Source organism: Mustela putorius, unplaced genomic scaffold (genome assembly GCF_011764305.1).
Source record: "Mustela putorius furo isolate JIRA1106 unplaced genomic scaffold, ASM1176430v1.1 tig00003931_pilon_pilon_pilon, whole genome shotgun sequence".
NCBI classification, from domain to species: Eukaryota; Metazoa; Chordata; class Mammalia; order Carnivora; family Mustelidae; genus Mustela; species Mustela putorius.
This window is the reverse complement of record NW_025422076.1, coordinates 361,945-426,614: the sequence shown is the minus strand read 5'-3', so window position 1 is coordinate 426,614 and position 64,670 is coordinate 361,945. Positions and strand designations below refer to the sequence as shown.

Genomic DNA, 64,670 nt, shown 5'->3' with positions numbered 1-64,670 from the left:
AATAACTCCTGATGCTCAGGATTCCTGCCTTTTCTTGCCCCAACACTGAAAGCCCCTCCTCCGTGGGCCATGGTTCCCCCTCCACACTCCTGGGCCATGTCCCACCTGTCTTCATGGCAATTCCCCTTTGTCCCTTCCTCTCGCTATCCCTGTTACCTCTGACTCTTTCTCTCCTACTTTCAGACATTGATCACCTGGTGGTGCCACACTGTCTGGGTGCCTGTCCAGAAAGTCCATTGACAGAAAAGCGTATGATGAACCTGTTGACTTAAATTAGTAAGTGTCATGGAGATCCCACACAGAGCAAGCATGAGAATCAGCTTGTCATTTTTCCATGTATGTACATAATGTAAGCTCCACACTGACACCTAGTGAGGTTACAGAGATAAGTGGCGTTTCTAGAGATGTTTTAGGTGTAATACCTTCTCTGTTAATATGGGATGATTTGAACACCATAAATCTTTCTATCCAAAGTTGAATTCCCAGGACTGAAGGAAGTCTATGTTTTTTTTTTAATTTTTTTTCATTCATTTATTTTCAGCATAGCAGTATCATTATATTTTAAGCACACCCAGTGCTCCAAGCAATCCATGCCCTCTAGAATACCCACCACCAGGTAGCTTGACCTCCCACCCCCTCGCCACTTCAAACCCCTCAGATTGTTTTTCAGAGTCCATAGTCTCTCATGATTCACCCCCCCTTCCAATTTACCCCATTTACTTCTAAATTTACTTCCAATTTACTTCTAACTCCCCATGTCCTCCATGCTTTTTATTATGCTCCACAAATAAGTGAAACCATATGATAATTGACTCTCTCTGCTTGACTTATTTCACTCAGCATAATATCTTCCAGTCCCGTCCATGTTGCTACAAAAGTTGGGTATTCATCCTTTCTGATGGAGGCATAATACTCCATAGTGTATATGGACCACATCTTCCTTATCCATTCTTCTGTTGAAGGGCATCTGGTTCTTTTTTTTTTTTTTTTTTTTTAAAGATTTTATTTATTTATTTGACAGAGAGAGATCACAAGTAGGCAGAGAGGCAGGCAGAGAGAGAGAGAGAGGAGGAAGCAGGCTCCCTGCTGAGCAGAGAGCCCGATGCGGGGCTCGATCCTAGGACCCTGAGATCATGACCTGAGCCGAAGGCAGCGGCTTAACCCACTGAGCCACCCAGGCGCCCCAGAAGGGCATCTGGTTCTTTCCACAGTTTGGCGACCGTGGCCATTGCTGCTATAAACATTGGGGTACAGATGGCCCTTCTTTTCAATATATCTGTATCTTTGGGGTAAATACCCAGGAGTGCAATGGCAGGGTCAAAGGGAAGTTGTATTTTTAGTTTCTTGAGGAATCTCCACACCGTTCTCCAAAGAGGCTGCACCAACTTGCATTCCCACCAACAGTGGAAGAGGGTTCCCCTTTCTCCACATCCTCTCCAATACATGTTGTTTCCTGTCTTGCTGATTTTGGCCATTCTAACTGGTGTAAGGTGATATCTCAATGTAATTTTAATTTGAATCTCCCTGATGGCTAGTGATGATGAACATTTTTATCATGTGTCTGATAGCCATTTGTATGTCTTTATTGGAGAAGTGTATGTCCATATCTTCTGCCCATTTTTTGATATGATTATCTGTTTTGTGTGTGTTGAGTTTGAGGAGTTCATTATAGATCCCGGATATCAACCTTTTGTCTGTACTGTCATTTGCAAATATCTTCTCCCATTCCGTGGGTTGCCTCTTTGTTTTCTTGACTGTTTCCTTTGCTGTGCAGAAGCTTTTGATTTTGCTGAATTCCCAAAAGTTTATTTTCGCTTTTGTTTCCTTTGCCTTTGGAGACATATCTTGAAAGAAGTTGCTGTGGCTTATATCGAAGAGATTACTGCCTATGTTCTCCTCTAGGATTCGGATGGATTCCTGTCTCACATTGAGGTCTTTTATCCATTTTGAGTTTATCTATGTGTACGGTGTAAGAGAATGGTCAAGTTTCATTCTTCTACTTATAGCTGTCCAGTTTTCCCAGCACCATTTATTGAAGAGACTGTCTTTTTTCCACTGTATATTTTTTCCTGTTTTGTCGAAGATTATTTGACCATAGAGTTGAGGGTCCATATCTAGGCTCTCTACTCTGTTCTACTGGTCCATGTGTCTGTTTTTATGCCAGTACCATGCTGTCTTGGTGATCACAGCTTTGTAGTAAAGATTGAAATCAGGTAATGTGATACTCCCCCATTTTATTTTTGTTTTTCAACATTTCCTTAGCGATTCGGTGTCTCTTCTGATTCCATACAAATTTTAGGATTATTTGCTCCAGCTTTTTGAAGAATACTGGTGGAATTTTTATTGGAATAGCATTAAAAGTATAGATGGCTCTAGGCAGTATAGACATTTTAACAATGTTTATTCTTCCGATCCAAGAGCATGGAATGGTCTTCCACCTTTTTGTGTCTTCTTCAATTTCTTTCTTGAGTGTTCTGTAGTCCTTGAGTACAGGTCCTTCACCTCTTTGGTTAGGCTTATTCCCAGGTATCTTATGGTTCTTGGTGTTATTGTAGATAGAATCAGTTCTCTAATTTCCCTTTCTGTATTTTCATTGTTAGTGTATAAGAAATCCACTGATTTCTGCACATTGACTTTGTATCCTGCCACATTACTGAATGGCTGTATGAGTTCTAGTAGTTTGGGGGTGGGGTCCTTTGGGTTTTCCATATAAAGAAATATGTCATCTGCAAAGAGAGTTTGACTTCTTCATTACCAATTTGGATACCTTTTATTTCCCTTTGTTGTCTGATTACTGTTGCTAGGACTTCTAATACTATGTTGAACAAGAGTGGTGAGAGTGGACATCCTTGTCGTGTTCCTGATCTCAACAGGAAGGCTGCAAGCTTTTTCCCATTGAGGATGATATTTGCTGTGGGTCTTTCATAGATAGATTTGATGAAGTTCAGGAATGTTCCCTCTATCCCTACACTTTGAAGCATTTTAATCAGGAACAGATGCTGTACTTTGTCAAATGCTTTTTCTGCATCAATTGAGAGGAGCATGTGGTTCTTCTCACTTCTCTTATTAATTTGTTCTATAACATTGATTGATTTGCGAATGTTGAACCATCCTTGTAGCCCAGGGATGAATCCCCCCTGATCATGGTGGGTAATCTTTTTTTTTTTTTTAAGATTTTATTTATTTGACAGAGAGAGATCACAAGTAGGCAGAGAGGCAGGCAGAGAGAGAGAGAGAGGAGGAAGCAGGCTCCCTGCTCAGCAGGGAACCAGATGTGGGACTCAATCCCAGGACCCTGAGATCATGACCTGAGCCGAAGGCAGCGGCTTAACCCACTGAGCCACCCAGGCGCCTCATGGGTAATCTTTTTAATGTGCTGTTTGATACTGTTTGCTAGGGTCTTGTTGAGAATCTTAGCATCCATATTAATCAGTGATATTGGTCTGAAATTCTCCTTTTTGGTAGGGTCTTTGCCTGGTTTGGAGATCAGGGTAATGCTGGCTTCATAGAAAGAGTCTGGAAGTTTTCCTTCTGCTTCAATTTTTTGAAACAGCTTCCGGAGAATAAGTGTTATTTCTTCTTTTAAAGTTTGGTAGAAGTCTCTGGGGAATCCATCAGGTCCTGGGCTCTTGTTTTTTTGCGAGGGTTTTAACCACCGCTTCAATCTCGTTACTAGATATTGGTCTATTCAGGTTGTCAATTTCTTCCTGGTTCAATTTTGCTAGTTTATAGTTTTCCAGGAATGCATCCATTTCATCTAGGTTGCTAAGTTAATTGGCTATAACTGTTGATAATAACTACTGATGATTGTTTCTACTTCTTTGGTGTTCGTTGCGATCTCTCCCTTTTCATTCATAATATTATGTATTTGAGCTTTCTCTGTTTTCTTTTGGATTAGTGTCGCCAATGGTTTATCAATCTTATTGATTCTTTCAAAAAAACAGCTTCTAGTCTTTTTTCCTCTCCGGCTGCTTGAAGCTTGGCCACCATCATGAACGACACAGTAAGTATCCGGACCAGGAAGTTCATGACCAACCGACTACTTCAGTGCAAACAAATGGTTATTGATGTCCTTCATCCTGGAAAGGCAACAGTACCTAAGACATAAATTCGGGAAAAACTAGCCACAATGTACAAGACCACACCAGATGTTATATTTGTATTTGGATTCAGAACCCATTTTGGTGGTGGCAAGACAACTGGCTTTGGCATGATTTATGATTCCTTGGATTATGCAAAGAAAAATGAACCCAAACATAGACTTGCAAGACATGGTCTGTATGAGAAGAAAAAGACCTCAAGAAAACAGTGAAAAGAACGCAAGAACAGAATGAAGAAAGTCAGGGGGACTGCAAAAGCCAATGTTGGTGCTGGCAAAAAGAAGTGAGCTGGAGATTGGACAACAGAAGGAGTAAAGATGCTGCAGTGGCTTTATCTTTGGTGATTGTGCAGATTTTTCATGAGAGGATTAATAAACTAAGAATGTTTTAAAAAATCTTCTAGTTTCATTGATATGTTCTCCTGTATCTATGGTTTCTACCTCATCGATCTCAATTCTAATCTTGATTATTTCCCTTCTTATGTGTGGAGTTGGTTTGATTTGATGTTGATTCTCCAGTTCTTTAAGGTGTAGAGAGAGCAGCTGTGTTCTGGAATTTTAAATTTTTTTGAGGGAGGCTTGGATGGCTATGTATTTCCCCCTTCGGACCGCCTTTGCTGTATCCCATAGGTTTTGGATGGAAGTGTCTTTATTGTCATTGGTTTCCATGAATTGTTTTAGTTCTTCCTTGATCTCCTGGTTGATCCAAGTATTCTTAAGCAAGGTGGTCTCTAGCTTCCAGGTTTCTGAGTTCCTTCGGAACTTTTACTTGTGATTGAGCTCCAGTTTCAAAGCATTGTGATCTGAGAATGTGCAGGGAATCATCTCAATCTTTTGGTATCGGTTGAGTCCTGATTTGTGACCCAGTATGTGGTCTATTCTTGAGAAGGTTCCGTGTGCACTTGAGAAGAATGAGTATTCTGTTGTTTTAGGGTGGAATGTTCTGTATATATCTATGAGGTCCATCTGGTCCAATGTGTCATTCAATGCTCTTGTTTCTTTATTGGTTTTCTGCTTGGATGATCTGTCTATTTCTGAGAGAGGCTTGTTAAGATCTCCAACGATTAGTGTATTCATATCAATATGACTCTTTATTCTTGATAAACAGTTTTCTTATGTAATTGGCTACTCCCATATTGGGGGCATAGATCATCCTGGTGGATAGTCCATTTCAGAATGATGTAGTGTCCTTCTGGATCTCTGACTACAGTCTTTAGTTTAAAATCCAAATTGTCTGATATGAGAATTGCTACCCCAGCCTTTTTTTGAGGCCCATTGGCACGAAAGATGCTTCTCCATCCCTTCACTTTCAGTCTGGGTGTATCTTTAGGTTCAAAATGGGTCTTTTGTAGACAACATATGGATGGGTCCTGTCGTTTTATCCAGTCTGCAACCCCGTTCCGTTTTATGGGCACATTTAGGCCATTCACATTGAGGGTGATTATTGATAGATACATTTTTATTGACATCATGCTACCTTTGAAGTCTTTCTTTCTGTAGATTGTCTCTATATTTCTGTTCAATGCGATTCTTGGGCTTTTTCCTCCTTTAAAGAAGCCCCCTAATATTTCCTGCAGTATCAGCTTGGTGGTTGCATAGTCTTTTAAGCCTTGCCGATCCTGGAAACTCTTTATCTCTCCATCCATTTTGAATGTCAGTCTTGCTGGATAAAGAATTCTTGGATGCATGTTCTTCTCATTTAGTGCCCGGAATATATCTTGCCAGCCCTTTCTGGCTTGCCAGGTCTCTGTGGACAGGTCTGACGTTATTATGATGGGCTTTCCTCTTTCTGTAAGGATCTTCTTTGTCCTAGCTGCTTTCAAGAGGTTCTGCCTACAATTATAATTCTTCATTCTTAGTTTTAGGTGTGTCGAGGACTTTGAAGAATCTCTAATCTTGGGGGGAAACCTTTCGGCCTCTAGTACATAAACGCTGGTTCCATTCATGAGATTTGGAAAATTTTCATGAAGAACTTGTTCCACTATATCTTCTAGACTTCTTTCTTTCTCCTCCCCATCAGGGATTCCAATAATTCTGACGTTGGAACGTTTCATGGCATCATTTATTTCCGTGATTCTGTTTTCATGGCTTCTAAGCTGTTTGTTCCAGGCTTCTTCCTGATCCTTTCTCTCTGTTTGTCCTCCAGATCACTAATTCTATCTTCTGTATCAGTTACTATAGCATTGAGAGAATTTAGATTAGATTGGAACTCATTGAGAGCATTGTGAAGCTCATCCCTAGTAGCTTTCAGCTCTTCCCTAATATTGAAATCATGATCTCTGGTCGTTTTCATTTCAGCCCTAATCAATTCCGTTTGTCACCCATGGCTTTCTCCAACCTAGCTATTGCTTGGATAATTGTTAGCCTGAATTCTCTTTCCGACATATTGTCTATGTTGATAGCCGTTAGCTCTGTTGCAGAAGGTTCATCCTCTGTATTTTTCTTCTGTTGGGCATTCCTGCTCCTAGTCATTTTGGTGAGAGATCGCTGAATGGGTGTTTCTGGGTGTATCGACTGTGGTGCAATCAAGGGGCACCCTGGAATGCTTCTGAGCAATCAGGGTTCCCCACCCAAATGAGAGGAAAGAAAAAAGGAAAAGAAAAAAAGAGAGGGAGAGAGATAGGAACAAAAAGTGAGATAGAAGAGAAGGTTTAGCCCAAATGGGTCCTAGGTAAGATTTATGAAGTATACAAACAGACACAGACAAACAAAAAGACTGATAAAAGTAATATGAGAAGAGAAAAAAATATTTTTCTCTTCTCATATTACTTTTATCAGTCTTTTTGTTTGTCTGTGTCTGATATATATATATATATATATATATATATATATATATATACAAATAAAGGAAGTACCTCATCAAAAAGAACCCTATATATAAGATTTATATACTATCAGGACAAACACAAAATTATAGAAACACTGGTGAAAGAAAAAGATGGAAGAGTGGTTGTAAATTCGCAGTGTGGGTGAGGAAGGTTGTTTTGATTCTTCCTGGATGTATCTTGATATCTTTGTTAAAGGACTCAACTTTCCTAAGATAAGGGGGGATTAGGAATTGGTTTGCCTATAGGTATGGCATTGATTGGGGAAAGGGGATTACCTTGAAGTTTAACTCTATATGAATATTAGAAAATAAAAATTAAAAAAAGGAATAAACTAAACTAAAATTTAAAAAAAAGAAATTAAAAAAATAGAAATGCAAAAGGAAAACACAGGTGTATGTATCAAAAAATTCAGGTTAGAAGGTTATTATGGAATTTGATGTACTGCACATCTTACTTTGACGGTAAATAGGTTAAAAATTATCTATATAATAATAAAAACTTAACTAAATAAAAAAATTAGCCAGAATAGTGGGATAGAAATAATAATAAAAATTGACCTATGAAGTAGTGGTGGTTGTTCTCTTGTTTCTTTTTTTTTTTCCCCTTTCCCGGTTGGTTTTCTGGAGGAGGGGCTTGCCTCGTGGGTTTTCAGTCCTGAAGTTCTCTCAGCTAAGTCCTCCCGCCCCCCTCAAGGGGGTGGGCTCTGAGGAAACTGTTTTTTTCAGGCTTTTGTTCTCTGGAGGTTTTTATATTTGTTCACTTTTGTTTTTCTCTCTTGCCTTGACGGCTTTTGATAGTTTTTGTAGGTTTAGAGGAAAGCAAACTGCACTCTGACCTCCCTCTCAGGGAGAAGCCTCAGTCAGGCTGCAGAGCCCATATAAATCTCCCCTTGGCCGCTGGCAGAGCAGGTTCCCAGTCGCGGTCCCCGGGGACTCAGGATTTTTTGCTTGTACCCAAAACCATGGCACTGGCCGCTGTCTGGACAGCTCCAGACTGCCAGAGAAGTTCCAAGCAGTGATCACACACTGAGATTTTCCTGCTGGCCCAGGCTGGGAGTGCCTGGTCTTTCTGATCCTAGAGCACCTGGCAGGCATCTGTGTGCACCTCTCTCAGGGGAGGGTGTGGGGCACGACTCGGACTCTGATGGCACAGCAGGGCACTTGCGTGGGGACTGCAAAAAGGCTGTGCTTCTGTTGGCTGGCAAGCCTCCCAGCACTTCATGGGTGCCAGGCGCCATGCACTCTCAGGTGCACTGGTGGTTCAGGGACCTGGGTTCTCTGCTGCACTCTCTCTGGCTCTGCGCCAGGGGTAACTGTCCTGGGTATGGGACAAGCCCAGACCCTAACAACCCCATCCCCGCAATTCCCCGCCCCCCTCACCCCCCCTTGTGATCCTTTGCTCTTTCTGAGTGCTTTCTACCAGACTCCCAAGTTAATGCTGGTCCCCAGGTGCAGGGTACTCTCGTATTGGTATATTACTTTCCAATGGGTCGCTTCTGGAGGCTCCCTCCCTCTTTTGTTTATCTTCTGATATCAGTCCGACTTTCCCACTCCGCTTTACCTGTGCACTGGCGTGTTCTGCTCCAGTAGAGATCCAGACGTGTATAATTCTTATCTCAGGCTGATTTCGTGGGTGATTGGAGATCTTTGGAAGGTAATCAGCTCACTTTAGGGAGCAGGTTGAAAGGGCGCCTCCTCCTACTTCCCCGCCATCTTGTCTCCCCCCTGGAAGTCTATGTTAATGCCACATATGCAGTATCATTTTCATTCATATCATACAGGTTATTCCTATAGGATTCCCTTTTGCAGTTTTATTCAAAAAGCTATTCAATTTCCAAATATATGGGGAAATCCTAGTTATCCTTTCTTGATTAATCCAACACATTTGCAATTATGATCAAAGAAAAACTCTTGTGGGTTTCATTCTTCTGAAATATATTGAGACTTCCTTTATTTCCAACGTATAATTATAGTTGAATTCAATTCCTTCTTTGAAATAGACTAATATCCAGGCAATCCTGGACTCCAGACTGGGGCCCATTCCCCCTTGGAGGGCCAGGATATAAGGAAAGGTAGAGCAAGACCTTCATTCATACTCACACCCCCTCCTACTAACTAGAGGGGATCAGGAGAGATGGTGGACCCAAGGATCTTCCAACACCTGAAGAGTAGGAGTCTGGAGCCAAGATGGATCTTAGGAAACCTTGGAGAGCAGAAAAGGAGGAAGGGACATGGAAAGTGGGAGCAGGGGAGGTAGGGTTGGATGAGAGTGAGTCTAGCACTGGATACAAAGATAAGGACTGGATGTGAGTTGAGGGTGAGCATATAAACATGAAGTACCCTTATGGACAAAATGGAAGTCAAAGAAGAACCTTCAAGAGATAGGATGTTTGAACTCAGTAACAGTACCACTGATAATTATACTACAATGTATGTCTCCTTCCAGCCTGAGCATTCCACTTTGTGTGACAAGTTGAATAATCTCACTATTATCTAGGTCACCCTACTGCCTTGCATGCGTGGATTTTCAGTACTCCTACCCAAGGGAAAAATGTAAGTTGGTTCTCATGACTGAGATTTGAGATCTCCCAAGAATGTGTGTGTTTTAAAAGGTAGATCCTCTCCTGGGACACAGAGGGACAACACCCACCATTGTTGGCAGCACCAGGAACTATGAGGGTTTGGGTGCCTCAGAAAGAGACTCTAAGACAAGGATGTGAGTATAAGTAGTTTCTCTGGAAGGATCTTTGGTGGGAAGAAATGATGGGAGCTAAGATGTGAAGAAGGAGGCAGCCAAAATACAGGACAGGGTGTTAGTTTAGAGGGCACTGCTTGGGCAACTCTGTCTCCATCCACTGGGAACGTTTTAAATACATGCAGAACAGCCCTGAGTCATCCCATCCAAGTGCAAAAAGACGTGCACGGGATGAGTGTTGCTCTTATGGACATTGGTTACCTGGCTCCTGAGCTCACTGCCATGGCCAAAGAAGCCAAGGAAGCCAATGGTAACCCTCGGGTAAAGAGCTGCAGGCAACTGCGGGAGGCAGCCACTGTGTGTACAAGACAGGGCTTGTCAGTGAAGACACCAGAGGGCACCAACCCTCTCCTCTCCTCCCTATCATGACCCATGGTATCTGAAATATTGAGAAATTAGTGTAGTGCTGCCCATCACACACCAAATGACTGCCAGGATGCCTTACTTTCCTGATCACTTACAGTCCCAACACTGATACGTCTTAAATAACAAGTAACTTCTGTCCCATGACTACTCCAACTCCACTCTTTCACTCCATGACTTTCAATTCAAGCAACTCTTCTTGCAAGCACTCTTCAAATCTTGCCAGGAACAAAGACATGCACCTTTAACAAGGGATGGGGGACTATCGACAGTCCTCCATGTATGTATAAATCAACCATTTATACATACATACATGCATATAAACATATACATATACATATTTTTTTGAGAACAAGAGAAAAAAGACTGAATTGGTGGGGTGGGCTAGAAGGAGATGGAGAATCTTTTTTTAAAAAGATTTTATACCTTGTGCCAAGAATAATGAACACTTTAGTCCTCTAGGAAAAAATTCTTATTCCCTGGAGTCTCAGAAGTCATAGAATCTGAGGCTTAAGAGTGCTCACTATCCTTGAAATCAGTATTAGTAAGTGCAGCTTTACAAGCTGACCAGCAATTGACAGTATATTGCAGTAGTGACAAAATAAAAAATCTAATCATGGTCCCTTCCTATAAACATTGACAATTAAGTGTGTATCTTGAAATCAACCATTTATACATACATACATGCATATACATATATACATATACATATTTTTTTGAGAACAAGAGAAAAAAGACTGAATTGGTGGGGTGGGCTAGAAGGAGATGGAGAATCTTTTTTTAAAAAGATTTTATTTATTTATTTGACAGACAAAGAGATCACAAGTAGAGAGAGAGGCAGGTAGAGAGAAGAGAGAAGCTGGCTCCCCACCAAGCAGAGAACATGATGTGGGGCTCGATCCCAGGACCCTGAGATCAAGACCTGAACTGAAGGCAGAGGATTAACCTACCGAGCCACCCAGGCACCCGAGAGGGAGAATCTAAACAGACTCCATGTTCAATGTGGAGCCTGATTTGGGATTAGTCTCATGACCCTGATATAATGACCTGAGGCAAAAATCAAGACTCTGATGCTTAACCAATTGAGCCACCAAGGTGGTCCCCCCATATCAAATCTCTTTTATCCCCTCCAGTAACCTCTAAATAGCCTTTTTTGGTATTAATCATTCTAGTATTACAACCATGATTTTTCCCTCCATGAGTAATTAGCCCCTGGAATGGCAGGCACCAACTTCATAGAACGCCATGTAAGGACACACCCATTCTAGAATAGAAAACTACATTATGATAGAATACAAAATGTTATATATGTTTTACCTTAACATAAAACATCTGTAATTGCTCTTTCTGTGATTTCTATGTTGTGTATTACTCAATTTCGGTAACATAAATGCTATTATTTAAATAAAACAACAGGGGTGCCTGGGTGGCTCAGTGGGTTAAGTCTTTGCCTTTGGCTCGGGTCATGATCTTGGGGTCCTTGGATGGAGACCTGCATCGGACTCTCTGTTCAGCGGGGACCTTCCCCCCCCCCCGCCTATCTGCCTACTTGTGATCTCTCTCTGTGTGTCTAATAAATAAATAAAATGTTTAAATAATATAAATGAATAGATAAATAAATAAATAAAACAATAGAAGAGAATAGGTGTCAATTACTAGTAAGTAACAGTAGGAATAATTATGCTACATTATGCATTAAAAATTAAAAAAGCAATGATTACTAATAAACTTTTCACTTTGTAATAGGTTTAGATTTACCAACAAAACCAAATAGAAAAGACAGGACTAAACATTTCCATACACCTAACACAGTTTGCAAACTATTTTGCTTTTTTGTAATTCTTTAATTCCAATATGGTTCACATATATTAGTTTCTGGAATACAACAGAGGGATTCAACACTTTCATGCATTCTCTAGGGCTCATCAGGACAAGCAGCTCCTTCATCCCTATCACCTACTTCACCCATGCTGGCAACCATCACTTTGTTGTTTGTCATGAAATGTCCGGATAAAAGATCTCAGACTGAGGCAGGAATCCACCAAAATCCTAGAGGAGAACACAGGCAAGCAACATCTTTGACCTCAGCCACAGTAACTCCTTCCTAGATGCACCTCCAAAGGCAAGGGAAACAAAAGTGAAAATGAACTTTTGGGATTTCATCAAGATCAAAAGCTTCTGTGCCACAAATGAAAAACGTCAACAAAACAAAGAGGCAACCCACAAAATGAGAGAACTTATTTGCAAATGACTACAAAGGGCTGATATCCAAGAACTATAAAGAACTTATCAAACTCAACACCCAAAAAACAAATAATCGAGTCAAAAAATGGGCAGAAGTTGGGACCAGACACTTCTGCAAAGAAGACATACAAATGGCTAACAGATGCATGAAAAACTGTTCATCATCATTAGCCATCAGGGAGATTCAAATCAAAACCACACAGATACCACCTTCCAGCAGGTAGAACCGCAAAAACTGACAAGGCAAGAAACTACCAGTGTTGGAGAAGTTGGGAGAAAGGAGAACCCTCTCATACTGCTGGTGGGAATGGAAGTTGGTACAGCCACTTTGGAAAACAGTGTAGAGGTTCCTCAAAAAATGAAAAATGAAGGATATGACATTTTACACCAGGGCTGAACCTGTTAAAAAAAATTACATGTGGCCAAGTGATCCATGTTGGCTGTCTCAATTGTTCTCAGGATACCTCATTTTTCTCTTCCTCCCCTTCATCCTCTTCAGCAGTAACTGGACAATCGAATATTTCATTTTATAAAGACATTCCAAGACTGGAAGGATGTAGAGTGAGTTCAATGAGTTTCAGGCTGATGGAAAAAGATGTGACAGTAACATGGAACCCCCATATCCTGGGGGACCTACAGGTTTGCAAGAGGGGTGGCCCATCACAGTATTAATCCTTCCAATACTGGGGACATTGAAGTGAGTACACATGAGCCTAAGTAATGCCTTTCTGCAGCCTGGATGGGGTGCGGGGTCTCTGCCTCAGGGATTTAGAAGGCCAACAGTTGTTCAGGGTCTTTTAGAGCTGAAGGATTAATCTGGATTGCTTGATTGACTCACTGACTTCATTTATGATAAGAAAATGTTGGTCACAGTTTCACGACATACAGAATTGAGGCAGGCAGTCAATACCTTAACATCTGCTCTCCAGGGTTATATTTTTAAAAGACTGGATGTGTAGAAAACAAATATGACTTAGGCACCAGCCAAAGGTTTTTAGCTCATGGGTTGCAGCTGCCAATACACAGGGGCCATCTCTGGCTCACTGATTTCACAGATCAGAAACAGAATCTGTCACAACGAAGATGTAATATTTCATCATGAAGGGTTTTTTTTTTTTGTTCAAAACAAAGTTCACAAATTACTCAAACTAATAATTTATTATGTTGTGCTTTGTAGCAAATGAAAAAATATTTTAAAATGAAAGAATATTTTGGGAGTGATTTAGATGTTAAGTTTTGTGCAATAAACAATTTAAATCTTAGGGGATCACAAGAAAATATTGAAAGCCCAAACTCTGGAAGGATTCTGAATTTAGAGTATTATAGATTATTACAGGGTTTATATGCCTAATCATATAGTGATAGTAAGATCTAGTCTTATATGTATAACAAAATTCAAAAATAATTTGTAATGCTACTACAACATTATATTAGACCTGAAACACTATTGAGAATATTCAAAGAAAAATGCTATCCCCTGGTTATTGACGGGAAAACAGGTAAAGCCCATCAGTGAGGAAAATCTTCAATTATAAGAGATGTCATATTAAGAATGGATAAGGGGGGCACCTGGGTGGCTCAGTTGTTAAGCATCTGCCTTTGGCTCAGGTCATGATCCCAGAGTCCTGAGATCAAGCCCCACATCAGGCTCCCTGCTCTATGGGAAGCCTGCTTCTCCCTCTCCCACTCCTTCTGCTTGTGCTTTCTCTCTGTAAAACTAATAAATAAAATTGTAAAAAAAAAAAAAAAAGAGAATGTCATAAGGGGAGCACCTGGGTGGCTCAGTGGGTTAGAGCCTCTGCCTCAGTCTCAGGTCATCATCCCAGGGGTCTGGGATCAAGCCCTGCATCGGGCTCTCTGCAGAGCAGGGAGCCTGCTTCCTCCTCTCTCTCTGCCTGTCTCTCTGCCTACTCGTGATCTCTGTCTGTCCAACTAATAAATGAAATCTTTAAAAAAATTGTCATAAGGGTGCACCTGGGTGGTTCAGGGGTTTAAGCACCTGCCTTCTGCTCTGGTCATTTCTCAAGGTCCTGGGATCTAGCCATGCAGCAGGCTCTCTGCTCAGCAGAGTCTGCTTCTCCCTCTGCCTAACCCCCTCCATACATGCTCTCTCTTTCTCTGTCTCTCAGATTAATAGATAAAATCCTAAAAACAAAGAATTGGGTCATAAAGATAGATGATACATTGGTTCATTTTCTTAGCATGGAGAAGAAATAAGGATAAGTTAATTTATGAGATCAATAAATGGTTAAAAAAAGGATACCGTCAAAAGATTGCTTATATCCATACACTGCATGTTAACTAAATAGAACTTAAATAATAATTTGAAAAGAAAAAATAATTGCCCATATCCAGACATAAGATAATGGAGCAACTGCAGCATGTTTGGAAAAGAATGGAAGACCTTTTTTCTTCCCTCACAATGATTACGTCCACTTGCACCTTGCTCAGAAAATAACCTTAATAGGGACATCATCTCCATTTAGGAGATGCAAACATGCATCTTTCATATTCCATATTTCAATATGCAAACTTTCAAAATTTCATACTTAGGATATATGATTTTTCCAAATTCAATGAACTTGGGAGATATTCTCAGGTCTTAGTCATAAACAGAAAATCTCCAATAAATACAATATAATTAGATGAAATCATACGGATGCATATAGATTACACTTCTTTTGTAATATGTCAAGGTGCATGATAGTTTTAAATGGGTGAGAAACGTTAATAGAGATGTAAACAACAAACCCTGAAGGGACACAAAGTTGCACGCTCACCAGAAGGTCTGTTTTCTTTACAAGTCACAAAGGAACCTAAAAGTACGTGTGAGGCATGGAAAACTCAGGAAGAGCTATGAATATGATATCTGAATTAGAAATAAGCAACAAAGGGAAAAAAAGTGGGAAGTGCATGAATCAGTGGAGCTAAGCATTTATTTTAATATCTTCAACAAATAGCAGCAGCTTTTTTTCAAATGCTGATTCACAAATTTTGCTTAGTACAATCTTTCGCATATTGAGAAGTGGTCTTGACACTTTGAATAGAAGAAATCTCAGTGGAATCCTGAGAAAGAGCTCTTCCTGAACTCTTTAACCAATTTAAAACTGCTGAAGATTGTTACCGGCTCATGAGAAAATTAGAAAACATGGCAAATCTCAGTTGAAAATGAAGAGGTAAGCAGGGGCACCTGGATCGATCAGGTCTTGATGTCAGGATCCTGGGATCGAGTCCCACGTTGGAGTCCCCACTCAGTGTTGAGTCACCTTCTCCCTCTGCCTCTGCCTCCCCCTCCTCACCACTGTACTTGCATAAAATCATTAAAAAAGAAAACAGAGAAAAGGAGATGAGGTAAAAGGCATGTTTTGAAGATATTATTGATGAGTTTCATTGCAATGAACACGAGAAAGGATAAATAAAACAATTCCTGTTTTCCTTGTAAATTTAACCTTAAAAAAATGAGAGGTTTATGGAATCAGGGACCTGTCAAGTTTGCACTTGTTTTCCAACTACTGTAACATTGTTGGAAAAAAATAAACACTGAAAAGTAATAAAAGCATCAGTGCAGGACAGTCTGTGCTTTTACCTGGGGTACTGGGTCTAGCAGAACTCAGAGAGCGGGATCCCAGCTCCTCCTTCTAGAAGGTCCTGAAGGTCAATGGTTCTTACATTCCTGGCCCAACCCAATGTAGCTCCAGTTTCTCTGAAGCGGAGTCACGATTTCTCCCCAGAAACAAGTCGGCATTGGTAAAAAACCAACCACAGTATTTCTGTTGCAGTGTCCCATGACCTCTCAATCCAGAGACCCCTGAGTAAAATAGGGTCTTCAAATGCCCTCAGGGACAATGAGGACCAAACCCTGGGAAGAGCCCCAATATGTCATCGCCTGTACTTTCTCACCTACCAGCATGTTCTGGGGAAGCTCCCAGAGCCCCCTACTCAGCACTCAGCCAACAAGGCAGCTTTGGTGTCACACCTCAGGAGGCAGGAAGTTACTGCAAAGGTCCCAGGGTCTCCCCAGGGCATCGGGTGAACCGGCTGGAAATACAGCTCTGGCTCTCTATCCTGGGGCAGTGAGAATGGAGCTGGATCCCATGACCTGGGAAGAAGGAGGGCTTTGCAGGATCCAGCAGCTCTGCTGCAGAAGGGATTGGGAAAAAAGGGCCTAAAAGGGGACAGAAGCATACACACCCAAATCCTCCTGCTGCTGAGGAAAGGATGGGTCTCCTGTCAGGGACCTCTGCCCTGCCCATCCCTCAACAGGGAAACTGTGGGAAGACTGTGGGGCATCATGGGTCTTACCACAAACACTGCCACCATCAGCTCCACTCAAGGCCCCCCTGTGGTTGGGGGGCAGCTGGTGAGGTGAAAACCCTGCACAAAACCTGGATTAATGCAGGTCCTCCTCACCAGGCTCTCAGAGCTTCACAAGACACTTCATTCTCTGCTCACTGTCACAGTAGACCACTGCCTGGGGACAGCCACCTGTCCTGCTGATCACTACCCCCCTAAAGAAGCAGGTGCCATGTGCTCAAGAGGATCTGTCACCAGAGTTAATACAAACACCAGCAGATCTAAATTCAAACTGGGCCCCCTCCCCAGAAAGGTTCCTGGGGTCGTCCCTTGCAGTAGAAGTACCACAAAGGGAAATCTTGGTCTATCCTCCATCCCCCCACTGCTGCCAGGGTGTTATCTGTGTCTGAAGGCTTCACCCTGTGCCCTCGAAGGAGAGGGACTGTAGGTCCCCCTGAAGGGAGATGCTGACACAGAGACAGAACCATGAACAGTTTATTGGGGAGATACCAGGAGAGACAAAGCACAGGGTACAGGATGGGCAGGGAAAGCATTCAGACCACCAGGCAGAAACTTTCATATCTTGACTAGATATAAAAACTCATTGGAGCCTGGTTGTTGGAGGTCAAGGAAGTCTTTAGATTACAAAATGAATACCCTGTAAGGCAAGAGGATTTGGGTTAGTACAATGGGATCGTATGTTTTCCTAAATGCTCTCTGCCTCCCATAATGTATCTGAGGCCTTGGATAAACACTTGGGTGTGTGGCCACATCTGTGGATCTGTATGTAATAGACAATAATTGTCTTCACATCTCACATAGAAATATCTGATTGTACCTGTTCTCTTAACTATATTTCACTTCATTGTGGCTAGGACCTGACATTTAATAGAAAAAAGGGGACTCTTTTCCTTGTCTTTGAAATGAGAATTGCCAATACCGGGGCTGAGGGATTACACTTAGTGTATTTTGTGGACTTAAATAAACATTTTTTGATGCTCATTGGCATGGAGCTATTTTCATGTAAACAGTGAGAATGGTGAATGGTCAGAGCCCAGATTCTTTGCCAATTATTATTATTTTTTTCTTTTTGAGACAGAGACAGAGAAAGCACAAACTTGTGAGTGAAGAGGGATAGGGGAGAAGGTGAGGGAGAGAGAGAATCCCAAATAGGCTCCACACTCCGCACTGAGCCCGACTTGGGGCTCAATCTCAAAAGCTCGAGATCATGACCGGAGCAGCAATCAAGATTCTGCTGCTTAACCCACTGAGTCGCCCAGGAGCCCCTGCAGGTTCTTTATGTACTTCAACTCCTATTGTTCTAGTGACCTCATAATCCAATATGTTCTCTCTATGACAGATTAAATTAAAAGCGGAGAACCTGAGAAGGCCCCACTGAGAGCTGGTATTTGGGCTGAGAAATCTGGAACACAGGCAAATCTGGAAACTGGGACTGAAGACCCAGGGAACTGCACAGCTACAGGCAGGGTCGTGACACAGATGCGGAGGCCTGGTGACAGGGCTCCAGCTAGGGCTGCTCCTGGCCAACCCTGACTCTCCCACTAACAGTCTGACTCGGGCTGAGGCCAGGGCGGCCACCCTTCACTGGTTCTCCGTCTTGTCTTCATGTTTTCTCACTGCGGGACTTAAAGTCAGCCAGACAAGAATCCCCAAAGACCAAGTTAAATTTCCCAAATCTCCACGATACTCTTTCACATGGTTCAGAATTTTCAGAAATTCAGGGAAACAATGCTCTTCACAGACTATGAGTGAATGGATTCATGGCAAAAACGACATGCTGAGACAAATAACGGCGTGATCCACACTGTGTGAGTGAACACATGCTGTAGTCGGTGTGGATGGCATGGTGTCTTCACACACACTCTCAAGCTGCTGGCCTGCCGGGAACGGCCTCACCCTCCCTGAGAGAAGCCCAGCCTCTCCCTGAGCACCTCGAGCCTTCTGGGCCTCCACAACCTCCTGTTTCTGTGTGACTCAGGGCTCCCTCCCTTCTTTCTAGATACATCTCTAGTTCTTCCCTTATACGGAACACATGGTCTATGTCCTGTCATTAGTGTGTTCCTCCCTTCTCTCAGACACACACCCTCAATTCCTCACATTAAGGCCTCATCCCTCCCAGAGCACAGAGCATCGTCTCCGTACCATATGTGTGTGACACCTGCTGTGCCCAGCGTTCGGAGAAGGGCAGCTCTCTGCCACAAGGAACCTACAACCCTCTCAGTATGACTGGAAGACAAGGTCCATCAATTCTAAATACAGAACAACCAGAAGAAAGTTACCATGTCTAGCAGCCTTCACTCTGCCATGCCACGAGGGGCCTGTGGGCAGCACCGCTGGTCCTTGTGAGGACGCTCCAGCATCTGTATCTGACCCACACCATGGAAAAGACAGAAGCTTCTCCACCTGGAAGTGACTGAGCAACATTCCAACAAACCCTCTACACCTGCCTCTGGCATCTGCCACTTGTTCTTTCATTCTCACCTCCCAGACTAGACAAGAGCGTTACCCACAAGTTTCTAAACTGCAGAGGACAAGGGCAGACCCCTACGCTAATGAACAATGAAAGGACCACAGGCCTGTGTCAGGCGGTTTATATAACTAAGGAAATGACAGCTTAAACCCTACTCGCTGCAGATGAAGTGAGAGATGTTTCATCCCTCCCAGAACAACGTATGCGGATGCTGGATGTGCACGACGGTAAGAGACAGATGTCTGCCATTGTGCAACGGAGACACTACCTTCCCAACAATGGCACCTGCCCACTGCTCAGTGTGTGCAAATAGCCAGGAACATGCACGTGTGTCCTGAAGAACTTCAGAATCATACGGGGTCCCTAGCCTGGTTTCCCCTTGAATGTCAAGTCCTGAACACAAACTCTGCCTTTGTTCCACTGACACAACCAGAAGGTGATAATCTGGAAATAGACGCCTATAAGCACTGCATGAAGACTTGCCACTTTGAACAGGAAGCGACACCACACACAGAGCCCAGGATATACCCAACACACACAGGCCAGGACACTGTGCTGCCCAGAGAGGAACAGGACTCCAGAAATGGGTACAACTGAAAACACCCCAGAATTTACTTGGTTCTTCTCTGGGACCTTCTCAGACATAGTGCTGCTATTGTCCCCTTGAGCTCCACAGGCTTCTGATTGGGACCGAAGGCCTAGAAGGGACAGAGGTGGTTTCAGACTGGCGACGACCACACAGGATTCAAGCCAACCCTCTACCCCTGCCCCAGCTTATTCCCCTCTCTCCTTCTGGAGGGTCCACTGTGTTTCTCACAGGACTCCCCTGACCCCTGTGGATGAAGGCGGGAACTGTCCATCACCCTCACAGATACAACCACTGTACCTGGGACATATGTTTCCAGAAGTAATCTATAATGCTGGACAACTGGGGTCTCCACATGTGAGACTGATGTGAAGGTTGTGCTTTGTCCAGCCCAGAGCCCAAAACATCGTGTCAATGCTTCTATGTCTGTCGTCTGTGGAATGTCACTTTTCTGCTCCTTAGTAGAAGCCTGATGCCCAGTTCTGTATGGTGAACCAGATAGTCCATGAGATGGATGTCAGACAAAGTGGAGCAATGTTACCATGTCCTCACTTGGGTGTATTGCTGCATTGCAAAGCCTTGTGGTACCACCTCTCCATCCTCTCCACTGGCAGAAGTGGTTCAACTATGAATAACCTCTATGACCCATGTCAATTCAGATCATCTCACCATGTGGTGGAGGAACAAGGTGTGGCCGAGGCCCCCATGTCCACCACTGTGGAGGTGGATGAGGAGGAGGGAAGTCTAGTACATTCCACCCCATGTGGTAGGGCATACGGAGGAGCCCTGGGCAATGAGGGAACTCTCTCACACCTCTAGCGACCTGCAGAACAGACAAGAAAATATTTTAGCAAAACAGACAAAAGTTGCAACACCAAGAAAAGAAACCAAAACAAAGAGCTCTCAGCATCTGGCTCCTCCTCCAATACCCCCTTCCAGGAGAGCTGCATCATGCTAGAAAACTTACATGCCCCTCCCAGCTGGGGCCAGTCCAATGAGGGGGGAGAGGGCAATGGCTGTTACAGGAATAGCCTGTCACCACACATCACTGCCCATGTCGGCCCACATTCTCCAGCAAGAAGTCGTGTCTTAAAGATGAAAAAGGATCATTGCAAACTAAAGCAGCACATTCCAGACACAGAGGCATCGACATCCTGGACAACACTTCCTCTATCCTCCTCAGCCACCAGAGATTTTGCTTTGGTCAAAATAGAGAGAATGTGATGAAACTGAATGCCCTTTCTCCACAAAGTTTCTGAGCCACTTGAGGGGAATCATTGGCCTGTAAGTCCCTGACTCTCCCCACGCTGCCTCGCTCCTGACAAAGGGGTCCTCTACTCTCTACAGTTTCTGTCCATGGCTACAAAGACACTTGAGGAATTAGGGCCTTGTGGTCTGACAGGGGCACTGGAAAAGTGTCTTCCGAGGGACATGATACCAAAAACCTTTATTTACACTCAGCACCTGTGCTTGTCTTTTTTTTTTTTTTTAAAGATTTTATTTATTTGACAGACAGAGATCAGAAGCAGGCAGAGAGGCAGAGAGAGAGAGAGGGGAAGGGAAGCAGGCTCTCTGCTGAGCAGAGAGTCTGATGTGGGGCTTGATCCCAGGACCTAGGATCAAGACCTGAGCCTAAGGCAGAGGCTTTAATGCACTGAGCCACAGAGGCGCCCCCTGTGTTTGTTTGAAAACATAGTCATTTGGAAATTTCAACCTACTGAGTTCCAGAGTAATTTTGTACAATGGGAAATGATGATGGGAAGGCCATAAGAGAGAATTCACAAAAGGGTATATGCTTCCCAGTGGAAAACTCCACACGTGTGATGAGAAAAGAAATCAACTCTCACAGTAACTGAGGACCCAATGACCTGCTCCTGGAAACCCAGCTGAAGGGCTGGGAGGCAGTGATCATGCACGTAATCACTGATGTCCCCCTTAAGAACATGTGACCCAGTGTGAGATTACGACAGTGCACATAAGAGCTTTGACAATTCAAAATACTTGTAGACAGGGTCTTAAGTGGGCTGGTTCTGCAAGGCACATTTTCCATCAGAAGTAAAATGGAGATGACTCGTGAAACATGCCCTGAGAACATTGCAGACTGCAAAGGAGACAGTATAAAATGCAGAGAGAGTTTTCCCCAGTTTCCGTTTGTGAGGATTACCAGACCCATCTATCCCCAGCATGAGCACACCAGTGCACCTGAATGTAACCTAAAGGGAGTCGGGCTGGCCAGAGGACTTCACTGCGGAGGGAGGGGCCCTCCTCCCCCAGTTACTTCCCCGGAGTGCACTGTGGGCAGGCAGGGGTACACATCCACACACACATCTTCCCCACCACCATGTTCCAATACTATAGCATCTGTGCCAGAACGGCTATCCGCCCCCTGTGTCTCACCTAGCACCTGGGGTGAAGAGATGCCATGGGGAAAACTACTGTCACCACATGTTAATATAGGTCTGCACACCTCGACAGAGACAAGAGTGTGACACCAAGGATAATCAACTAAGGAAAAAACTCCACTCAGGACAGGCCAGTATCTACAGCTGGGACCACACCTCCCCCATCACAGCAAACAGAGCAGCTCCTTCTATACATTGAGAACAAACACAATGAGAGGCCATGGGAAGCCAGGTGTCCATACATGGAAGTGCAGGTGCTTGTGGGTCAGCCAGAAGCCCACCAGCATCCCCCCTGACCAGCTCTGTTTCCCTCCCTGACAATGGGATCTTCTACACTCCACAAGGGCTTTCCATGGCCACAGACAGCGCTGAGGAGATAGGAGTGTCCGGAGTCCTGCAGAGGACCTGGAAGAATGCTTTCTGAGAGAAACAGGACCCCTTCGAGTGAGCGAGACCAGCTCTGTGGTTCCAAGGTGTGGCCGAGACATTCACCCCCGACATCACCCCCGACATTCGGACAGTCCTTAGCTCAGGCACAGAGCAAATGCCTAGTCCTGGGTGCTGAGAACCACTGAAGGGCCGATTCGATACCCCCAAATGGGAACCAGTGTGTCTGGAGAGCACAGGCAATGCTCTCAGGATGGTTCGGGAGAGACGCTATGAGTTGGCACAGCCATCAGACCCCATCAGAACCAGCTCATGGAAGCACAATTAAAACACGTGTGAGGTGTGGACCTTGCAGCGAGTCACTGGGATTCCCTCTGCAGGAATGCTGCTCCAGGGGGTATTTTCTATGACACACCTGGCACCTTCCAGAGTTCATCATCATCTCACCCAGGGGCCAACTGGAGGGATTGCAGCTGTCATCTTCATCCACTCAGATGGGACGCACAGGAGGTCACAGCTCACCTTCTCCACAAACACTCAAGCTGCCCAAAGCATGTGGGGTGAGTGTGATGTGGTCCTGGCTTTTCCCATTTTCCATCTGAGGACCTCTGCAGACATCCTCCCAGGTTAGTCTCCTGGCCTGAATACTAAAAATGCTCCAGCTCCCACAGGAAAGCAAATGGCAAGGAGTCAGCCGGACTACCTGACTTCACTGTGGGGTGAGATGTCACCCTCCTCAAGTTATGTACACACACACATACACGCATGTCCACACACACACACATACACACAGAGATGCATGAGGTGAGCATCCTACCATCCCGTGTCTCAAAGCATCTACATCTTTGGGAGGAAGCACAAAATTGAAGATCTCTAATGGAGCAGGCAGAGGGTCTTGAGTGAACAGCATGCACTCTGAAAGGGATGATCGCAGGACACACACCAAGGCCACAGGCTAGGACAGGGACCTGTCCACACTGCAATCCATTTCAGAAACGGACACAACTAAAAATGCCCAAGCACTTACCTTATGCATCTCTGGGTCCCTTTGAGGGCTAGTGCTGCTGTTCATCCTGGGAACCACTCTAGATGCTAGATCAGACAAAAGTCAGAGGTTTATTGTGGTTTCATGCCCTCCATGCCTTCCTCTCCCATCTTGCACTCTTTCCCACACTTTGGTCCCTTATCAGAGAGTTTCACCCATGACTCAAGTGAGTCCTTTGCAACGAGAGATACCAGTCACCTCTTGCGTGAGACACTCCAGGGCCCTGGTTCCAGTGTTTCTGTAAGTATTCCATCACGTGTAAACAGGTCAGGATACAACTGGCTATCAACACTAAAATTGGGGTGCTCAACACACATCAGAAAAGAATCACTTTATCTTCATAGATTAAACACCTAAGTGAGAATAGCCTTGCATGGGGACATCCACAAACCCTCAACATGAACAGCCCATGTTCTCTTCTCAGGCCACAGGTGGATGGTTCATTTTTCCATCCTTCAGTTGGGACCTAGAATGCGTGACTGGCCAACAAATAAACATTTCAGGAAAGAAACAGACTTTGACATTTGTATAGTCACGAACAAAGAAATCATAGACAGATTGAGCAATAAAGCTATGGCATTGCACCAATAACATGAGAGGAGTAAAATATATTTCATTGCTCAATATGGTCCTATAGATGACAAATAAAACAAAAATATAGAAACCTCCATAATGAGTGAATAAATGCCCTTTTTCACAAATAGTCTTTTTTTTTTTTTGTCAAGGTTTGACCACTGAGTCAAGGTGGGAAGGGCGCTTGTCTCGCACCTTCTCAGGCTCAGCTCTTCCGAAGGGGGTAGCAGGGTTAAGGTGTGGAGCAGTGTGAGCTCCACCTGTCACGGGGGCAAGTGTCCTGCTGCCTGGGGGCATATAAGAAAAGCACCCTCCTGTCACCCCTTCAGACAACCGGCAGGCTTGTGATTCTCTCCAGGACACACAGCAATCACCCACAGGAACAGGAAGGACACCGTGTGGTTTCACAGCAGAAAAGAGGCTGCTGCATTTCCCATAATTCTCCCTACCTTGCCACACAGGCTTCTGCAACTCAGGCCTTCCCGGCATCAGTTCCCGCCTCACGGATCCCACAGGCAGCATCTCCCTTTGCATCATGCGCAGTCTTGAACACAGAAAAAGAATGGACATCTCTAAGAATTACAACACCACGTCCTCTCCTAGGCAGTAAACAGCATAGCCCTCACCTCTCCAAACACCCGTAAAAACGCATGTCAAACTCTCACACCTGTATTTCCAGTAGGCGTTCTCCCTGCTCTGCTGCATCATCCTTGTTTCCCAATAACGAGCCTTCATCTGAGGCAGAAAAACAAACCCACCTTCAGTTGTGCCCAACTGTGCCGCAAACGAAGATGAGGAAAAGGAAAATACTTACCCAGTTAGCCAGAGCATTCCTCTCTTGAACTGTGATCTGAAAAAGCCAACACAGCAGAAACCCATGTTCAGGGCTCTAAGGGCCAGGACCATCACCTGCAGGGGGCGCCAAGGGGCCAGTGTGTTGGACACAACTGCGGTTACCTTGTGGTTGAAGGTGAGGTTAGACTCCTGCAGCTATTCCCGCATTTCTTCCACTTCTCCTCTGTGAGGGGGGACAATTGTTTTCATCAGACAAAACCCAACACTGGGTGTGATTTTCAATCATCTGCCAATGTGGCCATCCTCCTCTTATCTGTCCCCTCATACAATTGATCCTGACACAGGAAACACTTTCACCTAACTATAATTGGACTGTGGGATCAAAGCTGTTCTTACAGGCTTTCCTTCATCATTTTTCTTTGCCTGCAGGATCAATACTGACAAAACTTCCCTACCCGTTTTCATTATTTCCCTCAGTTATCACATGACAAATGTCTTTTGTCATGAAGCTCTATTCTCCTTTAACTTCTATCCTCGCTATTGTTCCCAGGTTTGCGAAGACCAGCACCATCAGATGCCACTACCGGGCTTATGGGAAAGACTCATCCTAGGACAAACTGTTTTCCTCCAAACACCACCTCAGGGACGCTGGTATGGAGCTAGTTTCCACAGTCAGGCCAACACTGGGGATCCGGATATGTTTAGTAATGTAATTGTTTTGTGCCTTATCTTTCTGTGTCAGTTAATTTGCTCTGGATACATCCTCTGAATTTTAGTGTATATTACTTAATTGAGTCCTCAAAATGTACAAAGATTAACAATCCAGAGGGAGGGAGGAGTCAAGATGGTGGAGAAATAGTAGGCTGAGATGACATCAGGTAGCAGGAGACGAGTAGATAGCTTATCAAACCATTACAAACACCTACAAATCCAACAGGAGATCGAAGAGAAAAAGAGCATCAATTTGAGAAACAGAAAATCGACTACTTTCTGAAAGGTAGGACCCACGGAGATGTGAATGCAAAGCAATGGGAAGATAGTCCCCGGGGGGAGGGTCCGGCTCCTGACAAGCAACAGAGCACAAAACCAGGACTTTTAAAAGCGATGTGCACTGAGGGATGTCACTCCAGATGCTAAACCGGGCTGAAACCCGAGCAGGGACGGTGTGGCCCCAGGTCCTGCAGTGTCACAAAAGGCCCGGGGGTGTCTGAGTGTCATAGAACACGCAGGTATTAGAGCGGGGAAGCCAGCAACAGAAAGAGAGCCAAGGAGTGACCTCTCAACTCAGCGTTACCTTGAACCGTAATCCATGGCACAGGATATGGGGAGATCCCCCCAAAAGAGCTCAGCGATCTAAGGGTTTCGGAGACTCCAGGTGGAGCTGTGTGCCAGAGACAGAGACACTTGGTCACAGCCTGGGTGAGGTCTGAGCGCCCGGAGGCCAGGGAGAGGGAAATGATGAGTGCTTTTCTCTGAGGGCACACTGAGGAGTGGGTCCCTGAGCTTTTGGCCCCTCCAGGACAGAGATTGGGAGGCCTCCACTTTCATTACTGATCTCTGGAACTCTACGGAAAGTGTTTAGGAAACAAAATCTCCTGAAAGCAACTCCAGCGGATTACTTATCCTGGCCTATGGAAAGGGTGGTGCAATTCCGCCTGGGGCAAAGAGACCTGCGAATCATTACAACAGTCCCCTCCCTGAGAAGATCAACAAGAAGTCCAGCCAAGACCAAGTTCACTTACCAAGGAGAACAGCGGAATACGAGAGGAGGCTAAAGCAAACCATAAATTCACGGCTTTCTCCTCATGATATTTTAGTCTTGCAAAGTTAATTATTTTAACTTTACTTTTTTTATCTTCAGCTAATTTTTTTAAACTTTTACCCTTTCTTCTTTTAACGTTTTTTTAACTAGTTTATCTTAACAATACTTTTCATTAAAAAAATCTTTTTCAAACCTTCATTATTATTGTCATGTTATCCTTCATTGTATCTAACTTCAGTTTCTGTATACACATAGGGTTTTTCCCTCAAAAAATTTGGGGTACAACTTCTTCTAATAATTGAAACTACACCCTAAATCTACCACCGGGCTTGTTCTACTTTCCAGCCTGAGCAATTCTTCTCCACTTTCTTTTTCTTTATTTTTCCAACCAACTTACATATCAACTCTTTCTTTAGAAATTAAAAAAATTTCTTTTCATCTTAATAGTCATATTCCGTCCTTTCATTGTGCTTACTCTTATATATGTTTTCATCCTTTAAAATTTGGGGAGGTAATTTCTTGTAAGAGACAAAAATACACCCAAAATTAAGTGAATGACCCTGTTCTAGTCACCAGCCTAATATGTATATATATTTTTCTTTTTTATATTATTTCATTATTTGTATTCTTTTTTAAATTTTTTCCCTGAACTACCTTTTTCCCCCTTTCTCTCCCACCATGATTTGGGGTCTCTTCTGATTTGGCTCAAGCACACTTTCCTGGGGTCTTTGCCACCCTTTTAGTATTTTATTTGCTCCTTCAAATATTCTTATCTGGACAAAGTGACAAGGCAGAAAAACTCACCACAATAAAAAGAACAAGAGACAGTACCGAAGGCTAGGGACCTAATCAATACGGACATTGGTAATATGTCAGATCTAGAGTTCAAAATGACGATTCTCATGGTTCTAGCCACGCTCTAAAAAGGCATGGAAGATATTAAAGAAACCCTATCTGGAGATATAAAAACCCTTTCTGGATAAATAAAAGAACCACAGTTTAACCATGTTGAAATCAAAAAAGCTATTAAAGAGGTTCAATCAAAGATGGAGGCTCTTACTGCGAGGATAAAAGAGGCAGAAGAAAGAATTAGTGATATAGAAGACCAAATAACAGAGAATAAAGAAGCTGAGCAAAAGAGAGACAAACAACTACAGGACCACTTGGGGAGAATTCCAGAGATAAGTAATACCACAAGACAAAACAACATTAGAATAACTGGGATTCCAGAAGGAGAAGAAGAGAGAGCAGAGCAGAAGGTCTATTGGAGAGAATTATTGGAGAGAATTTCCCTAATATGGCAAAGGGAGCAAGCATCAAAATCCAGGAGGTGTAGAGAACCCCCCTTGAAATCAATAAGAATAGGTCCACAACCCGTCATCTAATAGTAAAATTTACAAGTCTTAGCAACAAAGAGAAAATCCTGACAGCACCCCGGTACAAGAAGTCTGTAACATACAATGGTAAAAATACTAGATTGGCAGTAGACTTATCCAAAGAGACCTGGCAGGCCAGCAAGGACTGGCAAGATATATTCAGAGCAATAAACAAGAAAAATATGCAGGCAAGAATACTATATCCAGCTAGACTATCATTGAAAATACAAGGAGAGGTAAAAACCTTCCAGGACAAACAAAAACTGAAAGAATTTGCAAACACCAGACCAGCTCTACAAAAAATATTGAAAGTGGTCCTCTAAGCAAAGAGAGAGCCTAAAAGTTGTAGATCAGAAAGGAACAGAGACAACATACAGTAACAGTCATCTTACAGGCAATACAAGGGCACTAAATTCATATCTCTCAATAGTTCCCCTGAATGTAAGTGTGTTAATTGCCCCAATCCAAAGACACACGGTATCAGAATGGATAAAAAAACAATACCCAACCATATGCTGCCTACAAGAAACTCATTTTAGACCCTAAGACACCTCTAGATTTAAAGTGAGGGTGTGGAAAACAATTTACCATGCTAATGAAAATCAGAAGAAAGCTGGGGTGGCAATCCTTCTATCAGATCAATTAGATTTTATGCCAAAGACTATGATAAAAGAGATGAGGAAGGACACTATATCATACTCAAAGGGTCTCTCCAACAAGAAGATCTAACAATTTTAAATATCTATGCCCCTGACATGGGAGCAGGCAACTATATAAACCAATTAATAGCAAAATCAAAGAAACACATCAACAATAATACAAGAAGAGTAGGGGAATTTAACACTCTCCTCACTGAAATGGACAGATCATGCAAGCGAAAGATGAACAAGGAAATAAAGGCCTTAAATGACACACTGGACCATCACAGATGTATTCAGAACATTCCATCCCAAAGCAACAATACATATTCTTCTCTAATGCACATGGAACATTCTCCAAAATAGATCACATCCTGGGTCACAAATCAGGTCTCAACCGGTATCAAAAGATTGGGATCATCCTCTGCATATTTTCAGACGACAATGCTCTGAAGCTAGAACTCAATCACAAGAGGAAAGTTGGAAGGAACTCAAATGACAGAGAAAGGAAGCTAAAGAGCATCCTATTAAAGAATGGATGGGTCAACCAGGAAAATAAAGAAGAATTGAAAAAAAATCATGGAAACAAATGACAATGAAAACACAATGGTTCAAAATCTGTGGGACACAGCAAAAGCAGTGCTGAGAGGAAAATATATAGCGATACAAGCCTTTCTCAAGAAATAAGAAAGGTCTCAATTATACAATCTAACCCTACACCTAAAGGAGCTGGAGAAAGAACACCAAAGAAAACCTAAACTCAGCAGGAGAAGAGAAATCATAAAGAACAGAGCAGAAATCAATGAAATAGAAACAAACAGGGGCGCCTGGGTGGCTCAGTGGGTTGGGCCTCTGCCTTTGGCTCAGGTCATGATCCCAGGGTCCCGGGATCGAGCCCTGCAATGGGCTCTCTGCTCAGCAGGAAGCCTGCTTCCTCCTCCCTCTCTCTGCCTTCCTCTCTGTCTACTGCTACTTGTGATCTCTCTCTGTCAAATAAATACTTAAAATCTTTAAAAACAAACAAACAAACAAAACAATAGAACAAAACAATGAAACTAGGAGCTGGTTCTCTGAAAGAATTAATAAGATTGATAAACCCCTGGCCACACCTATCAAAGGAAAAGAAAAAGGACCCAAATTAATAAAATCACAAAGGAAAGAGGAGAGATCAAACCAACACCAAAGAAATACAAACAATTATAAGAACATATTATGAGCAACTCTTCGCCAACAAATTTGACAATCTGGAAGAAGTGGGTGCACTATTAGAGACAATATTATCTACCACAAGTGAGCCAGGAAGAAATAGAAAACTTTAACAGACCCATAACCAGTAGGAAGATTGAAATAGTCATCAAAAATACCTAAACAAATAAAAGCCCAGGGCCAGATTGCTTCCCAGGGGAATTCTATCAAACATTTAAAGAAGAATTAATTCCTATTGTCCCGAAACTGTTCCAAAAAACTGAAATGGTAGGAAAACTTCCAAACTCGTTTTATGAGGCCTGCATCACCTTGATCCCCAAACTAGACAAGAGAATTACAGATAAATATCCTTGATGAACACAGACGCAAGAATTCTCACCAAAATACTAGCCAATAGGATCCAAGAGTACATTAAAACGATTATTCTCCACCACCAAGTGGGATTTATTCCAGGGCTGCAAGATTGGTTCAACATCTGCAAATCAATTAATGTGATACAATACATTAAGAAAAGAACAAGAACCACATGATACTCTCAATAGATGCTGAAAAAGCATTTGACAAAGTACAGCATTCCTTCCTGATCAAAACACTTCAAAGTGTTGGGATAGAGGGCACATATCTCAATATTATCAAAGCCATCTATGGAAAACCCACTGCAAATATCTTTCTCAATGGAGAAAAACTGAGAGCTCTTCCGCTAAGGTCAGGAACACGGCAGGGATGTCCATTATCACCACTGCTATTCAACAGAGTACTAGAAGTCCACGCCTCAGTAATCAGACAACAAAAAGATATCAAAAACATCCAAATCAGCAAAAAAAAAAAAAAAAAGTCAAACCCTCACTCTTTGCAGATGATATGATACTATATGTGGAAACCCCAAAAGACTTCACTCCAAATCTGCTAGAACTTGTACAGGAATTCAGTAAAGTGTCAGGATATAAAACCGATGCACAGAAATCAGTTGCATTGCTTTACACAACAACAAGACAAAAGGACGAAAATTAAGGAGTCAACCCCATTTACAACTGCACCCAAAACCATAAGATACTTAGGAATGCACCTAAGCAAAGAGGCAAAGAAACTATACCCAGAAAACTCTAAAGTACTCATGAAAGAAATTGAGGAAGACACAAAGAAATGGAAAAAGGTTCCACGCACCTGGATTGGAAAAACAAATATTATGAAAATGTCTTTGCTACCTAAAGAAATTCACACATTTAATGCAATCCCTATCAAAATCCCATCCATTTTTTTTTTCAAAGAAATGGAACAAATAATCCTAAAATTTATATGTAACCAGAAAAATCCTCAAATAGCCAAAGCAATATTGACAAAGAAAGCCAAAGTTGGTGGCATCACAATTCTGGAATTCAAGCTCTGCTACAAAGCTGTCATCATCAAGACAGAATGGTACTGGCACAAAAAGAGAAACATAGATCAATGGACCAGAAGAGAGAACCCAAAAATAGACCCTCAACTCTATGGTCAACTAATCTTCAATAAAGCAGGAAAGAATGTCCAATGTCCAAATGACAGTCTCTTCAACAAATGGTGTTGGGAAAATTGGACAGCCACATGCAGAAAAATGAAACTGGACCATTTTCTTACACTACACAGGAAAATAGACTCAAAATGGACGAAGGATGTCAATGTGAGAAAGGAGTGCATTAAAATCCTTGAGAATACAGGCAACAACATCTTCGACCTCAACCACAGCAACTTCTTCCTAGAAACATCGTCAAAAGGAAGGAAATCAAAGGCAAAAACAAACTATTGGAACTTCATCAAGACCAGAAGCTTCTGCACAGCAAAGGAAACAGTTAACAAAACCAAAAAACAACTGACAGAATGGGAGGAGATATTTGCAAACGACATATCAGATAAAGGGCTAGTATCCAAAAATCTATAAAGAGCTTTGGAAACTCAACACTCAAAGAACAAATAATCCAATCAAGAAACGGCAGAGGACATGAACAGACATTTCTGCAAAGACATCCAGATGGCCAACAGACACATGAAAAATTGCTCCACATCACTCGGCATCAGGGAAATACAAATCAAAACTACAATGAGATACCACCTCACACTAGTCAGAATGGCTAAGATTAACAAGTCAGGAAATGACAGATACTGGCAAGGATGCATAGAAAAAGGAACACTCCTACACTTTTGGTGGGAATGCAAGCTGGTGCAACCACTCTGGAAAAGAGCATGGAGGTTCCTCACAAAGCTGAAAATAGAGCTACCCTATGACCCAGCAATTGCACTACTGGCTGTTTACCCTAATGATACAAACGTAGTGATCTGAAGGGCCATGTGTACCCGAATGTTTATAGCAGCAATGTCCACAGTAGCCAAACTATGGAAAGAATCTAGAGGTCCATCAAACACATGAGTGGATAAAGAAGATGTGGTATATATATACAATGGAATACTATGAAGCCATCAAAAGAAATATCTTGCCATTTGTGACGACGTGCATGGAACTAGAAAGAATTATCCTTATCGAAAGAAGTCGATCGGAGAAAGACAACTATCATATGGTCTCCCTGATATGAAGAAGTGGAGATGCAACGTGGGGGATTTTGGGGTAGGAAAAGAATAAATGAAACAAGATGTCACAAAATAAACTGAGGGATGATGGGGGGAAGGCTGTAGGGAGAGGATGGTGGGGTTATGGACACTGGGGAGGGTATGAGCTATGGTGAGTGCTGTGAAGTGTGTAAGCCTGGCGAATAATAGACCTGTACCCCTGGGGCTAAAAGTACATCATAGGTTTATAAGAAAATAAAAAATTAAAAAAAAAATTCCAAAGGGAACTTTTCAGAAGCCAATAGTATGTAGTGTCTGAACTTACCTGTACTTCTCCATTTCTTCTTCAGTTACTTTCAGATATTTGTCGGCAGCTAACAGCTCATTCTTAGTTGCATTCAATTCATAAAGTGTCTCTTCTAGCTTCCTAAGATGGGAGAGATATATACATTGTGCAGTAGCCAAGGTCCTGAATTTTTGCCATTTATTCTTCCAGCACACTTGATGGCCTATGTTGGAATGTCCCCGCTAAAAGCACAGGCTGACAACACAACAGGGAAATGAATGAAGGCCCCATTTAGGGTTGAAGAAACATCGAACTCTGGCTGCTGGCCAAGCTCCCTGTAATCGGGGCTGTCTTTTTACTTGTCTACTTTAATTCATTCACCATGTCACCAAATAATAATGCACTCTGTGCCCTCTTGGAATACGTCTTTGGTTTGAGATGGTGAAGGCTCATTTCAATTAAAAGTGAAAAGCCAAGCCTGACGAGCTACACTCATTAGGATGAATAGGGGCCCATCATTAGTCTCCGTGGGGAGCCCTGATCCTCAGACCAAGGCTGTGCCCCCACATTCAGCCCACAGGAACTCCAGAATATGGATTCACTGGTATGGAAACTCACTCCCACACACATCTCTAGGCTTTAGAAGTACAACCCCGGGCCCCTCGTAAAAGATCCTGGTGTAGGAAAAGGCCAATCTTAGTGCAGAAAATATGTCCTCAAATAATCCATGTGAACTGTCACATACTCTGGATGTTATCTCAGTGGAACAGAGTTCAGATGTAAAGCTGACAACTCCATTGACTCTACCTTTATTTAAAAAAAAGATTTTATTTATTTATTTGACAGAGAGAGATCTCAAGTATGCATAGAGGTAGGCAGAGACGCAGGGGGGAAGCAGGCTGCCCACTGAGCAGAGAGCCCAAAGCAGGGCTCCATCCCAGGACCCTGGCACCATGAACTCAGCCGAAAGCAGAGGCTCTAACCTACTGAGCCACCCAGGCGCCCCAAGTCAACCTTCTTGACTAAGACCAACTTCATGGAAGGTGAAGGCAGCAAACGGTGATGCTTAGAAAAGTTGGTCTGCTGGACTGCCCTTGACTCTTTTTTCATGGTGTTTCATTCACAAGGTTTCAAAACAGGACACTTGTCAAGAATCTCAGGCAGAAGAGACTTAGGGACAGACAAAAGCTCTAGAAAGAGAAGGACAGGAGCATCTGCTTCTGGTCTCTCAACCATCCTTCAGCAAATGTCTTCTGGAGTGGCAGTCAGTGTGTGGCTCAGGGATATGGTGTTGAAGAGAGAGAGGTGGTGAGGACACTGGACCTGCCCCAAGAAGTTCCTGAAGTATGTAAATTAAAAGTAAGACTCCTTTCTTTGCCTTAATTGTGTTCTAACAGCAGACATAAAAGTAATGCAATATTATTATTATTATTATTATTATTTCAAAGATTGATTTGAGAGAAGGAAAGAGTGAGGGGAGTGGGTCTTTACCAATGAACAGAACCCAAGTGCCTGTGAGAGAGAGTGGCCCCCACCCCTGATGTGGGAAGGAATAACACAAAGCTGAGTCTCCAGGGTAGACAGGGAACAGTTTTGCTTTTCCACATGAATGAGGGACTCCAACGTCCTTATCTCCTCCTGAGAAATAAAAGGACACACTGGACAAGAGAGAAAACTTGTGAGTGAATGCACCCAATTTCTAAAGAGCACATGAAGAAACATGATAATAAGATGGAGAAGAAGGAAGCCTAAGAGAAAGCCAGCCTGGCAGTGGGAGCCAGTTTCCGGAGGACACATCAGTGAATTCTAGAACAGGTGAGTGAATACAAAGTAAATGGACAAGCAATCTTTTGGGGACAGGTTGGAATGCAAGTGAAGATCTCGACCAGCCAGCAAAGATGAGACTTAGTGAAACTGCAGGCTTTGGTTGGGATCCAAGAGACATACACATAGAAAATCGTGTGGAGGGGCACCAGTATGGCTCAGTCATTATCTGCTTAAAAGTATTTGGTACAGGTCATGATCCCAGGGTCCTGCAATAGAGCGCCACACTGGACTCCCTGTTCGGTGGGAAGCCTGCTTCTCCCTCTCACACTCCCCCTGCTTGTGTTCTCTCTCTCATGGTGTCTCTTTCTGTCAAATAGATTTAAAAAAATCTCTTAAAAAAAGAAAGAAAGAAAGAAAGAAAGAAAGAAAGAAAAGAAAAAGAAAAAAAGAAAAAAAGAAAAGAAAAGAAAAAAGAAAATCAGGTGGACAGGAAATACCCTGGCCTTCTAAGGTATTGGGCTGCAGCGAATTATCTCAGTTGTACACCAGATAAAGGGACCCAGTATTGCTGGAGCCCCAGCGCACTTTCCACAAAGAAACTTTCCCTGTACCTGCAGGAAGAGAAATCCATTTTTATCTGCACATTCTGGACCCAAGTCTCATACTGAACAAGAAATGGAACTAATGCAGGAGTGGTCAGAGCACGTGATGAGTGTTAAAATGAAAGGACAATGTAGACTGACCCAGAGGGGATCCACGTATCAAAGTGATTAATGCTGGTACCTTCCCCCTTCTTCCCCAATGAATCACACAATAACATGTGGCAAGTCATTAGAACAAAAAGGAAAATTCAGGTTACACAAATCAAGACAGGAAGGGCAGGCACAATTCTACAGAATGCATTTGGCAAAAGTACGCAAAAGATCCAATTCCAGAAGATCCAAATACTTGCCGCCACGAAAATTCATACAACAATATCTATGACAACACAGCAATAGCTTACTCTTCTGCAGTCAGTTTTCGGTTTTCAGAGAACTCCACCACCATATCCAATTTCTTCTTTAGCAGGTTCAATTCTGCTTCTTTAGCTGTTTTCTGAGAACTCAGGGCATTACACTGGTCTTCCAGGAATGTTTTCCTTTCTGTAAAGGATGAGTGTAATTTTCTATGTTTGTGCCATGACCTGACAACTTGGTTTCAATGGGGAAAGGAGAAGGGCAAGGCCGTGAAGGCAGAAAGGCATTCTCTCCCTGCCCAATGCAAACTCATTGCCACCATATGGAGATTTCATCCCCCCAAACAAGGTACCTTTCAGTTCTTGGTTTTTTGATGTCAAGGCTGTCAGCTCTTGATCCGCCAGTGCATCTTGGGCCTTTAAGACAGATTTGAGAAAAGTCATATGAGGGCACGTAACAGAACAGGATCATGGAGGGCAACAAAGAAAGTCATTGAGGCATAAATGGAATAATGGGCAAGTAAAGAAACTAGTTCATGTCAAAAAACGCACAAATGGCTTTCTTAGAGAAACTGATATAAAATAATATTCTACTATACAAATTGGGCTTGCTATCATCCTTCACTGCTCATGTATTTTGTGGGATTTTCTACGTAACTTGGAGGGCAGCGCTGAATGATGTGATGATTACCCAGCTGTGAAATAAACCATACTTCCTAGGCCTGCAAATTGCAAATCTCATTGGGGTTTTCCTAAGTGAAATCACAGCTCACGGTTCAGTAGGAGTTGCTGTTCCCAGACGCCCACGCTCTACTGCGCAAACAGCACAGGAGTACACTGCACTCAACTCACCCAATGAACCGAAAGCCTCCCAAGCCACATTATAGTACAACTAACACCTAACTTTTACCACATCCACATTCTTGATATTCTTTTCTCTCTAAGCTTGTAAGAGAGCCTGTTTACAATGAAGAGAGTCCTTCAAATTTTCATTAATCTCTTCCACCTTTTTGATGTTCTCCTTCAAGAAAACATATTGAATGAGTAACAATGATTCATTCCTTGGGGCACCTGGGTTGCACATGGGTGGCCCAGTCTGTGGAGTGTCTGACTCCTGTTTTCGTTTGCCTCAAGTCCTGATCTCAGGGTCATAGGATTGATCCCTGCATCAGGCGAAACACTCGGCACGGTGTCTGCTTGGCATTCTCTCTCTGTCTCCTTCAGAACCCCTCCCCTCACTCTTTCCTTCTCTCAAATCAATCTTTGAAATAACAATAATTTTAATAATAATAATAATATTAATATTTTATTACTTTTATTTCTGCTGTTAGAACACAATTCAGGCAAAGAAAGGAGTCTTACTTTTAATTTACGTACACCAGCAAGGGAACGCTTATATTCTCTCTTCGTTTCTGCTTGCTTCTTTGCTTCCCTGGCCTATAAAAATTATGAAAAAGAATCAGAAGTCCAAAATAGCATGTTAAAGAAACCTATATTTGTGATTCCTTTCACAAAGAAAGAGGCAGTACTCTACATTTGTGAAGCTTCTCTTACTCAAGGACCATTTCTGGGTTGCATGATATAGATCGATAGAATGAACCACCAGAGGGTAAGTAACCAATATGAAATCACAAAAAAATATTTGAAAGGACACGCATACCCTCTCCTCCCAACTCACTATGTTTTTTTCAAGATCCCTGTTTTCGTTTTTAAGGTCATTAATCTTCATCTTGATTTGGTCTAAAGTAACTGAAAGGAGAAAAAAGAATTTTAAGATAATTAGCAAAAACAGCAACATAGAATAATCCCAATATATTAGAGTACATTCTCTGACACTTGGGTGTCACTAACTTGCTAGCATTCCCATTGTGCCTGAAGGAAGCATGTTGTAGCAGCATTTGAAACCTAAGACTTTCTATATCAGTGAGATTCCTACTTAAAATGTTTTTCAAACATAGAAAAAGAAACAATCGAATGCTTTCTCATTTTTCTCCCACCTGTAAGCACCATTCTTGGAAAATTCAAACCTTGCATATGCTAATGTCATCGCCAGAGATGTGACCAAAAAATCAAGCATACTAGCAACTAACATCTCTCTCCTCCAGTGATTCAGATACAAAAGCAGGTCCCTGCAAACAACCCATACTGAGCAAAACTATACTTTGTTCCTGCTCAGTGGAACGTCCACTTCCAGGTCCTACTTGGAATTCCACACAAGGAAAGCTCAAGATGTCAGGTGAGTGACAACTCACAGTCCTTCAGAGACTTTCTGCTGCTCCCAGATCACCTTTCATGGACCCCAGGCTGGGGGCTCTGGAGGACAAGATCTCTGCTATAAACACATTTGGGTACAATCTCCAATTTGCAGAGAGTCTTTAGAGGCCCTGGATAATACACAAGCCTGAGAAGACAAGCTTTTTTCATCACAACAGGAGAATGTTACCCTCCACCCTTAAAGGAAAACAACACTCATGAGGAGACTGATGGCAGCTGCATAACACTTGTAAGGTCTAGAACACAGACTCCTCTAAGAGCCAATTAATTTTCTCATCGTGGGGCACCTGGGTGGCTCAGTTGGTTAAGGGTCTGCCTTCTGCTGGGATCAGGATCCCGGGTCCTGGGATCACATCCCACATCCAACTCTCTGCTCAGCAAGGACCTGCTTCTCCCTCTCTGTCTGCCTCCCACTCTGCCTGCTTGTACTCTCTCTCTCTCTCTATATATATATATATATATCAAGTGAATAAACAGAATCTCTTAAAGAAATAATTCTCTCATCTTGCCTCAAAGTGCAAACTTCTCTTCTCCTGACCCACTGTGAGCGCTTTCCTGCTCTGAGACCTCTCTTCTCACCAGTACCACTTCCACACTCACAACAACAAACAACGACATTCAATGATTTCCTAAGTGCCAGGTGGCCACCCAGGCCGTCAACAGCCAGCACCATGGAATCACCACAATCCATGAGCCCCACACACTATCCATTATTCCTGCTGGCACAGGCTCTATTCCATTCATTCTCCCCTGGCAGGCAAGGTCCCCTCCACTTCAGACTTAAAACCACAGTTTACTTCTCTCCTGTAACACACGCTCTGCATGGCAATATCTGCCTTCTTCTCTACGTGTAGCCGGTTTGCTAGACTCAGAGAGTTTTCTCCTCTTGACATTTCACCAAGAGCCAGCTCATGGTGAAGTACTCACTCCAGACCTCACACTGTCATCATCACTTGCCTCCTAAACATCTCTCTGCAAAATTACACCTTGTATTCTCCCTAGTCCCACGAAGAGTTCCTTCTCCTGGTCTCTTAGAGATGGCAACTCCCTCCACACTGTCACTTAGACTCCACATGGGGAAGAGAAGCATTTTCAAGACTTAAGTCAGTGAGACATCAGAAGTCACCATATTCATCCCTCATCAAATTAAACACACATCAAATACGGGTACTGAGAATTTTTGGCAAAGAAAACTGAAGCCCCAAATCTTACCTTCATATTTATGAGGCTTTATCTAAGAGAGGAAGAAACAAAGGTAAGCTGGATGACAAAACATATTATGAGTAATAATCTATAGTACAGATAGTACCACAATTATAATCCAAAGATATGACAACAATCACTTTGCTTAGCAGCATGAATTCACAGGATTAAAAAGGAAGATAAAATTAGAATTTCTGATGAAGTCATCATGGTTCACAATCAATTTATGATAAAGAGCACAAGTGTGTTTAACTTATTTTTGCCCCCAAATTCTATTCACATAGTAGTCAATGAATGTTCAACCTATTCAATGTTGACAAGGGATCATGCAGACATTGAAAATATATCCATTACTTCATTATTTCCCTAGCTTTTTTTAATGTTAGTCACCACACAGTCTGTCATTAGTTTTTTTTCTTTTTTTTAATTTATTTTTTATTTATTTTCATCCTAACAGTATTCTTTGCTTTTGAACCACACCCAGTGCTCCATGCAATCCGTGCCCTCTCTAATACCCACCACCTGGTTTCCCCAACCTCCCAACCCCAAGACTTAAAATCCCTCAGATTGTTTTTCAGAGTCCATAATCTCCCATGGTTAACCTCCCCTTTCAATTTCCCCCAACTCCCTTCTAACTCCCCATGTCCGCCATGCTCCACCAATAATTGAAACCATATGATAACTAACTCTGCTTGTTGCCTTATTTCACTCAGCATAATCTCCTCCAGTCCCATCCATGTTGGTAAAAAAGCTGGGTATTCGTCCGTTTTGATGGAGGCATAATACTCCATTAGTGTATATGGACCACATCTTCCTTATCCATTCGTCCGTGGAAGGGCATCTTGGTTCTTTCCACAGTTTGGCGACTGTGGCCATTGATGCTATAAACATTGGGGTACAGATGGCCCTTCTTATCACTACATCTGTATCTTCGGGGTAAATACCCAGTAGTGCAATGGCAGGTCATAGAGAAGCTCTATTTTTATTTTCTGAAGGAATCTCCACACTGTTCTCCAATGAGGCTGCACCAACTTGCATTCCCACCAACAGTGGAAGAGGGTTCCCCTTTCTCCACATCCCCTCCAACACATGTTGTTTCCCGTTTGGTTAATTTTGGCCATATCTCAATGTGGTTTTAATTTGAATCTCCCTGAGGGCTAGTGATGATGAACATTTTTTCATGTGTCTGATAGCCATTTGTATGACTTCATTGGAGAAGTGTATGTTCATACCTTCTGCCCATTTTTTGATATGATTATCTATTTTGTGTGTGTTGAGTTTGAGGTGTTCTTTGTAGATCCTGGATATCAACCTTTTCTCTGTACTGTCATTTGCAAATATCTTCTCCCATTCCGTGTGTTGTGTCTATCTTTTTTTTTAATATAATTTTTTATTTTTTATAAACATATATTTTTATCCCCAGGGGTACAGGTCTGTGAATCACCAGGTTTACACACTTCACAGCACTCACCAAAACACATACCCTCCCCAATGTCCATAATACCACCCCCTTCTCCCAAACCTCCTTCCCCCAACAACCCTCAGTTTGTTTTGTGAGATTAAGAGTCACTTATGGTTTGTCTCCCTCCCAATCCCATCTTCTTTCATTTATTCTTCTCGTACCCACTTAAGCCCCCATGTTGCATCACCACTTCCTCATATCAGGGAGATCATATGATAGTTGTCTTTCTCCGCTTGACTTATTTCGCTAAGCATGATACACTCTAGTTCCATCCATGTTGTCGCAAATGGCAAGATTTCATTTCTTTTGATGGCTGCATAGTATTCCATTGTGTATATATACCACATCTTCTTGATCCATTCATCTGTTGATGGACATCTAGGTTCTTTCCATAGTTTGGCTATTGTGGACATTGCTGCTATAAACATTCGGGTGCACGTGCCCCTTTGGATCACTACGTTTGTATCTTTAGGGTAAATACCCAATAGTGCAATTGCTGGGTCATAGGGCAGTTCTATTTTCAAACATTTTGAGGAACCTCCATGCTGTTTTTCCAGAGTGGCTGCACCAGCTTGCATTCCCACCAACAGTGGAGGAGGGTTCCCCTTTCTCCGCATCCTCGCCAGCATCTGTCATTTCCTGACTTGTTGATTTTAGCCATTCTGACTGGTGTGAGGTGATATCGCATTGTGGTTTTGATTTGTATTTCCCTGATGCCGAGTGATATGGAGCACTTTTTCATGTGTCTGTTGGCCATCTGGATGTCTTCTTTGCAGAAATGTCTGTTCATGTCCTCTGCCCATTTCTTGATTGGATTATTTGTTCTTTGGGTGTTGAGTTTGCTAAGTGTCTATCTTTTATTGACTGTTTCCTTTGCTGTGCAGAAGCTTTTGATTTTGCTGAGGTCCCAATAGTTTATTTTGGCTTTTGTTTCCTTTGCCTTTGGGGACATATCTTGAAAGAAGTTGCTGTGGCTGATATCGAAGAGATTACTGCCTATGTTCTCCTCTAGGATTCGGATGGATTCCTTTCTCACGTTGAGGTCATTTATCCATTTTGAGTTTATATTTGTGTATGGTATAAGAGAATGGTCGAGTTTCATTCCTCTACATATGGCTGCCCAGTTTTCCCAGCACCATTTATTGAAGAGACTGTCTTTTTTCCACTGTATATTCTTTCCTACTTTGTCAAAGATTATTTGCCCATAGAGTAGAGGGTCAATATCTGGGCTCTCTACTCTGTTCCACTGGTCTATGTGTCTGTTTGTATGCCAGTACCATGCTGTCTTGGTGATCACAGCTTTGTAGTAAAGCTTGAAATCAAGTAACGTGATGCCCCGCATTTTATTTTTGTTTTTCAACATTTCCTTAGTGATTCGGGGTCTCTTCTGATTCCATATAAATTTTTGGATTATTTGCTGCAGGTATTTGAAGAATACTGGTGAAATTTTGATTGGAATGGCATTAAATTTTGATTGGTATAGATTGCTCTAGGCAGTATAGACATTTTAGCACTGTTTATTCTTCCGATCCAAGAGCATGGAATGGTCTTCCATCTTTTTGTGTCTTCTTCAATTTCTTTCACTGGTGTTCTGAAGTTCCTCGAGTACAGATCCTTTACCTCTTTGGTTAGATTTATTCCCAGGTATTTTATGGTTCTTGGTGTTATTGTAGATAGAATCAGTTCTCTAATTTCCCTTTCTGTATTTTCATTGTTAGTGTATAAGAAATCCACTGATTTCTGTACATTGACTTTGTATCCTGCCACATTACTGAATGGCTGTATGAGTTCTAGTAGTTTGGGGGTGGAGTCTTTTGGGTTTTCCATATAAAGAATCATGACATCTGCAAAGAGAGAGAGTTTGACTTCTTCATTGCCAATTGGGATACCTTTTATTTCTCTTTGTTGTCTGATTACTGTTGCTAGGACTTCTAATACTATGTTGAACAAGTGGAGGAGAGAGTGGGCATCCTTGTCGTGTTCCTGATCTCAACGGGAAGGCTGCAAGCTTTTTCTCACTGAGGATGATATTTGCTGTGGGTCTTTTCATAGATAGATTTGATGAAGTTCAGGAATGTTCCCTCTATCCCTATACTTTGAAGCGTTTTAATGGAATGGATGCTGGATTTTGTCAAATGCTTTTTTTCTGCATTAATTGAGAGGACCATGTGGTTCTTCTCTCTTCTCATACTAATTTGTTCTATCACATTGATTGATTTGCAAATGTTGAACCATCCTTGTAGCCAAGGGATGAATCCCACCTGTTTATGGTGGATAATCTTTTTTAATGTGCTGTTGGATCCTGTTTGCTAAGATCTTTTTGGGAATCTTAGCATCCATATTCACCAGTGATATTGATCTGAAATTCTCCTTTTTGGTAGCGTCTTTGCCTGGTTTGGGAATCAGGGTAATGCTGGCTTCATAGAAAGAATCTAGAAGTTTTCCTTCTGCTTCAAATTTTGAAACAGTTTAAGGAGAATAGGTGTTATTTCTTCTTTGAAAGTTTGGTAGAATTCCCCAGGGAATCCGTCAGGACCTGGACTCTTGTTTTTGGGAGATTTTAGATCACTGCTTCAATCTCGTTACTAGACCTTGGTCTATTCTGGTTGTTGAATTCTTCCTGGTTCAATTTTGGAAGTTTATTGTTTTCCAGGAATGCATCCATTTCATCTAGGTTGCTAAGCTTATTGGCATATAAACTGTTGATAGTAACTTCTGATGATTGTTTCTACTACTTCCTTGGGTGTTCGTTGTGATCTCTCCCTTCTCATTCATAATTTTATGAATTTGGGCTTTCTCTTTTTTCTTTTGGATTAGTGTGGCCAATGGTTTATTGATCTTATAGAATCTTCCAAAAACTATTGATACGTTCTATTGTATCTCTGGTTTCTACCTCATTGATTTCAGCTCTAATCTTGATTTCCGTTCTTATGTGTGGAGTTGGTTTGATTTGTTGTTGATTCTTCAGTTCTTTAAGGTGTAGAGACAGCTGCTGTGCTCTGAATTTTTCAATTTTTTTGATGGAGACTTGGGTGGCTATGTATTTCCCCCCTTAGGACTGGCCTTTGCTGTATCCCATAGGTTTTGGACCAATGTGTCTTCATTCTCATTCGTTTCCATGAATTGTTTCAGTTCTTCTTTGATCTCCTGGTTGATCCAAGCATTCTTAAGCAAGGTGGTCTTTAGCTTCCAGGTATTTGCGTTCCTTCGGAACTTTTCCTTGTGATTGAGCTCCAGTTTCAAAGCATTGTGATCTGAGGATATGCAGGGAATCATCTCAGTCTTTTGGTATCAGTTGAGTCCTGATTTGTGACCTAGTATGTGGTTTATTATTGAGAAGGTTCCAGGTGTACTTGAGAAGAATGAGTATTCTGCTGTTTTAGGATGGAATATTCTGTATATATCTATGAGGTCCATCTGGTCCAATGTGTCATTCAATGCTCTTGTTTCTTTATTGATTTTCTGCTTGGATCATCTGTCTATTTCTGAGAGAGGCGTGTTAAGATCTCCTACTATTAATGTATTCATATCAATATGACTCTTTATCTTGATTAACAGTTTTTCTTGTGTAATTGGCTGCTCCCATATTGGGGGCATAGATATTTACAATTGTTAGATCATCTTGGTGGTTAGTCCCTTTAAGGATTATGTAGTGTCCTTATGTATCTCTGACTACAGTCTTTAGTTTAAAATCTCATTTATCTGATTTGAGGATTGCTACCCATCCTTCGTTTGAGGCCCATTGGAATGAAAGATGCTTCCCTTCACTTTCAGTCTGGGTGTATCTTTAGGTTCAAAATGGGTCTCTTGTAGACAACATATGGATGGGTCCTATCGTTTTATCTAATCTGCAACCCTTTGCCATTTTATGGGAGCATTTAGGCCATTTTTATTGAGAGTGATATTGATAAGATACATTTTTTATTGACATCGTGCAACCTTTTTAAGTCTTTCTTCCTGTAGATTGTCTCTATATTTCCCTTCAATACTATTCTTAGGATTTTTCCTCTTTTATAGAACTTCCCCGCTTAAGATTTCCTGCAGCGTTGGCTTGGTGGTTGCATAATCTTTTAAGCCTTGCCGGTATTGAAATCTCTTTATCTCTCCATCCATTTTGAATGTCAGTCTTGCTGGATAAAGTATTCTTGGCTGCATATTATTCTCATTTAGTGCCCTGAATATCTTGCCAGCCCTTTATGGCTTGCTAGGTCTCTCTGTGGACAGGTCTAATACTATTCTCATGGGCTTTACTCTGTAAGTAAGGAGCCTCTTTGTGCTAGCAGCTTTCAAAAGATTATACCTACAATTATGATTCCTCAATTTGACTATCAGGTGTCTTGATGTTTTTCTGGAATCTATAATCTTGGGTGGAGAACATTTGGCCTCTAGTACATGAATGCTGGTTCCATTCACTAGATTGGGAAATTTTCATGAAGGACTTGTTCCACTATATCTTCTAGACTTCTTTCTTTCTCTCCTCCCCTCAGGGATTCCAATAATTCTGACGTTGGAACGTTTCATGGCGTCATTTATTTCCCTGATTCTGTTTTTGTGGTTTCTAAGCTGTCTGTTCCAGGCTTCATCTTGATCTTTCTCTCTATCTGTTTGTCCTCCAGATCACTAATTCTATCTTCTGTCTCAGTTACCCTAGGTTTGAGAGAATTTAGATTAGATTGGAACTCATTGCGAGCATTGTGAACATCAGCCCTGGTAACTTTTAACTCTGCCCTAACATTGTGAACATCCTGTCTGGTCGCTTTCAGCTCGGCCCCTAATCAATTCTGTTTGGTCATTCATGGCTTTCTCTATCCTAGCTATTGCCTGGATAAATGTTAGCCTGAATTCTCTTTTCGACATATTGTCTATGTTGATAGCCCTTAGCTCTGTTGTGGAAGGTCCATCCTCTGTATTTTTCTTCTGTTGGGATTCCTCCTCCTAGTAATTTTGGTGAGAGATGACTGAACAGATGTAGCTGGATGTATCGACCGTGGTGCAGTCAGGGTGCACTCTGGAACACTTTTGAGCAATCAGGATTCCACAACCAAATGAGAGAAAAAAAGACAAGAAAAAGAAAAATGAATAAGAGATAGAGACAGGAAAGAAAGGGAAGATAAAAGAGAAGGTTCAGCCCAAATGCGCCTCAAGGTAAGATTTATGAGGTATACAATGAAAAACAGACAAACAAAAAGACTGATAAAAGTATATAACAAGAGAAAAATATGTAAATATATGCAAATACAGGAATAACCTCGTTGAAAAGAACCCCACGTGTAAGATTTATATACTATCAGGACAAACACAAAAACACAGAAACACTGGTAGAAGAAAAAGATGGGAGAGTGGTTATAAATTCTCAGTGTGGGCAAGGAAGGTTGTTTTGATCCTTGCTGGATGTAATTGATATCTTTGTTGAAGGACTCAACTTTCCTAGGATAAAGGGGGATTAAAAATTGGTTTATCTTTAGGGGTAGTATTGATTGGGGAATGGGGATTACTTTGAATTTTAACTCTATATGAATATTAGAAAATAAAAATAAAAAAGGAATAAACTAAACTAAACTAAAATTTTTAAAAATTCAAAAAATAGAAGTGCAAAAGAGAAACACAGGTATATGTATCAAAAAGTTCAGGTTGGAAGTTTATTATGGAATTCGATGTGCTGGACAGCTCTCTGTGATGGTAAATAGGTTAAACAATTATCTATATACATAAAAGGAGCCAGAATAGTGGGAGCAAATTAAAAATAAAAGTTGTCCTATGAAGTAGTGGTTGTGGTTCTCTTGTAGTCTTTTTTTTTCTTTTCTTTCCTGGTTGGTTTTCTTGGGGATGTGCCTGCCACGTTGGTTTTCAGTCAGTAATGTTCCCTGAGTTAAATCCTCCAGGCCCCCTCTAGGGGGTGGGCTCTGAGGAAACTGGTTTTTTCAGGCTTTTGTTCTCTGGAGGTTTTTATGTTTGTTCACCTTTTTTTCTCCCCTCTCGCCTTGACCTCTTTTGATGGTTTTTGTAGGTTTAGAGGAAAGTAAACTGTACCCTGACTTCCTTCTCAGAGAGAAGCCTCAGTCTGTTCTTATGTGGGTGTGGCAGAGCCCATATAAATTTCCCCTTGGTTGCTGGCATAGTAGGTTCTGAGTCGCGGTCCCTGGGGACACAGGATCTTCTGCTTGTACCCAAAAGCATAGCAGCGGTGGCTTGTCGGGGATCTCCAGACCGCCAGAGAGGTTCTAAGCAGCGATTGCACACTGAGATTTTCCCGCTGGCCCAGGGTGGAAGTGCCTAGTCTTTCTGGGTCTAAGAGCAACCGGCTTGCATGCACCTCTTTCGGGGGAGGCTGTGGGTTGTGTGCATGTCTCAGGGTCTGAGAATGGGTGCAAGTCCGAAAGCTCCAGGCTGGTCCTTCGTGTACCTCTCTCGTGGGAGAGTTGGGGCGCTCTGAAACAATGGCGGGTATTAAAGAGCGCTGGCTTGGCCTTTGTACCTCTCTCAGGGGAGGATGAGGGACACGCACATTAGAGGCTCTGTAGCAGGGCTCACACGTTCTGCCATCCTGCGTGGCTCCCATCCCCTCACAGGAGCCAGAACCCATGCAATCTCGGCTATGCTGGCAGCTCTGGGGCCAAGATCTGGTTTCTTTGTCACACTCTCTCTGTCTCAGAGGCAGGGGAGGCTGTTCTGGGACCAGGGACTTAAGCCCTGCCCAGAGCTTCCCTGATTCCCACAATTTACACCCCGTGTTCCTTTGCTCTTTTAGAGTGCTTTCAACCAGTCTCTATGGTAATGCTGGTCCCCAGACACAGGGCACCCTCGCTCCTTTCCAACTGGTCAGCTCTAGTGGCTCCCTCCCCCTTTTGTTTTATCTTGCAATATCAGTCCGCCTTTCCCACTCCACTTTACCTGCTCATTGCTGTCTTTCTGCCCCTGTAGAGACCCAGATGTGTAAAATTCTGATCTCAGGCTGATTTCATGCGTGATCAGAGTTCTTGGTAGGTAATCAGCTCACTTTAGAGTACAGGTTGAAAAAGGTGCCTCTTCCTACTTCCCCACGCCATCTTGTCCCTTCGGTCATTAGCTTTTGATGTAGTGTTCCAGGATACACTGTGTTGCGTGTAACACCCAGTGCTCCATGAAATAGGTACCCTCCTTATTACCCATCACCAGGCTCCCTCATACCCCTCTCCTCTAAAACCCTCAGTTTGCATCCCAGAGTCCATAGTCTCTCATGGTTCATCTCCCCCCTCTGACTCCCCCCCCCCCCCCCCAGATTCATTTTTCCCTTCCTTCTCCAAATATTCCCTATGCTATTCCTTATGTTCCACAAATAAGTGAAACCACAGGATAATTGACTTTCTCCACTGGACTTATTTCACTTAGTATATTTCCCTCACATTTTTGCAGCCCAGTATCTGCACTGAAGTACAGAATTTGGGACTATTTTAAAAATCCTGAAAGAAAGAAAATGGAAGGAAGGAGGAAAGAAGGAAGGCAGTGTCAAGGATATGCCACCTCTTTCCTTCTCTACAAAGCTATCTTGAAACCTTACAAAGAGTTGGCTGTTTGCTGAATTCACACACACATATGGCATATGAGGTGCTATGAAGTTTCCCAGACTGTTTAAATGCAGTGTCATCAAAAAGAAGTAAAAGCCATCGGTTGAGATAAAGAGTGGCCCATTATGAGATGAAGCATAAGCCATGACAGAAATGACAGCTGATGGTTCCAAAAAGGGGAGTGAGGCAATTCAGATTTGAGTCACCCTCATGTTATTATAGCTCAATAACATCTAGGCAAGACCTCATTTTGACACCATTAACATATTTCCTGGTTTAAAAGTTTTACAGGATGATGAGAGGCTGGGGCCAACCCCCAAATCTTGCCAAGATATTGGAATATCACTATGCTATCAATAAACCAGTCATAGTATGTTGTTGGGGAGAGTGCATCAGGGGAGGGGAATCAGAAAGCCATGGTTATTCCTTTAATTTCACATGTTGATTAGGAACCTCTGAGCTCCCGTGGCCCATGTCACCAGCCCCATGGGCAGGGGAAGTGGAAAGGTCAATGGCTACACCAAATATATAATATTTTTCTTTTCTCTTTGAAGGGAAGTTTTCTCCATTGTGAGGGAGAGGAGGAATAGTCCCACGGAGAAAGAAACTCAAAAGAGTTCTTTCTTCTTACAAAGGTCTGCCCTCAAATGAAACTATGTCTCCAGAGTCTAACTGGGGGTTTCCCAAAGACTAAGCCACAGAGGTGAGGGAAATACTAAACTCCAGTGCCATCTCCTCCCTGTCTCACTGGCGAGGACCTCAGTCTAACCTCGAGCCAGAGGAGCAGAAAACCTCACACTAACTCCCACTTACCTCCCTTCCTTCAGCAGGACACGGTATCTAGCTTCCAACACAACCCTACAAGGCATGTTGCAGGTAAAAACCATGACAGCAAGCACAAGAATCACACTTCCTGTGGCAGAAGTGATGGGGAGAGCAGGCTGGACTTTAAAATCTCTTCGATGTATGATACTGGGTCTCAGGGAAAAGTGCACAAGAGGAAGAAGAGATGGTAAATGTGGGCAGAGATAGGAAACTCTAAGATTGTAACATGTTGTCTAGAAAGACAACAACACCATTATAAAAATCAAGAGTGCTTGCACTGGCTTCATGAAGAGACTCAAAATAAACCAGAGGAAAGAATCATTGACAGGAAAGAAACTTCCAAAAGAGAAAGACAAATAGAAAAATTACACAGACAACACAGAAAACCCAAGACTGGTAGGTCATTACAAAATCTGTAACACACACATAACAGGAATACCTATTCCTATAGGAGAGGTATTTGAAGCAATAATGACAGAGGATTGTCCGAAATTAATGGAGTTACCTAAAAAACATCCAGGAAAATCAAAACATTGAAAGAAGGATAAATACCAACACACACACACAAACAACAAACCAAAACCACCAATGTTTCCTAATCTAGAATATTCAGCTACATATAATTAAAGACAAAGAAATTGTTCTGGAAATCTGGAGCAGGGATTGGAAGTGGGTGTGGGAAGGGGAGAGGTGAGCAGTAACACCCTACTCCAGAGAAAAAGGATAAGAACAACATCACACTTCTTTTCAGAATCCATGCCATCAGTCTTGTGATTGCCACAGATTCAGTATTAATTTATGTTCAAGGCAGGAAGAAAGCAGGAATCTGTCTCTTTAATATATTAGGGAAGCTAAAGCTTTCCTAGCATGCCTACAGTAGAGTTCCACACAGATTTCGTTGTCCAGGGTCATGGTACATACTTATTCTTATCTTAAAACATTTCACTTTTCAAACTATATATTGAGGTTGTGAAGAAAGGAATGGGAATTATCTAACCAATGAGCTGTGGGTTGGAACTCTTTTTAATGTGTGCTGCATTGAAACAAATTAAATTGATATTCTAGTTACATATGTTCCTGAACCTTATCATAACTTTGGAGAAATAAGAACAAAGCATGGAAGAAATTGTGATTTCAACACAATTTAATAAATACTCATTTAACATCCACTATATGCTATAAAAATATTTATTTCTGTGTGAGCAAAACGATAGCTAAAATAAGTCTCTTAGTTCAATTCTCCTAAATGACTATTCTTTTGCAAATTATTTCACATGAGACATTTTGTGCACTAAGTGAAAATAAAGTTTCTTCACCACCCTATTTTGTCTTTATTTCTCCAAAGTGCATTCACAAAATAAATAGAGTTTATAATACTGTTATCTTACTTGAATAAGAAGAAATATGCAATGTTAATGTAACATAAATGCTTAATTTCACTTCAGTCAGAACACTGCAAATGTATCTAGCAACACTTCTGCCTCATTGGTATTTAGAAAGTCTGAATACTCAATACTTTTCACAATTTGCTGATCACTTAGAATAATATATTCATCAAATAAGTGTACGCTTGGTTCAGCACCAAATGGCAAATTCAAAAAGGAGGTATTAGAAAACATCTTTAAAACGTTTGCAAATGGTACATATAAATTTTTCTTGTTCCCTTGTTTATCACGTTGATGAGTTGCTATACATATCCATCTAGGAAACCATCTAAGAATAGTGGCTTAATCACATCTTATATAAGTGTGTGTGTGTGTGTGTGTGTGTGTGTGCACGTGCGTGCGCGCATGCATGTGTGGTTATAGTTTAGTTTCATTCATCCAAGAAGCACCAAATATATATTTTTATCTTCAGAAATATGTAAAGATTCATAGATTAATGAGACATTGGGACTATTCTTGTGGAATGACAAATTTGGAAAAACAAATATTTGAAACCAAGGGACTAGTTTGATAAGGGTGATACTAGTTGATTATTTAAAGCACAGTTTGACAAGTATCCAAATCACATTACTCAGTTGTTTAGTGACTTGAAAGTAGTGGACATTCTGAAATGAGACATGTTTTATTTCAAATGATCTAGTGTTGTAATTATATCCTTTAAGCCCTTCCGTTACCCCTAGGGTATATAAAAATCACAGAGAAGATTGAAATGATATGGTTTTTCTTCATTTTTCCTTATATGTATATGTTATTAATATCAAGAAGGTTTTAGTAATGCTGTTAAATTATCGGTTATTTTTTTTAAATCAGCATCCTCTATGTCCTCTTAAACTATATTCCACACTAACAGTGTTTTGTCTTTTTGTTTTTCACAGACTATAATTGTTATTGTTGTTGAATTTGCAAAAGGTGAATTGAATAAAAATAGTGACCTGGAGTTACTTATTGTCATCTGTGCAATTCAATTTTTTAAGTAAAGAAGAAAATCTATCTAGTAAATGAAAAATAGCTTCTCATTCTTGGTTTATTTTGAAGAAAGAAAGGCTACAGAAATGCTAAACAATATATAACTGGCTGGAATTTGAAAATTCTCCTCAACAGAGTCACCAAATATTGATTTTCATTTCATTTCAGTTAACAACATAAAAAGAACAAGGCACATCTTGTGATTATCATCACATATTCTGGTTGTAAAACCATACATCTCCTTCAATTCAAGAAACCTTGGGATAGACGCATGATTTCTTTCCAACAGAAATAACTGTCCAAATAAATGTGTTAAACTGGTGTGCTCACTTAAAGAAAGGTTTCCAGCTGATACAGGCGATAGTTCTAGCTGATATGTTTGATTGCTCTCATGCAGGCAATTATAAAGCCAGAAGAAGAAGCACATAGAATCTGACTTCCAACCACAGCCTGACTGAGGGTATGCTCAAATGTGACAGTCTTTGATGGAGGACACTTGTAGTGAAAATCTGCTAAAATAAACCTAGAAAGAAAATAGCAAGAGTGGTTATTCAGAAACACACACACACACACACACACACACAGGCAAAGAACAAAGGGACACTGACTAAAACTGGAAACATGGATTAGATTTTTCATAGAATGTCTCTAGGTCAATTTTATTTCTACTTATAAACTTCTATGTTCTCTATCTTCATCTCCTCTCCCTCCTTACTTTTATACATCCACTTAAGGTTTACTGCCTTCACCAAGAAAGTGCTCAATAAGCTGTCAATGTTTAAGATAAGCATAGTAGGGGAAACAGGGTTTTCTCCCAGCTACCATTTATCACAGTCCACTGAATTAGTGAAAATTGGGTAAACTAGGCAGAATTTTTTTTAATTTATGCTGTTCATTTGATTTTATTTTGAGTTTGATATTTCACAAATTATAATCTGATAGATTATAAAGAAAAGATATAATAGACACCTCTCAGTATTTTATTTATAATATGAACTTCTGAAACATTTCCTATAAACATATAAATCAAGACCATTTAGCAGGAGAAAAACGAGCTTATATTCTCAATTATATTATAAGTAGCTTAAGCTTTCCAGTTTTCATATGTATTTGTTGCTGTTGTCGTTTTGCTTATATGATGTCACTATATTATTCTTAATGTGATATATTAATTTTTACTGATATTTCTCACATAGAATTTAATGAATGGAAAACTCCACTGTTTTGGGATATAGAGCATGAACTATGTCAGGCAATTCTGTACATCTCATTCTTAACTTTTATTTCTATGCCTGAGTTCAGAAGCCAAAACAATCATTGAAAATAGAATGGGGAGAATTTCATATTTTCAAAAAATAACCTAGTGGTTAAAATCAAATGTAAAAACCACCAGAATATAAAATAAATTTTGAGATTTTGCAAACGGCTAAAACTATAATAATCCACTGAAGCCCTGACATAAAGTATTCTCACAAATAAAAAGTTAAAAGATGGCACCTTCAGCATTTCCTGAAGGCACATTATGTCTGGGTAAATATATCAAACCATCAAAATGAATAGGAGCCCCATGTGTCCACTTAAATTAGTTGGCCATCCCACTTTTGGAGTTGTTGCTCATCACGAACTGACATTTTCCATCATTTGCAACTGACAGGAAAAACTACCCAGAAATGACCTCAATATGTTGGTTTGTAGAACCACAGAGCATGAAAATTCCAGCTGATCTGAACCAATGAATGCAATAGGGATAAATGCTTTCATGTCAACTTTAATGGGATTCTTTGGCCATATGTAGAAGAAAGAGTTGTAAAGTTTTTCACAAAGCTAAAGTGAGAAAAAAGAAGGAAAGATAATGTTTCCAGGAGAATCACACTCCAAATACAGCCTTGTTCAATAGTCACCATGTAGCGTACCTCACTTGATGGTAGTAGTATCCATGTGTATGCTTGTGGTCCATTTTCAAGTAGGTGGTTTTATAAAGGAAACATGGGAATTAACAGCATTAAGTTAATAAGGACATAAAAATGATTATCCCACTATTATGAAGATCTGAAATTCATCTTTGATTTGTCCAGGAGAGTAAATACCTATTTCACAGCCACAAATATCTATAAAGGTATATTGCTCTGCCTGTTATTGTAACTAATTTTACCACTTAGGAAACAAAGGCAGATGGAAATTATTGTGAAAGATATACCTGATAATGATAATTATTGATGGACCAACTGAGACCAATTTCTGAATTCCATAAATTCTTAGCCAGGAGGTTTGTGTTGCAAAATGTGACTGCTCTTCAGAAAATATGCTTGTTTAATTGCTACAAGAAGTTAGGAAGAAAGTGTTTTTTTTTATATATATATATACAGTTAACAGTAAGAACAACACTTAAGTTTTAAACAGAAGAATCTCTAAATACACTGATTCTGTTCACCACTGTATAAGATTGGATCACAGAAATTTTCTCCAAATTGTCATTACTTATGCTTATGGCTGGGTTTATATCTACATGGTAAGTAACATAGTAAAAAATGCCATGGTTTCTTTTTTTACCCACAGAACATTTTGATTTTGATTAATGGATTTTAGTGCCACATTAATATTATCATGCCTGATTTGAAGTTTTAAACTATTACTCATCCTTATAACTAAAAATATCTTGACATATATTATTTCATCTTTGACCTTGATTTTCGGTTCAACAGTATTTTATAGAATGGATTGAGGATTAAAATGTATTCTTGACATTACATAGGCAACATATTATTTTCATTTTGAAGCTATGTAAAATTTTAATGACTCATAAATCTATACATGGCTCCCTATGGTATAGAAGTTATGATGAACCTTCTAAGAAATTTAGGCATATGGTGTTAAAATATGACCTGTCATACTGCACTGTATTATAGATTAAGCAGGACGAGTTTCTGGTAAGTTTCTATAGAAATTTAAAGTAGTATTCAATAAAAAAATCTATCAAATGCTTTTTTTTAATTTTTTTTTTTTATTTTTTATAAACATATATTTTTATCCCCAGGGGTACAGGTCTGTGAATCACCAGGTTTACACACTTCACAGCACTCACCAAATCACATACCCTCCCCCCAATGTCCATAATCCCACCCCCTTCTCCCCCAAACCCCCTCCCCCCGGCAACCCTCAGTTTGTTTTGTGAGATTAAGAGTCACTTATGGTTTGTCTCCCTCCCAATCCCATCTTGTTTCATTTATTCTTCTTCTACCCACTTAAGCCTCCATGTTGTATCACCACTTTCTCATATCAGGGAGATCATATGATAATTGTCTTTCTCTGCTTGACTTATTTCGCTAAGCATGATACGCTCTAGTTCCATCCATGTTGTTGCAAATGGCAAGATTTCATTTCTTTTGATGGCTGCATAGTATTCCATTGTGTATATATACCACATCTTCTTGATCCATTCATCTGTTGATGGACATCTAGACAGCCACTCTGGAAAACAGCATGGAGGTTCCTCAAAATGTTGAAAATAGAACTGCCCTATGACCCAGCAATTGCACTATTGGGTATTTACCCTAAAGATACAAATGTAGTGATCCAAAGGGGCACATGCACCCGAATGTTTATAGCAGCAATGTCCACAATAGCCAAACTATGGAAAGAACCTAGATATCAAATGCTTTTAATTCACAAAAATATAGCTTTTTTGTATTTCTGTGCAGTTTTATAAATAGAATAAATGTTGAGATTGAATAAAAATGATGAAAACAAAGAAATAATTTAACAACTGCTTTTAAGATGAAATATGCATTCGTTTACTTTGAAATTGTCCTGATAATGTTTATTTATGGTGCTGTCCAGTTCACAGAAAGCCATAAAACTTACATAAAGTAGTGAAGCAGACAAACCTTTCTTCAGGAACTCTCACTTTTACTGATTTTGATATTGAAAAATGCCTCTTTTTTGGTCAACTGCTATGTTGTCTCACTCAAGACTGCTTAGTGACATGTTGCATTTGATGCTTTTTTCTTATATTTTTATCAATATCAGAATGACACATTTTTTCTTCTCTTGGAATGTTGGTCAATAGACAAGTATACCATAAAAAAATCAGACTTGAAAAACATTTTCAACACTATGTCTGACATCTGCATTTTGAGTATTTAATCTCAAATCTTTTAGTTCTGAGATATTTTATTAACTATTTCATTGTTATGAATCTGTTTCCTTGTCTTTGGAATAGGTGTAAAAGTCATCACCAGGCAAAGTTGTATTGATAACTAAAACATAATAGCAGCAAGTAAATAACTTATATAGAAAATTTGAACTTGTAGCCATTTACACTTTGTAGCAGTGGATTAGTTTAATTCCAAAAATCCATAATTGTTCCATTATGTCATGTGTGTCACAGACTTGTTATATGTCTATTAATTCCCTTCCTCCAAGCATGGGGCACATTATTAATGTCAAGTTGTCTTTTCTGGTGAACTTTGAAATAATGCTAGAATCTTTTTCTGCAACTGTATATTAGAGTTGTCACAAGAAAAAAAAAGTCAAGAAAAGCAAGATTAATATATGCACTATATCCTGCCAACATTCTCCAAATTTTCCTTGTCACTTCCTAAATAAAAATGTATTTTTAATAGAAAAAATGTTGAAGTAAAGATAGTATTTCATTAATCCTTTAATAAGTCTCTATTCTTCCTAAGTGAATTTTTTATTCCACAATTTTTAAACCTCAAGAATCTTTATTGTCATGTGTTATGTGTTTATTGTTTTGTGAAGCAGGACACTTAGCAGAGTGTCAGAAGTCCATTTCTCACCAGTTTAATGGGGGAAAAATAAATGCATTTTCTCATGATATAGAATATATGGAATAGGGGTGCAACACTGATTTTAGGATTTGAAGCAATGTCATTAGGATTCTGTTTCTTCTCTTTCTTCCATTTGTTTCCCTTTTCTTCTGAGGTGTATTATCCATTAGCAGTGAACATGTTTCTAGAAAGTCCCAGGCTTTTATAATTTTAAGGGTTATGACCTCAGTAGTAAGTTCTCATTTTCTCTAGCAGCCTAATAATATCTGGAAAGGGAACTTGGCTCTATGCAGGTCATAAACCAACTCCTGGACCAATCCCTGTGTTCATGGTGATAACATACCCCAAGACCTGCAAGTCACTTCTATGGCTTACTCAACAAGAACAGAGAAGACAGTTCACTACTCCCCCTCCAATAAAAGAAGTCCATTTTAACACAATAAGAGGGAAAATGACCACTTCTAGTCTTCTTAAAAATCTCATTACTAATTTATTTTTCATAAAGCAATGAAACATTTTTTTCCTTAATGAAACATTTTTATTGAGAAAAGCCATGTAAAAAAATATTGGGAAGATAGAACCTTTTAAATCGTTGATTTTAGCAGTTTATCAGTGACTTTGTTTTTCAAAATGTACAAAATCTCCACTGTGGAATTGTCTTGCTCTTGTAATATATGCCCTTCCCTATACCACTTAAGGAATCTGGGCAGTAATATAATCAGTTATAGATTGAGTGTGTTAAGTAGGCAGAGGCAAGCAGAGAGAGAGAGAGGAGGAAGCAGACTCCCATTGAAGCAGAGAACTTGATGTGGGGCTCAATCCACGACCCTGGGATCATGACCTGAGCTGAAGGCAGAGGCTTTAACCCACTGAGCCACCCAGGTGCCCCTAAATTTTCTATATAAGTTAAAGACTAAATGCCTTTTGTTTTTTAAAAGATTTTAATTATTTGACTGACAGAGATCACAGGTAGGCAGAGAGGCAGCCAGAGAGAGAGGGGAAGGCAGGCTCCCTGCTGAGCAGAGAGCCCAATGTGGGGCTCGATCCCAGGACTCTGGGACCATGACCTGAGCTGAAGGCAGAGGCCTTAACCAATTAAGCCACCCAGGCGCCCCTAAATGTCTTTATATATATATATATATATATATATATATATATATATATGAATACACAACATAAATACTCATGTACTAATTATTAAAATATACTCCTGAAAATATATATACTTCTGGTTGAAAAGACTATCCAGTGAAAAAAAGACACCCTCTTCAGCAAAGTGTTGGGAAAACTGGATAGCAACATGCAAAAGAATGAAACTGGACAACGTTCTTATACCATACACAAAAATAAGTTCAAAATGGATTAAAGACTTAAATGTGTGATAGAAATCAATTAAAATCCTAGAAGAGAATATAGGCAGTAACTTCTTTGACATCAGCCACAGCAGCTTCCCACTACATATGTCTCCTGAGACAAGGGGAGAAAAGTAAAAGTAAAGAATTGGGACTTCATCAAAATTAAAAGCAAAAACAAAACAAAACAAAAAACTCTGCAACGCAAAGAATGCAATCAACAAGATTAAAAAGCAATCTGTGCAACAGAAGAAGATATTTGAAAATGACATATCTATTAAAAGATTAATAATCAAAATCTATAAAGAGCTTCTAAAACTCAACACCCCAAGACACTCCAGTAAAAAAAAAAAAAAAGGCATGGGTGCCTGGGTGGCTCAGTGGGTTAAAGCCTTCAGCTAGGTCATGATCCCAGGGTCCTAGGATGGAGCCCCACATTGGGCTCTCTGCTGCGCAGGGGGTCTGCTTCTTCCTCTCCCTCCTCCTGCCTCTCTGCCTACTTGTGATCTCTGTCTGTCAAATCAATAAATAAAATATTTTTTTTAAAAAATAGGCAGAAGACATGTATGGGCATTTTTCCGAAGAAGACATCCAGATGACGAACAGACACATGAAAAGATGCTTATCATCATTCATCATCAGGGAAATACAAATCAAAACCATGATGAGATATAAACTTACACTAGTCAGATTGCCTAAAATTAACAGCACAAGAAACGAAGGGTGTTGGAGAGGATGCAGAGAAAGGAAAACCTTCTTACACTATTGGTGGGAATGAGAACTGGTGCAGCCACTCTGGAAAACAGTATGGAGTTTCCTCAAAAAGTTAAAAATAGAACTGTCCTACTACCCCCCAGCAACTACTACTAGTAGGTATTTGCCCAAAGGATACAAAAATACTTACTCAAAGGGGTACATGAAACCTGATATTTACAGCAGCATTGCCAACAATATCCGAATTATGGAAAGGACCCAAATGTCCATTTATAAATGGATAGAGAAGATGTGGTAATATCCATATCTGTATCTTTAATGGAATGCTACCCAGCCATAGAAAAGAATAAATCTTGTCATCTGCAACAGTGTGGGTGGAGCCAGGGAGTACAATACTAAGCAAAATAAGTCAGTCAGAGGAAGACAAATACCATATGATTTCACTCATATGTGGAATTTAAGAAACAAAACAAATGATCAAAGGGGAGAAAAAGAGAGGAAAACCAAGGAACAGACTATAGAGAACAAACTGATGGTCACTAGCAGGGGGGGGGGGGGGGGGGGGAAGGGTTAAATAGGTGATGGGCTATAAGGAGGACACTTGTGATGAGTACCGGTTGTTGGATGTAAATGTTGAAATCACTAAATTGTACACCTTAAACTAATATTACACTGTATTTTAACTGGAATTTAAATAGAAACTTTAGAAAATGTACTCTTGCTTATCTGAAACGATTGAAAATAGTGAATAAGTTACTAACATTCAGTTTAGCAAAAAAAGCTCTTAAGATTGTAAAGGTCTTTTTTATTTTTTATTTTTTGAACTTGTAGTGATGGTCTTATAAATAGTACTCTTATGTTTCCCTCTAAAGCTGAGAAGCAGACAAAGTGTTGGTAAAATGGAAATTAAAATACCACTTCCATTACTGGTGAAGTGACTTGGTAATTTAACTAGATCTATAGGCAAATGGGCCTAAACTTAGACATACTTAATTCCCGGGTCATGAGTACTATTGGTCAGACCTTCTCCTGCAGGAAGAGAACCTGCCCAGACCATTTAGTGCACAGAAGAGAGAACACGGATTCTCTGCATGGGGCTCCCTGCTTAGTGGGGAGTCTGCCTTTTCCTCCTCCTCTCCCTCAGTGTGCCTTCTCTATTTTCCTCTCAAAGTATTAAATAAATCTTTTGAAAAATGTTGAGATAAAGAAAGATTTTCAGTAGTTTAAAAAACTCCAAAACTGGTTTCAGGGGAAACTCATGAAACACTTTCTCTTAGTTAAGGACTGAGGATGAATTGAGAGGTGAAGTAGAGTAGATCTGGGGCTGGGGACAGAGGCAGAGAACCAGACGCATGTGAAGATTGAAATGAAGTGAGGCTTGTCTATAATAGAGAGGAAAACAGAAAGTAAATGACGGATGACAAGAAGTTTGGAGCAGTAAAAATAAACTTATGATTCATTAACTGTTGAGCCTGTCAGGTTGTCTCTCAAAAGAAGTTTTATTGGAAAATAGGAAACAAAAATATCAAACACAACATAGGAGCACATTCTGCAAAATCATGAAATTCCATCTATGTGGACTGAAGCCATAGTAAATTGATGAAGGACAAACATTCGTATAGGAATGTTGAGGTAGTTTTTTACCAGTGAGAGAGGTGGATACCAAGACAGTAAAGAAATAAAGTGAGTGAAAGAGATAAAGAGAGAGAGAGAGAGATCAAAAGATAAATTGATATGTGTTAATACACCCACATATGCTCTCAGATAAATGGCACTAATAGTTTTAAATAAAATTTTTGACATAAATATTTCCTTGGAATATCCATTTTCTGCAGACCCCTGACAATAAATGCCAGTACATGATTTCTTGGGAGAAGCTGTCATTTTTCTTTTCGTTTGAATAGGAGGTCAATCTTTCAATATTTCTATTGTTTAATAATCAAGAGGGTGGTTGTAGACTCTCTATGATTAATGGATTTTAACAACACAATAATTATGTTGTCTAACTTGAAACTTTATTCCATCCATCATTCAGCCAGGTATTGTGTTTCACACTTCTGAAATAGGACTTGAAGGTTGAAATAGGTTAGATGAAGGACAGTGAGAGGTAGATTTTTTATTTCCTTCCTGAAATTGACTTTAGTTCTGATTAATGATTACTAAAGCCAAATTCTAAAGGTTTCAAAGAGGCACATGATTTCTAATCTTTAACCTGGGACACAGGCTCCTTTATGATCTGAACACAGGGCACATTTCCAACCTCATCTTTTACATTTACAGACACAGTGCAACAAAATCCTTGACCTCACAGGCATTCCAGGCCTTTGGGCTGTTTCTCAGCATGGATCCTTCTGCTTCTCCCAGCTACCTCAGACTCAGTTCAAACACCACATATATTACTCTTAAAATTATCCTTAAACCTCTAAGGAGAGTTTCCTATTCTTCCCTTTCCTATCCTCACAGCACACATCACCTAAAACATTTTTTAAATCATCCTTAATACTCATATGGTCTGGTAACTTGAAAAAATGCACACATTACATAATGGTCCTTACAGGTACACAGTTTGGCCAACTATGTGTATATTTTCAGCATCAGCTTGGAGAGTTTAGAGAGTTACTATCATATACTAGGGGTCTGATCCCTGTAGCTTGTATAAACAAATAAAAGAATGAAAAAAATTAAGACATATGAAGTGGGAGTTAAAAGAATCAGACTGTAAGATGGGAGAGTGTGAGAAGATAGTCACAGATCAGAATTTCTGTGTGCATTTGTCACGTGTAGCCCTATAGCCCCAGAGACTTCCAGCACACAGAGAGCTGAGTTGAAGGTAGTGAGAGTGTAAGAGGTCCATTATTTGTGAAGTTAATATGTATTCATGGATATCACAGTCACATTTAGTGACAACAGGAGTTATAAAATTGAGGAAAACTGTGAGCTAGATTCTGTTTTCCTTTGGTTAATCATACAGGATAAAAAAAATAATTTAGAAAAAAATGTCATTGTCAAGATTAAGAAAAATAGTTCAAGATTTCCTCACTTAAGTAAGTGCCTTCTTTCAATGAATAGGGCCCCAAGTAGATGTTTATCTTTCCTGCAGAATGCAATCTCCCACAAATGGCTAATCAATACACAGGTACAGCAATCCCTTTATGGAGCTTACACAGGAACACAGCTTAGCTTAAGATCCAACTTACATTTTGGAGTACTGCTAGGGATTTAATATCAGACTCTCTGGATCCATTTTTGCATGTAACATAAAAATTACTCAACTCTACCAATGGGCAAGATAAAACTAAAATACTAAATCTTTTCTCATGTGCAGTGCTGTAAACATGCTTCCTTGCATTTTTGCTTAAGAAGAACAGGAGGGCAGGGTCAATATAAAAACCACAATTTATGAATTAGTCTACCTGTAATTTATATCACAAATATTACTTGTATTATAGTTAACACAGGCTTTTCTGCCTCTTCCAAAAAGCTAGTGTGATTTAGGTATTCTATTGAAGAACCATGCAAGTCTTGAACTGTTATCTTATCTACCAGAAATAATAATCTTAAATATTTACTCAAATGTTTTCTTTTTTAAAAATTATTTTTATTAACATATAATGTATTATTTGCCCCAGGGGTACAGGTCTGTGAATCTTCAGGCTTACACACTTCACAGCACTCACCATATCATATACCCTCCCCAATATCCATAACCCAACCACCCTCTCCATACCCCACCTCCCCCAAGCAATCCTCAGTTTGTTTTGTGAGATTAAATGTCTCTTATGGTTTGTCACCCTCCTGATCCCATCTTGTTTCATTTTTTTCTTCCCTACTCCCCACAACCGCCTGCCTTTCTTCTCAAATTCCTCATATCTGAGAGATCAAATGATAATTGTCTTTCTCTGATTGACTTATTTCACTTAGCATAATACCCTCTAGTTCCATCCACGTCTTTACCCAAGATTTTAAGAGAATATATGAGCAAATTTTTTCACATCTTAAAAAGTCTACAGTTTCTTTTTAAAACATCTTGGAGTTTCATGAATTCTTGCCGTCTTGAAAGATGATTTCAATATTCCTGAGGGCATGTTAGGCCTCTCATTTCCTCCATCTCTTCTAATGTGTCCTGTCATCTTAGTTCCACTTGAGTTAATGTTTTAACTCCAGCTACTTTACTACACCCTCATGAATTCAGACGCTGACCAAGAGTGTATAAAATATTGACCACTATTCTTATGCATGTAGTAAGTATGAAATAAATAGTTAATGTAGATAGTTACGCATCCATCTGCTCACCTTCTTGGTTCCCCAGTAACAATGAAATGAAAGGGAGACATTGAACCTACCCCCCTCCTTTTTAAATTTAAATTCAATTAGCCAACATATAATACATTATAGTTTTTGGCAGAGTGTACAATGATTCATTAGTTGCATATAACACCCAGTGCACATCACATCACCCAGTTATACCACAGCTCCTACCTCCCTTTCCACAACTCTCAGTTTGTTTTCCCCAGAGTCAAGAGTCTCTCATGGTTTTGGCTCCCTTTCTGATTTCTTCCCATTCAGTTTTTCCTCCCTTCCCCTATGATCCTCTACTCTATTTCTTATATTCCACATAGGAGTGAAACCATAGATAATTATCTTTCTCTGACTTATTTCACTTATTATAATATCCACCATTTCCATCCATGTTGGTGTAAATTGAAAAATTTATTGGAACAAATTTTAATTATTATACCAACAATAAGTTTCCTCTTTTGGGGTACTTTTATTGGGATTCACCTTGCTAGTATTTCTTCTTTCATGGAAAACTATTTTGTTCTCCTTACTGTCTAATGTCTACAGACAGTTGATTGATATAGTTTAACCATTTATATAGTTGTCCACGGAGGTAGGGCTAGTTTTAGTACTAGTTTACTCCATTCTGACTAGATTCAGAAATTCCACATTTTGTGTTTCCTCCTCTCCCAGGATTGTCTTTACTCTCATCTCTTTTTAATGATCTCTTGTCTTTTTATATGAAGTATTATCTCAAGTATAGACTCCTGGGTGAAAAAATCTTTGAACACTATCCTGGTGAGATAGCAGGTTTCATCTTTGATTTCCTCAGAATTTTATTCAAAAGTCTATAATTTATATTATATAACTGTCAGTTTAGCTCTATTCTCCCATTACACTGTGAACATGAGTACTCTGAGGGCAAAAACTATAAATTGCCTACCTTTCCAACTATCCTAGATCATTGTACATATTAAGCATAATAAATAAATGGAGGAAGGGTCTGAATTCTCTAATTCCTTAAGCATTCTAGGTTGCTTCTCCTTTTTGACATTTTCAGTTATTATCATCTTAAGAAAGTAAATCCAAGCATATAACCCTGTGAATAATGTCTTATGTATTATTTTTGTTTTTAAAACAAATTATTAGTTACATTCTACAGGTAACATTGAGTTTTACACACACACACACACACACACGGAGAGAAAATGGGAGAAAGACAATTTCATAGGAAACTAGTTCTTTTCTAAGATGATTTGTGTGTGTGTGTGTGTGTGTATACAGAGAGCCTATAGATTTGTAAACTTGCCACCATCTCTACTGTTTGCCTATCTTCTTGTGCCTTCTAAAATTCAAGGCAGGTGCCATTCCATGGAGAAACCATCAAACACACACACACGCACACACACACCATCACCATCACCATCACCATCACAAGTATATCAAGACTCTGAGAATTTGTTCTAAAGCTTACATATTTTTTAAGGTTTTATTTATTTATTTGACAGAGAAAGAGACATCACAAGTAGGGAGAGAGGCAGGAAGAGAGAGAGGAGAAAGCAGACTCCCTGCTGATCAGAGAGCCCAACAGGGGACTAGATCCCAGGACCTTGGGATCATGACCTGAGCCGAAGGCAGAGGCTTTAACCCACTGAGCCACCCAGGCACCCCTAATGCTTATATTTTATAATTATGATGCATTGTATTTTAGTTTGATCTCATTATCTTTACTACTGTTCTTTGAACTCCTTAGGGAAAGAAACTGTGTCTTGCTGATGCCTTGATTCACAGGCATCTAGTGCAGTGTCTGACATATAATACACAACCAACAACAAAATGTTTGGTCAATCATGTTCTTTCTTAACATATTTCTTTGTGATTTTCCTCTTTTTAGTGTTTATTACACTCCATTCTTTCAACCTTTATTCTTTGTCAGTTTTGCAAGGGTTATGAGTTTCATTTAGGGATTCTCTGCTATTCATTTTTACAATTATACCAAGAGTTATTAACCACTTTCCTTTCCTTTCTTTTTTTCTTCAGTCTTAATATTCATATGTATTACATGTAACTCAAGATTGTTTTTGAAATATGATTTCCTATTACCTTCACTGTCTTTTTCCTATTAAATCATCTAGGCCATTCTATGCTAGTTTGCCTCAAGGATAATATGCCATAGAATAGACCATAAAAAATGGGACTCTATTCTTGGATTTTAATTTCCTAAACCCTAGCCACCTAAAGGAATATAAAAGAGTCATAGCAGAGACAAAATATGTATCAGGATACACAATTTGTAGAAACAATATTTTCTTCCTGCTTCCCTCCAAGACTAGAAAAGACTTTTTTTAGGCTTGAGAAGGCAAAGAAATTTCAATGGAAAAACAAGAACGAATGGGATTCCAATGATAGGTGGTCTACACCACATCTTA

The 64,670-nt window shown here is 40.7% G+C and overlaps 1 protein-coding gene and 1 pseudogene across 4 annotated transcripts; one reads left to right on the top strand and one right to left on the bottom strand.

Annotated features, from left to right (window-relative positions):
- The first annotated feature begins 3,989 nt into the window (after positions 1–3,989).
- On the top strand, positions 3,990–4,487 carry LOC123388964 (annotated as a pseudogene).
- Positions 4,488–17,059: 12,572 nt separating this feature from the next.
- On the bottom strand, positions 17,060–39,211 carry LOC101672917 (myosin-6-like). 4 transcript variants are annotated; one of them, XM_045069390.1, is made up of 9 exons: positions 32,706–32,723; positions 25,023–25,083; positions 24,880–24,915; positions 24,733–24,800; positions 24,515–24,609; positions 23,475–23,539; positions 20,328–20,481; positions 19,959–20,140; positions 19,676–19,770 (listed from the first exon to the last, which is right to left on the bottom strand). In XM_045069390.1, exons 4-8 carry the CDS (start codon positions 24,798–24,800, stop codon positions 20,079–20,081), a joined length of 444 nt encoding a protein of 147 aa, XP_044925325.1. In that variant the 5' UTR covers positions 24,880–24,915; positions 25,023–25,083; positions 32,706–32,723; the 3' UTR covers positions 19,676–19,770; positions 19,959–20,078. The 4 variants fall into 4 exon arrangements, with proteins under 4 accessions (XP_044925323.1, XP_044925322.1, XP_044925325.1 ...); XM_045069389.1 differs by lacking the exons at positions 19,676–19,770; positions 19,959–20,140; positions 20,328–20,481; positions 23,475–23,539; positions 24,515–24,609 and adding exons at positions 35,437–35,575; positions 35,742–35,805; positions 36,751–36,825; positions 37,067–37,137; positions 38,649–39,211 and having other exon boundaries at positions 32,706–32,807; XM_045069388.1 differs by lacking the exons at positions 19,959–20,140; positions 32,706–32,723 and adding an exon at positions 17,060–17,239 and having other exon boundaries at positions 19,688–19,770.
- Positions 39,212–64,670: the final 25,459 nt, after the last annotated feature.

Bases quoted from the DNA above. Each gene is read 5' to 3' on its own strand.
- LOC101672917 (XM_045069387.1), bottom strand. From the start codon at position 24,800: ATGAAGGCTCGTTATTGGGAAACAAGGATGATGCAGCAGAGCAGGGAG. The intron at 23,540-24,514 runs GTAGGGAGAATT...TGTCTGATCTAG, and splicing joins GCAGAAGCCTGTGTGGCAAG to CATCTAGAGTGGTTCCCAGG. The intron at 20,482-23,474 runs GTAAGTGCTTGG...TCTGTTCTGCAG, and splicing joins GGGACCCAGAGATGCATAAG to GTCGCTAGAGGTGTGAGAGA.